At 43.0% G+C, this 70121-nt stretch overlaps 5 protein-coding genes and 1 long non-coding RNA gene across 8 annotated transcripts in view; 1 reads left to right on the top strand and 5 right to left on the bottom strand.

Moving 5' to 3' along the window:
* spata2l (spermatogenesis associated 2-like) overlaps window positions 1–5054 on the bottom strand; it is an 8114-nt gene extending 3060 nt beyond the window's left edge. Inside the window, exons 1-4 of one of the 3 annotated variants that reach the window (XM_084554427.1) lie at window positions 3981–5054; window positions 1470–1804; window positions 1082–1375; window positions 1–77 (exon numbers count right to left, since the gene is read on the bottom strand). The exon at window positions 1–77 is cut by the window's left edge and continues 3060 nt beyond it. In XM_084554427.1, the coding sequence (XP_084410553.1) occupies window positions 1–77; window positions 1082–1375; window positions 1470–1802 (704 nt within the window). In that variant the 5' untranslated portion in view covers window positions 1803–1804; window positions 3981–5054. Of the gene's footprint in view, window positions 78–1081; window positions 1376–1469; window positions 2095–3980 lie in introns of those variants that run through there. The other 2 variants (XM_084554426.1, XM_084554425.1) reach the window with 2 other exon arrangements.
* Window positions 5055–6196: 1142 nt separating this feature from the next.
* On the top strand, window positions 6197–10287 carry LOC311495809 (uncharacterized protein). Its single transcript, XM_084555420.1, has 6 exons — window positions 6197–6475; window positions 7354–7461; window positions 7606–7745; window positions 7857–7953; window positions 8076–8200; window positions 8407–10287. The coding sequence occupies exons 1-6, from the start codon at window positions 6391–6393 to the stop codon at window positions 8581–8583; spliced, it is 732 nt and encodes a 243-aa protein (XP_084411546.1). The 5' UTR covers window positions 6197–6390; the 3' UTR covers window positions 8584–10287.
* A 3957-nt stretch (window positions 10288–14244) lies between these two features.
* Window positions 14245–42321, bottom strand: vps9d1 (VPS9 domain containing 1). Its single transcript, XM_084555721.1, has 17 exons — window positions 41823–42321; window positions 40407–40479; window positions 38781–39008; window positions 38502–38667; window positions 38008–38119; window positions 34473–34535; window positions 34141–34193; window positions 31444–31531; window positions 30917–30999; window positions 27929–28077; window positions 27396–27773; window positions 27175–27304; window positions 26480–26685; window positions 25399–25483; window positions 20456–20560; window positions 16036–16152; window positions 14245–14545 (listed from the first exon to the last, which is right to left on the bottom strand). Exons 1-16 carry the CDS (start codon window positions 41913–41915, stop codon window positions 16041–16043), a joined length of 2124 nt encoding a protein of 707 aa, XP_084411847.1. The 5' UTR covers window positions 41916–42321; the 3' UTR covers window positions 14245–14545; window positions 16036–16040.
* Window positions 42322–53218: 10897 nt separating this feature from the next.
* LOC311495844 (C-C motif chemokine 5-like) lies at window positions 53219–54769 on the bottom strand. Its single transcript, XM_084555473.1, has 3 exons — window positions 54575–54769; window positions 53855–53978; window positions 53219–53724 (listed from the first exon to the last, which is right to left on the bottom strand). Exons 1-3 carry the CDS (start codon window positions 54642–54644, stop codon window positions 53643–53645), a joined length of 276 nt encoding a protein of 91 aa, XP_084411599.1. The 5' UTR covers window positions 54645–54769; the 3' UTR covers window positions 53219–53642.
* A 2261-nt stretch (window positions 54770–57030) lies between these two features.
* LOC311495292 (C-C motif chemokine 4-like) lies at window positions 57031–58395 on the bottom strand. The gene is made up of 3 exons (XM_084554687.1): window positions 58078–58395; window positions 57355–57481; window positions 57031–57256 (listed from the first exon to the last, which is right to left on the bottom strand). Exons 1-3 carry the CDS (start codon window positions 58148–58150, stop codon window positions 57136–57138), a joined length of 321 nt encoding a protein of 106 aa, XP_084410813.1. The 5' UTR covers window positions 58151–58395; the 3' UTR covers window positions 57031–57135.
* A 7355-nt stretch (window positions 58396–65750) lies between these two features.
* LOC311495843 lies at window positions 65751–67001 on the bottom strand. Its single transcript, XR_014699338.1, has 3 exons — window positions 66674–67001; window positions 66106–66232; window positions 65751–65975 (listed from the first exon to the last, which is right to left on the bottom strand). It is a non-coding gene; the product is annotated as an uncharacterized lncRNA (long non-coding RNA).
* Between the last annotated feature and the right edge of the window lie 3120 nt (window positions 67002–70121).

Here is a 70121-nt window from a genome sequence, read left to right as displayed (position 1 = left end):
TCCTGTTCTCCTCCTCCAGGCGGCTCCATCACTGGCTGGCAGACTTCCAGGGTTTTCTTGGTGTTGTCCAGGGCGACCTGTTGTAAACAGAGAATACTCATTGAACGGAGCAGTTAGTAACTCTATCTATCTATCTAATATAATTTTCATGGTCCTTTTGAGCCTATTTACAACAATTCTCCGTCAACTATGCACCACGTGGTGACTTGCCTGACAGAATCGGGACCCTGTGCCTAAATACATGGTCTTCCCCATCTAGTGGAGGTACCACAGATAACAAACACAAAACAGCCATCTTGTACTGAAAGCTAGGAGTTAGCTTTGCACTGATATGTAACATGCCTTAGTGACTTGTTTCCTTGGAGAAGTTATATGCGTCCGCAATATGGAGGATTTATCACTATTTGTATGGATTCTAAAAATGTGCACAAAAGAACCCAAAGTGTTCCACGTTGTGTTTTTACCTCTTAAAAGGGAATCTGGCTACAAAATACTACTGATGTATGAAACTGAGGCACAGGGCTCCTAGGCAGTTTAGGCTTCTGCTCCATCTCTGCAGTTTATGAATTGACTGTTTTGGATCAACAAAGATGGAACACATCGAGGAAAGGTTAACTGAGGAGGAACATTTGTACGACTCGGCAAAAGTTTGAGTCGCCATTGTTGAAAGTGAAGCAGGAAGTAGAAAGTACTTTAGGGTGTCTAGTCCCGCAGTACTTTAAATGAGCCTTCAGACTCAGTCAGACAGGCCACCATGTGGTGCATAGTTGATGGAGAATCATGGACCACAGAAGGTCATAAAGACGATATCAGTTACATTTGTTGTCAACTGGTTTTGGATTTAATCAAATATTGAGACAAAAGAGGAAATTCTGACATGATGACTGAGAAATTCAAAGTTTGGCTGCGTGTTTTGTCTAGAGAATTATTTTATGCACATTTCCACAAACAGTCTCTGGAAGTTCCACTAGAGTTAAAAAGTCTGTGGGTTTGAACGGTTTCTGGAAGAAGAGTGATCAAAAACAGACCCCACCCCATCGATAAGGCGCTCACTAGATAGCAGGAGTGGTTGATTTCATACCTGCAGGCCGTTTCCTCTCTGCCTCTCCTTCACCACGCTCAGCTCCCACTCAACGTCGCCACGCCGCTTCCCCAGAGCCTCCAGGACGACGTGGCACTCGCAGCGAGCCGCGTAGAAGGCGCAGGCCAGACGGAGGAGATCGTCCAGGGAGCTAGCGCCGACTCTGGCCGTCTGGAGGCAGAGATGCTCGGGCCGAGATGGGCTGACCTCATATCCCAAGAGGCCAAACAGGTTCTCAATCTGAGGCAGTGACAGCGCCGGAATAATGTGGTGTGTGAAAACACCAGAGTACATCTGCAACACGAGGGGAGGATAAGAGGAAAGTTAAACATTCTGGACAGAAATGTGACACCAGAGTTAATCGTTAGTTGTTTTTAATCTCACCCACCTTGATGACTTTGTACTCCGTCCTCCAGGGGCCCAGGTGCAGGTTCACGGCTGCCTGCTCCAGGACCTCGAACGCTTGAGCCAGACGCTGCAGCACTCCTCCGGCCGTGGGTCGCCTGCTACAGGCTGAGGTCTCCGCCGCCTTGAGCGACTCCTCCATCACCCTCAGAGGATCCAGACCCAGGCAGTGGACCTCCTGAGGGTCTCCCTCCGTCAGCTGCTCCTCCATCTTCTTCCACATCTCCTCATCTCTGCACACCAGGCTCGAGTGCCGCTCTGCGATTTGACGCTCCAAGTTGAGAGCGTAGGCGTTCACCAGATCTCTGCTTCTCATCTCTGCCATCCATCCATTAACAGAGAGAGAGACAAGAAGAACAAACAACAATGGATTAGATTTCTGGATTCTGGATTTTATACTGTTATGGTTTCTAATTTGTGGGGCTCGGTTTAAAAAAAGAATCGATTTTCTGATCCTAAATGTCCTCGAGTTGGTCTCCTGTAGTTTCCTAAAGTCTGTCCTTGTCTTCGTTGTCTTCTCCTAGAGTTGGTCTCCTGTAGCTTCCTAAAGTCTGTCCTTGTCTTCCTTGTCTTCTCCTAGAGTTGGTCTCCTGTAGCTTCCTAAAGTCTGTCCTTGTCTTCCTTGTCTTCTCCTAGAGTTGGTCTCCTGTAGCTTCCTAAAGTCTGTCCTTGTCTTCCTTGTCTTCTCCTAGAGTTGGTCTCCTGTAGCTTCCTAAAGTCTGTCCTTGTCTTCCTTGTCTTCTCCTAGAGTTGGTCTCCTGTGTCTTCCTAAAGTCTGTCCTTGTCTTCCTTGTCTTCTCCTAGAGTTGGTCTCCTGTAGCTTCCTAAAGTCTGTCCTTGTCTTCCTTGTCTTCTCCTAGAGTTGGTCTCCTGTGTCTTCCTAAAGTCTGTCCTTGTCTTCCTTGTCTTCTCCTAGAGTTGGTCTCCTGTAGCTTCCTAAAGTCTGTCCTTGTCTTCCTTGTCTTCTCCTAGAGTGGACTGGATTCAGTCCAATAAATCTTTCTGTCAAAGTTAATGTAGTGTGGAGAGGGTAGCTGGTACCTTGTGTTCTCTACTCCAGAAATGTTCTGGTCATCCAACGCTGCCATAAACTCCCTAACCCTCTCTGGAAGATGTTTCTCCTTGACGCTGTCTCCAGGAAACTTTTCTCTTCTTTTAAACGTTCAGTGTTTGTTGTTGTTGTTTGGGTGCAGCCTTTGACTGAGTGGACTCCATGGATTCTGTTGAGATGATCAACTACTACCACCTCACCACACATCCACACTACACTAAAGGTCTACCTTCACCTACACAGGAAAGATCCTCTTCTTCATCTTCTTCTTCTTCTGGGATTGGTGGCAGCTTTGATTCTAGCCAACCAGCATTAAAAAGACATTAGAAGAGGTTTTGATGCTACAGGGACGTGGTTTTAGTTTACATCAGACCCAAAATAGTTAACTACTAAAGATCAGATTTGGCTGAAAACTGACATCACTTCAATCGTTTTAGAGATAGCTGAATACTGATCAGGACGTCCCAACCACATCCTCTTGAACCTTCTATTTTACTTTCCTTACAACCATTTTTTCTGAAAGAATAATAATAATAATAATAATAATACCACATAAAAACATTGTTTTCATTTGTATGGACCCTATTTTTTATTCATAAGTGATTAAGAAACATAAATCTTAATATAATATAAATCTTGAGTCTCCTGCCACGTGTTGTAAGACATGAAGAATTAAAAGGAATGTTCTCTAGAGGTTTACAAAGCAGAATAAACTTCCCATTTGATCAAACGACTTGAATAACTGATCGATTATCTAAATCCCAGAAGTTAGAAGTTAGAAGTTAACCCGATCATGTGAAGAACCAGTTTAAGGTGTTGCAGCTATTTTAGTTCTCTAAAGGTGGAAGTGAAAGAGATTCTTCTTCTGCTCTTTATTTCTGCGTTTCCTGACCAGACTCCGTGATCGTTTCCACATTTTACTTGAAAAGGGGACGATAAACATAACTATTAATGTTATTCTATAGTTTACTTTTATTTATGTGTTTATCACTCAGATGTCCCCCTTCACCTTCAACATAAACAGATTCCTGTGAATTATTTTATTTATTTTTATTATTTTCTCTCACGTGGCTGTAACACACTCTCTACCACCTGTTCCCACTGATAATATTAATTCCTTTTAGCAGCATGTAATAATAATAATAACTAAGTAAATTCACCTCGAGTTCATGTTTCTAACCGAAAGTGAAAGTTTGATGTAAGTGCGTCTAAAAATATATTATTTAATAAACCAGCTGTGATATAAAGTGATCCAAGAGCTGTTAGCTTCTTTAAAACAGTCAAACATTAATAAATAATCAGAAAATAAGAGCAAATCAGGCTGACATTAGCATTAGCTTAGCCCACGTTAACACTAACGTTAGCTAGTTTCGCTCATTTCGAACCTACGAACCAAATCCCTTCCAAACATCGGCCAATTTAAAAATATATTCATTTTCTTACTTTGTTATAGTTGTCGTGAAATCCACTCAAAGGAGTTTTCGGTAAAGCGGAAGTTTTCCTTCAGTTCGGCTAACATACAATCCTCTAATGGACTGACAGAAACTGTCCAGCTCGATTTCCGTCGCCGAACATCGTGTCTTATCGGTGGGGAAATACCCCAGGAAGAAATCAGGAAATTACCTCAGAAAAGTTCTAAATTTAATATGAAGACGAGTTTTGTGGCGTTTTGGATACAAGCCGAATTAAAGTATATCTCTCGCTGATTTGGAAAATGTTATAATTCTGGGTTTAGAGAGTTTTAACGGTTTCCAGATACAGAATTTAAAGAATTTTGAATGACACGTCGAAGACGAAGCTAACGTCCTCGTGGCTAGTGGCTACAGGTGGTCCCGTCTGGTCAGAATTTCAGCTTTGTTTGACACGTTAGAGAGAAACGAACTCACCTGTACCGCCGCCACGTTCAGGTATCAGTCGGTGGACACCGGACACACAGGTGTCTCCTCTCCGCCGCTGCTCCAGTGTCCCGGGTGGAAGAAGTAAACACTGTTGTCACGTGGCACGGAATTTCCCTGGTAAAACCGAGTGCGCTTGGTGGAGGTATCAGGAGGGGCCGCGGGGGAGGAGTTTACAGTAGAAAGCTGATTTAAGACTAAAAAAGACAGGATGCAAATCAGTTTATCTTAACGGAAAACGTCAAAGTAAAATAAAAATGTGTTGAATTAAATAAATAAAAATCAAATGACCAGTTTGTCTGTTAGATGTATCCACTAGATGGCAGCATTTCACCTGCAGTCACCGCCTCACCTCCGCATGGACCGACTCACCTGACACACCCTCTGGTGCAGTGAGGACACTGGATCCAGATTAACGGTAAAAGGCAATAAAAACCTCCTCTGCAGCCAAGAAGACACGTAGAGACAGTTTGTCCTTTTTACGCACGAATATGCACCGTTGTCTTTACTCTATTTGCAGATAATGTGATTAACAAACAGAAAACTGCCGGTAACTTGGTTTTATCCCATCACAGAATAACTGACAGGCTGCAACAAACTAATATTTCCATTTAATGTTGTCCAACAAACAGGAAACGCAGAATTGTTCACTCACACGTGGACATTTGGATCAAACTGGAACTTTTACGCGCAGCTGTTTATCTGGTGACTTTTTACGCAGAAATAACTCACTAATGGAAAAACTTCAGTTTTCACACACAATATACTAGTCTGTTTTGTTTTTTAACAGCTAAATTATTATCCATTATCAAGACGCTGATGGTGCATTTGCGTGCGTAAAAGTGACTAAATTACCGTAAGATCCACTGGTCAGAAATAATAATAATAATAATACATTTTATTTATAAGCGCCTTTCAAGACTCGCAAGGTCACTGTACAAAACATAAAGACACAAAACAAGACAGAATAAACAAATGGAACAGTGCAATCATGGGGAGTAAGCTTTCTGGAACAGGTGGGTTTTGAGTCTGGATTTGAAGATAGGGAAGGAGTCAATGTTTCTGATGTCCGGTGGGAGTGAGTTCCAGAGTTGGGGAGCAGAGCAGCTGAAGGCTCTGCTCCCCATGGTACTGAGGCGAGCCGAGGGGACAGAGAGGTGGATAGAGGAGGAGGATCTGAGGGAGCGGGAGGGGGTGACAATATGGAGGAGATCCGAGAGATAAGGGGGGGGGCGAGGTTATGGATGGCCTTGAAGGTGTGGAGAAGGATCTTGAAGTTGATGCGGGATTTGACTGGGAGCCAGTGGAGATGCTGAAGCACAGGGGTAATGTGGTGAAATGAGGGGGTTTTGGTGATGATGCGAGCGGCTGAGTTCTGGACCATTTGGAGCTTATGGAGGGATTTGTGGGGGAGGCCGAAGAGGAGAGAGTTACAGTAGTCGAGGCGGGAGGTGACAAGGCTGTGGATAAGGATGGAAGTGGTATGGGGGCTGAGAGAGGGGTGGAGACGATTTATATTGCGTAGGTGGAAATATGCAGACCGGGTAACGTTATTGATGTGAGATTGAAATGACAATAGTTTGTGTTTTATAAAATGTAAACTTAAACCAACAGTTAGCTCAGCTGTTAGTTTCAGAAGGTTTCATTCAGATCAGGAGGAGATGCTGACTTCTATTCACCTTCTACAGAAAGAAAATATTCCTCTTTGATCCGTTTTGGCGCATGTGAAAGCATGCATAAATGCGTGTAGAGTAAATGTTTTCAGGTGTCTGAAGGGATCAAATGTTTGTGCTGGACCAGTGGGCGTGGCTTCAGTGGGAGAAGCCGGGGCAAGGGCGGACCTGTGACCCTGGAGTTTAAAGGTCCCCGTTTCGAGAGATGCTCAGCACAAGCCACCAGCTTCATCCTCCATCCTTCATCCTTCCATCCTCCTGCAGGTCTGCACAGCCGCGGTCGACATGTCAAACTCGGACAGGGTGGTGCTGGCTCTGGGAGGAGCGGGGACTGTGGGCTCCGGGGTCGTCAAGGCGCTGCTGGATAAAGGTAAGACGCCAAGAAAACCTTCTCTGCAGCCAAGAGGTCGTCTAGAGAGAGAAAAGTATTTAACCAAAGGATGATACTGAACTTTGGACATTTGTATCAATGTGGAACTTTTACGCACGGGTCTCCAGTCGATTAAAATTTACGCACAAGGAATTCCATCATTAAAAACTTGACCAGAGACAGTTTCTAAGTATTTTCAGGATGTTTCAACGTCACACGAGTCTTTTCTGTTTTTTATCTTCGGAATACTTTGTTATTAATTCGACTTTTATGGCGCGTAAAATAGATAAAGGATAATAGATAAAAAGGTTAAGGTTTTATTCCGATAGATCCTCTCAGTAGACCTGGTCAAGTCAGAATTTTATTTCTGTGTCAAATCAAACCCAACACAAATAATCAAACACATTTATCATCACAGAGACTGTTCATGTTCAGAGATGGTCCTTTAAATGATGACAACATCAAACATTATTCATGAGAAATCACAAGAAGAAATATAGAAAATAAATATATGAATAAGAAGAAGAATGTAGAATTCATTAAATGTTTAGTTTCTTCACTAAATCCGTTGATAAATAGAAAACAGGAAAAACTTTTTACATTTCAGATTTATTTTTTGCTTTTATCATGTTTGATGTTTCTCTGTTGGTTTGATCTGAGTCTTATCTGAGCTCAGACTCTTCAGCATCTCCCATCATCATCATCATCATCATCATCCACTGAGATATAGTTTATAGTCGGAGGTAGAGGAGTTTAGTTTTGGGCTCAGATCTGAACAATGTGGTGACAGTGAAGGACGAGGTGACAGCTTTAGATGTTTAAAGGTTTAGATGTTTATATTAAACTCAGACAGTTTAATGTGAAATGTTTCTGTGAAGGTTTCAGAGTGGCAGTGATCTCCAGAGAGAAGAGTCGGCTGGAGAAACTCAAATCGTTCGTCTCCCCCAGCACCAAGGAAAACCTCACCACTGTAGTGGGGAACGTGGGTGAGTCGGGTCATTCGCCCTCCCTCCATCCCTCCCTCCCTCCCTCCATCCCTCCCTCCCTCCCTGAAAAGCTTTAACCAATAACCGTTCATCAGATCAGAACTGAACCAGTCGTGTTCAACCCTGACCCGTCGTGTGTTTCAGGCTCAGAGGAGGAGGTGGAGCAGGTGAAGGAGGCGCTGCTGAAGGAGGTGGGGAAGGTGACCGACATTGTTTCCTCTCTGGGCTTCAGCTGGTGGCAGGGAGGACCCCCCCACACTCAGAGCGTCAAAGACCTGCACTGGGTCAGGACACACTCTAAAGAACACACACACACACTCTCTAGTTTCTGGTTGGCAGACCAGTGCTTTAACGGTGTCAGTCGTCACCGTAGTAACCAGATTATTCCCCCCCAGGTCTTGGAGATGTTGCTGTTCAGCACATTTGTGTCGTGGAAGGCCTTCTTCCCTCTGGTGAGGGACGACTCCGACTGCACCTACACCTTCATCACAGGTCAGTTCTTCAGAGGCTCCATCATCACTGCTGTAGTGGGGGCTCCTTGGGAGGGGGGGGGGGGGGGGGGGGGGGGGGGCGGGGTGCTACTGTCATTTAATACTCGTCTCGGTTTGTTGCAGGAGGAGCCGGAGGGAAGCTGCTGATGCCTGGTACAGGATTCCTGACGGTGGGAGCTGCCAGCACTCTGGCCTTCTGTCAGGTTCTACGAGAGGAGTACCCAGAGGTGTCCTGTAAACTCAACCAGGTGAGACCAACTAGAGACCAGATCAGTGTTCACACCTGGACCTGTTTAACCTGGACACTAGAGACCAGATCAGTGTTCACACCTGGACCTGTTTAACCTGGACACTAGAGACCAGATCAGTGTTCACACCTGGACCTGTTTAACCTGGACACTAGAGACCAGATCAGTCCCCTCTAACCTTCCCTCTCTTCTTCATCGTCTGGCAGGTGAAGATTGACACGGGTGTCGCCCCCCCAGAGCGCATGGCCCCCGGTTACCTGAACCACCTGGACCTGGGCGAGGCCGTGGCCACTCTGGTGGAACGACGAAACACGTCCCACACCGTCTTCAACGTCACCTGCCCGGCGGACTTAAAGACTGTCATTCTAGAGAGGAACCTTTAGACTCGGAGACGCTCCATCCTCCTCCGCCATCTTCCCTTGTTGCCACGGGAACGCACTGCTCCTGCTCCTGCACTCTCCACAAACACAGCTCCAGCGTCTTCATGTCTTCTCTGTCTCCCCCTCTGAAGTGTATCTGTGCTACATGTGTGTTGTTTGTTTGTCAGATGATGTTCCTCTCTTCTTCTTCTGTTCGTCCTCAGTAGAAGTCGTGACCCTCCACACTCCACCACAGTTTAACGTCAGGCTGTTGAGGACTAGTTACGCCTGCATGAAGCATCGTCCTCCCATCCTCTCTCTCTTTCTCTTCGATCTTCAGCAGAACTTCATAGATGCAACACATTCAACTTTATAAACCGGTCCTCCTCGTAGACTAACGCTAGATTTATGTTTTCTTAGATTTAGGCTCTAGTGTAGATTTAACGTAGAAGCATAAACGTAGCTTAACATAGCAAACCAAAGCATGTGAACTACCTGACGACTCCTGAGAGGCTGTAAAAACTGTTTAACGTCAGACAGATGTGGAAGCAGGTGACGACAATCCTTCTTTCTTTGCAGGAACATAATCAGCTCTCAACAGAGAGACTCCAGACCAACTTTCCGTTGCTAAAACTTTGTGTTTCACGGTATTTAATGGGCCTCAAGGAAACCATGAATGTAAAAATAAAGCAAACTCTGCAGGGGCATGAAAAACGTCTCGGCACAACGGTGGCAACCAAACGCTCACATCTCTGTGGTGTAATCAGTTCTCAACGGAGAGACGCCAGACCGACTCTCCACCGCATAAAACTACGTGGGCGCCGGACGTTGGTCTCTATTCTGGACTAAAGAAAAGCAGCAAAAACATCTAAATTAAAAAGGAATGAAATAAACGTGTTCATGTGTTCACTGGGCCTCCAGGAAGTGGTGAATGAAAGCATGAACGGTCTGGTTAGGCCTGAAATGAACTAACTGTTGGTTTTGATGAGTTTATAAAGTGGTTTAAAGTAATCTGAGTTGATTCTGATCAGACAGACGGAAGGACGGGGATTAGGCTCTAAAATAAATCTGATATAGAGCAGCTCACTGCAGAGCTTTGATTAAGGGTTAAATTAAACTGAACGTGCAGATTTGGGACCCTAAGGTCAACGGTCCGACCCCCAAACCGGTCCCTGTGCAGAGAACCAGCTCCTTGTCTGTGTACATATATATACGACCAATAAAAAGCTGTTTCACTGATTTATTAACCAATAAACAAGATCTCATTAAACCATCCTGTCTCTTTATTTGGTTAAATGTTAATGGTTAATGTAATCAAGTTAACGGCGACTGATCCCGGGGTGGGGCGAGGCTGACACGTATTCCTCCAGCCTAGCGTGACTCTTTGCCCCGTTCACAAGCGCCAGCTCTGACCCCCCTGCCCCCCCAGCCCCCGCCCCCCCAGATAAACTCCTTTATCTGCCGCTTGTTATTTGGGGCAGCGTGTCCCTTAAACAAACAGCCTCAGAGGGGACATTGTTGTCTTGAATGGCGTCCTGTTCATGAGAACATGAGGCGTTTTGTTTGTCCCGTTCGTTGACCCGTCGTGGTTTAATGTCTGGACGGTCTCGGGTCATTTTACACAGATTAAACAGGGAACCTGGTTTTAGTTTGAGATTAGATCAGACGTCTTAAACGTGTTATTTCTGAGTGACATCCTCTTTATTTGTATATTTTGTTAAATCTGCTTGTATTAAACGCTTTCAGAACCCGTTTCCATCTCGTTCATTTAGTCCTAACGATCTCTGACCCAGGACTCTACAGCTGTGGTCCTCCCCCTCCTTCCTTCAGGTCTAAGTGAGGCCTGGTCCTGGTGATAGACCACAGAGGTTAATGATCTGGTGACGAGGAGCGCTCCAACGGTTTTAACAGCTCCTCTGCTCTTGATTAAAAGCTGGAGCGTTTGTGGACGAGAGGAATCTTCAAACCAGATGGAACAAAAACAAAAACAAGGCGTGATCCTGGCAGCGTGATCCTGGCGGCGTGGCGTTCTGCCTTCTCGTGCGAGAGCAGCGAGACCTCACCAGAGTTTTGAGTCGCTGAAAAACCAACAGGGTGACTCATCAGACGACGCCACAGGAGTTGGAGCGGCGTGGTCCCTGGAGGTCCCTGGTGGTCCCTGGAGGTCCCTGGTGGTTTCTGGAGGTTTGTCATGTCTCTCTGGGAGTTAAAGTCCTGTAGAAAACAGAGACATGACAGAGTGACAGACAGAGTGTTTAACAGCAGCTGATCTGGAAGTGATTGAGACGGTTTGTGTCGTATGACCACACCAACAACCAGCGACATGCTGCGCTCGTAAACATCTGCGTCTGCCAATCAGCTGTCAGATAATTAGAGAGGAATGAGAGAGAGGATGAATCACCATAGCGACCATGTTTGGAGGAGGGAACCCTTAAAGGTTATCACATCTGATCCATGAGGTTAATCAGGACCTGCTCCTTGTCCCCTCGTCTTTCTCCTTCTCTTGTTCTTCCTCTTCTAACCTTTCTCCATCCCTCTCCTCTTCCTCCCCTTCACCTCTTCTTCCTCTTCCTGTTCTTCCTTCTTCCCCACTCAGCTTCCTCCTCCTTTTCTTCTCGTTTTCAACTTCTTACTCCTGTTCTTGTTCTTCCTCGTTCACCTTTTCTTCTTCCGCTCCTTCATTCTCCTCCTCCTCGTCTTCATGTACCTTCTCTTCTACCTCCTCCTCCTCCTCCTCATCCTCAGTGATCCATAGCCCTGTCTCTGCTTCTCCTCATTCCTTGGATCTCTGTAGTTGTTCTGATCCAGTCGTCTCAGTTGTCTTCTCGTCTTTAAACATCTGAGGATGGACTCTTCAACTTGTTCTCTGACAGGATCCATGAGAACCAGCTCTGTTCTCTGTTCATTAATCCTGACGACAACCCCAATGACCTGGTGGAAGAGGGCGGCGGGGGTCAACTCTGTAAATGAGACACAAACACAGAGTGAGACGGAGAGAGGACAGAGGACAGAGGACATGCTGGGTGGTGGTGTCGTTCTGATGGATTCATAGCGACATGTTGTTTTTTTATTGGACTTCAAAGATTTCTGCTGCTCCAAGTCATCACAGCATCCTGCATCGTCCCGACATCGTCCCTACACAGACGCTCCGGCAACCGACTACAAAAAGAACAACTCCTCACAACAGCTCCCGTCACCAGACGAATGTTCCTCTTGTTTCATCTCATCCTCCAAGACTCTGTTATAGTTTCACGTTGATGTAAAAGAATGTTTTTAACTCCAAGTTAAAAAAGTAATCTGTGTTAATGATGAGAAGAGAAACAACAGTCCAGGACGACCTGAAGACATTTACAGACAGTTTATATTGTGTCTCTGAGATGAGGACCGACCCAGGACGGGGGACCAAATGAGAACTGCTGAGAAGACGACAAAGAAGAAGAAGAAGAAAGACAACAAAAATGACATCGTCCTGACTTCGTTAAAGGACAGACAACAAAACGATGACGAAAACATGAAGACAAAAAAGATGAAATGAAAACAGGAAGAAAAGTTGAAGACGACAAGAAAGGGAAGACAAGACTAAAAGAAACATTAAAAAACAAAAAAAACAGAAGACAGAGACGAAGACAAGAAAAGATAAAAAGAACCAAGACAAGAAAGAAGATGATGAAGACAAGACAAAAACAGGAATCAAAGACAAGGACAAGAGAAGACGAAGACAACAAAAAGACAAAAAAAATAGGCAGAAAGTTAGAAGACAACAAAGAAAAAAACAAGAAAAGAGGAGGACAATAAGAGAGACAAAGACACTGGGACAAAGGAACTGAAGGACTGGACATCACATCTGGACTGAGCTCAGTGGGACCATCATTAGTTCTTCAGCAGGACGTCCAGTCTCTGCATCAGATGAAGGTGACCTCCTGAACCCAGATCAGACGTTTGGATTCAGCTCAGAGTCAACAGGAAGCAGCACATGGCGGGGACGCCTTCAAAATAAAAGCTCCAGGTGAAGCTGTCAGTAAAGCAGACGTGAGCGAAACATTTTACTTTGCTGACGTTTCCAGGTTCATCTTCAGCTTCCTGTTTCCAGCGTTGATCAGGTTTATTAAAAGCAAAGAGAAGGTTCTGTTTAAAAGGTCTCTGTTCTCTTTATTCTCTAATTCACAGGTTCCAGATTAAAAAGAACAATAAATCATTTCACATGAGCGTAGCGGCCGTTTCTACCGTCAGTAGTTACATAAACATTTATTAAGTCTGTTTTTGGTGTTAATATCGTGGGAACAAATTTAAAAAAAAACAAAAAGCTACAGAGAAATCTTTTTCACATGTTTTGAACCTAAAGAAAATTAAATATATTTTAAAGAGTAAAGTCTTTTTTCTGGTGGAGGCTTCAGTATTTTATTTTAACTCTCATCATCTCCTGAGCTACTGGTTTACATTTCTTTTTTTAAAAACGCACACTTCATCGCTACCGCGGTGCGAGTCTCACACGTCGGAGTTTAATTCAGGCACATAAACGCACCACGACTTTGAACTCTCTCAGATTTCAGCTGCATTTCTGTAACATGACAAACGGGTCTAGTTTGTGACCCTAGGATGTGACCCAATCTGCAGATTTAGGGCTATAAAAAAAAATAAATAAAAAACTCTGGTAGGTCTGACTCTAATGTCTGCATGCATTTAAAACAAAACATTTTCTGCAGGAAAACTTGACAAAGCGAGGTCCCTTTAATACACGGATGTTTGCTCTGAGGTCACAGCAGGAAGTTTGAATCTTTGCATAAAATCAAGTTTTAAAATCATACGCAGATAAGAGAATAAACTAATAAAGTCCACATGTGGCTGCGGTCAGTCCCTGTGGCTCGGCCTGTGTGCAGCAGTAAAGCTCCTGAGCTCCTCCACCTTCTCCTCCATCTGAACACAACTCCACCATCCAGTGTAACTCGTTCCCTGAACACATCCACACCCAAAGTGCATTTTAAATTCTGAGGATTGCAAAAAAAACAAAAAAACAAAAAGACAAAAAGACACACCCACATGAACTCAGTTGATTTATAAACGTGCATTCATTTAAAAATGATAGAGACATTGCTGCTGTAAACAGCTCCAGTCCATCAGTGCCTCTCATTAGAGATTATTTAACGGACACGTTCCCTCGTTTTCTCTCAGATTTGATTTTTTAAAACCGATCAGCTGCAGCCGAGTAGATCTCAGTCCACTCAAACGACCCGGCTGCAGATTCACAAGTCTGGTTTCTGGAGGAATGAAGGAAGGAAGAAGAATCTAAACGGAAAGCTTCCGCTCATCTGACGGAAACACATCGACCTGTCTGGGAGCACGAAGACAAGAAATGAAAGCTGCACATGAGCCTGCGTTCAGTAAAAGTGGAGCCATAAAAAGTAGCTTTGTTCTGTAAAGACGTACAGATAAGACCTGCAGCTTCTTCTTCATTTCTCAGCAGGTTAACGAAGCATCTATTCACCTGGACGTCTCTTACAAACCACATAAATCATCCTCTACCAGTCCTGTTCTAACGGGTCTCATCTAAATGTTTAACTAGTTTGTAAGACGCATTAAAAAAAAAAAAAACTAAGGTAATGCCAAACCTTTTCAGAGCGTCTCTGCAGGGAGACGTTCGCTATGTTGCATTCAGTTGATGATGTGCAAAGTGCTGCAAATTGTTAATTTAAAAAAAAAAAAAAGAGCAAGTGAAAGTCTGAAGGCATCAGGAAAAGTTTGGACCAGTCACGTCTGACGTCTGGAGCAGTTCAGGCGTTTAAAGCCGTCTTAGGAACGACTCCACAGTCCACAGTCCAGTGTTGGTCGAGTCTGAAGTCACAGGTAAACCCCGTCTTGTCTTGGTCCCAACCCAGGATCTGACTTTAGGTTGGAGACGACACCGGTTTGGAAGCTGCTGCAGGTTTCGGATGTTGCTTCTCTGTAGTGCAGCAGCAGGGAGCGTGGGATGAACCGTCGGTGCAGCAGCCTACGAACGACACAGAATGGAGGACATGGTTTAACTGGGAATGAGACGGACAAGAGGAGACGGACGAGATGATGGAGAGTCTGGGAACTCTCCATCTGGGACGTGTTTGAACCATGGACTGTTAAAATTGAAAACTGGACGCCATGACAGCTGACTGGCCGCAGTATAGGTCATATAAGCCCCGCCCCCTCCATGTTAGAGGAGGGGACTTGGGCCAAACTACAATACAGGTAGTATAGTTAATATAATGCTGATGTTATTTGACGCTATAGACAGCTGACAACTGCTCAGTGAAGCCGTCCAGCAGGAACACATAAATAACTGTTTGTGCTGTAAACTACTGACCTCAAGGATCTGATGGATCTTTAATGATTTTTTTTTTTAAGGTAAACTTTATTTTTTTTAATTAATGTAATAAACTAGCCAGATAAAACAACACTCCAACGTTTGCTCTGTGGGAAGAAAAAGTCTGCGATCTATTGTTAGCATTTACAAAGTCTGATAATGGTGCTCGTTTTACAAATAAATAAGTGCAGTGTATGATCCAACATTTCTTTGGTTGGACTTGGATCCAGACTCAGAAGACGGCGCCGCCTGTATCCCTGGAACTCCAGCTTCAGTTTGACCAATTGGAGGATGTGGAGACACTTCAAGTTTCCAGCGGGTCGTTAGAGCCCGGTGTTTTAAATGTACCCAGAGGTTTGAGATCAACAGAGACACATCTGTGACATTTCTCCTTAAGTGTGTGATGCAACTTGACTAAATGTCCTTCAGTCTGAGCTCAGCTTTAGACAATAAATAATCAGGACCCTTCACATTGTTACTGATGACAGAGAACCATGAGGACGACATCTGATCGATTACGTGTCTCAGCTTATTAAACTCTTTTTAGATGTAGCTGAGTCAAACCGTCTACACGTCGTATAAACATCAGTTTCATTATGAAACACTCAGCAACCGCTCTGTGCTCTGCAGAGTTTTAAACAGTCGTCTGTAGTGGGATCATTGTGTCACAGCGAGTTTTGGGGACGTCACGTTTTATAATGTGAAGGGACATCCCGAGCCGTCCCGCCGAGCAGCAGCGTAGAAACATCACCTTGGGGCGTCAGACTGGCCCATCAGGGACATCCCTCCATGTGATGAATCAGTCTCAGTCCAGTTCACTCCGTCCCGCTCATTGTCTCCTTCTAATCGCTGGCTATGTACAACAAGAGCTGCATGTAGTCCAGGGCTCAGCCTGTCCTGAAGATGAGGACCATAACATTATGACCACAGGACAGCTCTGACCCGTCGAGGCCTGGACTCCTCTGGAGGTGTGCTGTGGTATCTGACATAGACTGACCTCATGAACTGGCAAGTGAGTGTATTTCATACATGTCTGTAGTTTAATCTGCTGCACTGAAAATGTCACCAACTCATCCCATATTATCTTTGTCTTATAAAAACAAGGTCAGTAACTAAAGAAGGCGACTATGACACATGTACTTTACCTTCTTCAGATGAGCTTGTCTGCAGGAAGCTGAGCGCCTCCCGTTTGCAGCGACTCGACGTAGGCCATCGCACTCTGCATGGAGGTCAGACAGTACCCTTCCTCTCCGATCAGATAGCTGAAACAGACAGAGGTACAAGTCCTCAGTCCTGAGGTTAAACAAATCAGATCGGAACAGAACACAACGAGACGCGACCGGTCAGAAACATCCCAAACATCCCAGAGCAGCAAACAGAACAGAGCTCCACTTTGTTCGTTTTGTCTGAATCCCCACATCAGCATTCTCCCGTAGCGAGCACCAAACACGAAATATCAAACCTAGACTGCGCTCGTTTGTCTCCACTTTGTGAACATGGAAAACATTTAGAGAACAGAACGACAGACTGACCCGAGAATGAGTCAACTCTGACCGAGCTCGGACTAACGAGAGCGAGACACGAGAGCGAGACACGAGAGCGAGACACGAGAGCGAGACACGAGAGCGACCACAGCCAGGGACACAAAGAGTGAGGGGACATTTGACAACAAATAAAAACCTTTTCATGTCTGACTCTAAAGGGACAGGAACATCACACATGATCTTCGAAAGTTATGGTGCGTTCTATTTGTCCACCGAACTCGTTTTCCGAGTCGTTTTCCCGAGTTACGAACCGGAAGTTGCAAATAGAACGCCCCCGAGGTCGTATTTACAAGTCGTCAACTCGTCGAGGCTCAGAGGACCCCGAGCTCAGTTTCCAAGATGGCTACCACGAGCATCACACGTAGTAAACATTGTGGTTTTCTACTATTTTAAGCACGTTTGTCTTTGTTGTAACCAAACGTAGAAGTCGTGCACATAGCAGTGTATACGGTTACCCAATAGGCATGTCGCTACAGCTAAATACCGCTTAATAAGTTATTTTGTAGCTTGTGCAGTTTAAATTGGCTAGAGACGCTCCATGTTGCTATGACAACAATGCCGAGTCTTGAGCAGAAAGCGGAGCAGTAGCCTATCGTTAACGTTAATCAAAACGGAATATTCAGATATCGAACTGTGAAATATGTTTGTGTAACATGTAGTGAACATGTGAAATCCGCCGTGGTTGCACTGTAAACGAGATAAACACTATAAATGTCACGAACCGTCCAAACTGCCTAGTGCAACCAAGCACACTGAACCACACTGATGAACCACAAACTTTGATTGTAGCTGTACTCTTTCAGAGCTAGCGCAACAGCGACTTTCCTGGAGGCGTCCATCTTTTCTCCGACCTCTCGTAAACAGAACGCAAAAACCCGCTGTAACTTGTTTTCCGACACGGCTGTGACGTCACTCCCGAGTTGCAAGTCGCGCTTACAAGACAAATAGAACGCACAATTAGATCCATACATGTTTGAACACAGTACAGCTCCGCCCCTAAACGATCTGACTGGCCTAGCAGGTCTTTGCTGGAGCATCATCAGTTCCCAACAGAGAGACTCCAGATAAACTTTAGACCATAAAACTATAATCTATAAGTTTGTCTTTCAGGTTAGTGACGCTGTGGAAAAGAAACAGAATCTCAGGTGCTGTAGTAAAGAACACAAACGAGCAGAAACGGATAAAGAAACGCGTCTTTAGATCGACATGTTCAGCTTCAAATGCTTCTCTGGAAGTTGTCTGCATTTACTGTTGATGTGAACCGAGCCACCACCGGCTCTACAGATTAGGAGATTAATTGTGATTGTTTATTTTAATCTACTATCAGCCCTGGTAGAAAATGATTCCTCATATAGAATCAATAAAAATGGAGTGAAACCTTACAGGCTCTGTTCTGTTACTTCAAGGTTTCAAGCTTCTTAAATTCCAAAGCATGAGGTACATGTAAGGGAACTGAACTAAGTAGTGAGGTCTAGTCACAGCAGAACAGAAAAACAAGAGGATAAATAATAACTCTACCAAAGTAAATAAAACCTAAATAAAACAATGTGATGCCTGGTGAACTAGCTGACAGCTGATGACTGAACCCTCTCACTTGAGCGGTTCCAACCCACTGCGCTGCATAAACACAAAATGGGACTTTTTATTTGCATTTTTTTTTACAGAGAAGAAAAACCAAATAGCAAATATCCTGACATTCCTTGGCCTCTAACCAGCTAGTTTTTCCAGCCGGCTGATTCCATGGCTGTGAGCAGACCTCTGGGGTGTGGCCTGAGCTCACACGCTACAAAACCCAAGAATGATGCAAATGAACGACACCAGAACCTCCAGAACTGTCCCACGTGACTACTCATCTTAGAGCTGATCTAGATGTATTCAGCTCTAGTTCTGTGCATGAAAACATTAAGAAGGAGCAGCATGAACACTAGAGCCTCATCAACACTGGACCCTTCAGGCTGGTACAGATCCAGATAAAGATTAAAACTGTTAGCAGTGTTGTTTTGTCATAATTTAACTTTGTAAAGATGATATTAACATGTTATCACCTTTATGAGTTGTTACCATATCTGTTATATACAGCTATCAACACTAGCATTCATCTAGAGCGGTGTTTATAGACACCTGTCACATCTAAAGCCAATATTCATTTTTCCTATTCCTTCCTCCTCCACCTCCTGAGGAGAACATGCAGCCCTTTAACAGCTCTAACTCTGCTCTAACTCTGCTCTAACTCTGCTCTAACTCTGCTCTAACTCTGCTTGTGTGTTGTTTGGTGCAGGGCAGGTGGTGTAGAGTGGGTTTATCTGAGCTCTTCTGCTTTAAACAGCTGATTAAAAAGCTGTAAACACTCTGACGTCCCTCAGGCGAGTTATGAAGCTCAGTGCTGCGTCTCCTGCCGTTGCCATCTTCGTCCGACTCCACCCAACTCCTAGCTAATGTAAAAGTTGAGTTGAGCCGAGGCTAAGGACAGCTAGCCGTCACTCAAAGCAGCCAAGCCCTTAATTCTGCAGAACTTTAAGCCTTGATATAATTCAAACAGGTAAGTTGTTGACTTCATACTTCAGCCCAAAGGTTTCTGCTCGTATAAAACCAGTTTAACGTAGATCAGAAATCAGATGTATGATTTCTATCATGTGGATTAAAGTTGTCACGATACCAAAATGAGTAACCACGATAATATACCAGACAAAGTATCACGGTTCCAGGTATTATCCTGATACTGCGGCCTTTTTTATATTATTATTATTTTTATGAACTGCAATGTATTTGTACAAGTTATAAATACTTATTAATTACTTATAATGTTGACGGTGCTTCTGCCGTGGTGAGTGTGTTGTCTCGTGTTTGTGACTGTAAGCCGTGCGCGCGTCTGGGCGAGACAGAACTTTAGCTTGTTGTTTGTTTCGAAGCGAATTTCTATCGAAGCGGAGCTGCCTTCGTGGAGTTCGTTCTTGTCGGCAGAAACACACGAACAGCCAATCAGCTAACAGACGGGCGGACCCAGCGTGCGGAAACAGCCTATCATATCCCTGGACATCTGCAGTAACAGGCAAACAGCCAATCATTCAGCAGCTGTGTAGTTCGGTTGCAGTAGTCGCCATGTGGGTTTGTTTACAAGGGAGTAGCATGCAGTGAGGAGACGGGAGGAGAGTAGAGGAGGCCGCTATGTAGCGGAAACTGTAATCCACCGTAGTAACGTCGTGTAGAATTTCTAGTATAGTAGGAACTGTTACGATTTGGCACCGCGGGGTACCGTGGGTACCGTGGGTACCGTGCAACTCTAATGTAGACAGACATTAATGTCACCTCATTTTTATGTATTTGGTTCAAACTGAGATGCAAATGTACATTTATTTGTCCCAAATGCTCTGATACAGAGTCTTTGCCAGCACTGACTGTCAAAATAGAAAAACATGATTACAACGTGACTTTAATGGTTAATATACACTTACTAGACAAGTTGATTAGGTACACTAGTGAATGTACATATTATTTACATATCTTTATTCTCTCATTTGCAATATACATGCGTACTTTTTTACTTTCTTTAAACTGTCTGCTGCTTTAAGTATGTAGAACCATCGTCAGAAAGGAGGTGATTCACCTGATGGTCATTGTGGAGGGTGGAGGTCGTGATGCTGTTAAACTGGATTAGATTAAAACACTAAAGTATTTCTGTTATTTAGTCTAGCCCACTGACTTTACATGCCAAAATAATAGGGATACGTGTCAGTTCAACAGCACCCCAAATGAACAGCTCTCTCATTAATTAGAAACTAATTCTGAATACCATAAGATTTCACTAGTGTACCTAATGAACTGGCAAGTGCATTTGTCATAAGAGACATTTTGTAATTATTTTATACTTGAAAGCATCAAACACTAACCTGGGTTAAGAAATAAAAGTAAATTAAACATTTATACATTGAATCCCAACCCAAGCCATATACATATACCAGGCTGTGAATCTCTGTGCAACCGTTGCAGCTCTAGAGCCTCGTTGTCCATGACGACGACTCACCCTTCATGAATGAACTCCTCCAGAGCAGCACATTCAGACACCAGCTGAGGACACTGACAGCGCAGGGCCACGAAGGACAGGATGGGCAACAGGTCATCGGCACCGCTGCACAACAAAGGGAGGAAGGAGGGAGACAGTGAGATCAAGCAAAAAGGGAAAAGCAGAAGTAAATAAATAGACGAGAGGAGGGAGAAAAAAAAATAGAGAGTAGTTTGGCTTGTGCTCCCGTGGGGCACTGCAGCTAAATCAAACGTAGCTCTTAATGGGATGCGTGTTCGAGGGTGGAAATGATAAAGCTAGGGAGGACAAACTGCATCTTGGGAGATGATGATAGCCAGATAACATTTTCCCTGTGTGCAGACAGTGACCGTTTGTTTATCAGGCCTCACACGCAGGGCTAACCGCCGGCCTGCTAGCTTGCGTGAGAAGATCGGGTTGCTGGCCCTGGACTGACCCAGCCGCATGCAACGGGATACTCTTCTTCTGCAGGTCCTGGAAGGTGTGGACAAGCTCATGTAACCACGGCGAGCTGGACCTCACATGCTCACACGATCGCGAGGCTGAATTATAATCTCCCGAGTTCACTACTGTAAACACACACATCGATCTCTCACACGAGAACTGGAGTCTCTGCATTCCAGCGACACAATGCGCTCCATAAATACTGATCTCAGTGAGAAGATTAGGCTCCATTGTGGGTTTGAGCTGCGCCGCAGTTTAGTGGAGTATGAAATAAGTCAACAGAAACGGGCACGGGGGGAAATTCCTTAATTAACAGGATACAGAGAGAAGTGGTGAACAATGGGAGAGAGAAAAGAAAGGGCTGGAAAAGACAAAAGAACAACAACAGGCTCCGGCTGGGTCACGGACAAAGAGCTGATGTAGATGGAAATAAAAAGAGGGCAACAAGTACAATGTGTGTGTGAGAGAGAGAGAAATTGGACAAAATTATAAGCAGCCTAAAAAATTAAGCCCAGTCTGACAAAAGATAAATATGCAAAGTAAATAAGACATAAAGCCAGCTCCTCTGTCAGCAGAATATACTGATCAGTTCCAAACCCTATGTGAGTCAAGCCTCGACCCCATTATGAGTCACAGCGACACACAGATTTATACGGACTGAGAAAAGCAGCCACACATGGGCCTGGTCCCAAGCCTCAATCAGGACCAGAAAGAAAAATATATTTAAATAAAACAAAAAGTTAGAATCAAATTAAAAGGCAGAACTTTCGCTTCTGATCTCACGAAAGGACATAAAAGTTTTATTGGATTACAGACGTCAGTTTCCACTGGTCCATGGATCTGTGATCAGCTACAAGCGTCAAAAACAAGTTAGTGTTTGTGCACAGATGTTTGCTTCACTTTCACCAACAGATGATTTCAGGAGGGACGTCAGACCTGAGGGGTCGCTAACGTAGAGAACAACTAGGTAAACACATTAATAAAGCGTTAATGAAAAATCCTTTTAACGCCACACTTTGTAAAAGAGAGTATTTACAGATGACGTGAACTGAGTCACTACCAGACCATCAGGTTGTAACAGAGACGCCTCAACAACAACAATAAAAACAACATTTGCATAAAGCAGAAAGGTCTCATGTTGATACGAGGATTAAACACTTCAAACATTTCCCTTCAAGATAAATTTGAAACAGATTAAGTGTGAATAATTTGCGTTAAATATGGAAACTTTCAAACTGATCATGAATTCAGACGCCGTCTGTGGTCGGTCTGTGTTTGACAAATCTAATTGCGTCGGCCGTGATCTGGTTTTCAAGTTGCACATTTTAGCGTGCAACGGTGTCACTACCGATCGTCTGATTCGATTAGATTCAGTACCAGTTTAGAGATATTTAACTTTCAGTACTCTTTTACTCAAAACAGAAAACGATGTTGTCATTGGTTCCAGACATTTGTGGTTTCTCCAGCTCGTCTCCGTCGTCATACTTTTTAAACCCAGTCAGCTTTTAGTCTTGATGGTGCTCACAGAGTTGGACTCGAGCAAAAGGTTTCAAAAGATTTCTAATGAAAGGAAACTGCATCCTATTTTTAAAACGGTACAAACTGACGTCATATCTTCCAATTTAAGATCAAATCAAGATCGACTTCATTCACAAAAACTGATTTGTTTTTCTAAGCCCAGCCCGAACATAAACACTGAAATCCTCCAAAGCCACAACTCTCCTGAATAACAAGAAACTTTTAGAAGTGCTGCGACGTGCCGGTCAACTCCTCTCCCCCGCCGTCTCTGATCGCTGCAGCCAGACGCCAATAAAAGGAGACAGATATGGAGCAGGAGACGAGAAAAAGAGACACGAGTGTATGAAACCAGACGAGATATCAGACAGCTCTCAGGAGAAGGCTCATGACTTCCTTGTTCCTTGATACTGTGTGTTCGTGGTCTGCACTAAAAACTAAACTGAGGAGTTTTACAAACTCACATAAACCCTTTAACAGCCGGTGACATATCCCATTGGTTTCCTGTCGACTGTTTTAAACCCTATTAAAATGTGTCCAACCTTAACTTAAGCCTGAAAAAATAACAAACCCTATAATGCTCCTATTCTGGGACTTCCATCCGCACCCACTTTGGAAAACAAATATCAGCCATCTAGTTTGTTTACTGAAAGTCTCTGCTTATATAATATTAACGCTAAACTATTGACCGAGCATTAACTTTGGATAAAGGTTAAATTAGGTCGTAATCGTCATTAGATGTGCATTGCTGCTGTCTTTTGAGTCTCAGTTATAATTACAAGTAAAAACTCTGCATCCATTTGTTTTTTTAAACTTTCAGTCAAACTCGATTTGACAATTTGACCTTTATGTTCACCATTACTGATGCTACGACCCACTGAGCTTTTGTCATCGTCGTGGGTTCCTCCATCTCTTTTCTTTTCTTGCCCAAACCCTCTTTGTTGGGCTCTGGGTTCGCTCCAAGGATCAGACAGGACGACCCATTTTTTGGGCTGGCCAGGAAGAGGCACTCTATGGGGGGGTAATAAGAGCCAGGACAGGCCCCGCTGTGCCAGCAACTAAATGAGGGCTGATGAGACCTGACAGGTCAGCTACAGCTAAAGGCAAATGCCCCTTAAAATGATGTTGGACTGGACTTAGGGACAGGACAGTCTGTTCCTCCCCATCATGAGATGACGTAGGTGAGGAAAGGACCTTCATCCTGAATTATAACTGTGTGTAGTCTGGATCCATAACAGTGTTTTTCTTCCCAACTAACACTTAGGATTAATGAAACAAACGATTGAGAAAATCATCAACTATTTTCTGAGTGGTTGATTAATCTTTTGGTTAACTGCTAAAATATAACTTTCCCTTATAATTGTTATTCAAACATAATGACAACTTATTTAAACATGACGTCTATGAATGAAGAATCCATTTCAACATTAACAAATGATCCTATTGAACAAAAGTTCTTATTTACTGAATGTTATTAGAAAAGATGTTTTTATTATAATCTGTCATTAATTAGCAAACACTGAGTTTGATTTAACTGATGTTTACACAGATCAGGGTCATGGAAGTGACCACAGAGGCTCCACATTTAAAGACCTCAGCTGGCCAGCAGGTTAGAACCCACAACCTTCATGCTGTGATGCTAACCACTGCTAACGGTTGTTTACACCCACTTAGAGCGGAACGTTGATGGAAATCTACCTGGTTTAGTTTTAGAGGTCAACATGAGCAGAAACAAACTGCTAGAAAGCAGCACTGACATGTTAGCTGTTAGCGCTGCCATTAGCATCACCACTGATGTTGACTTTAGCATTGCTTTCCCATTAGCATCACCTATAGCATCTGCTCTATTGCCGCCTTTCACATTGCCTTTAGCATCACTTTGAGCATCGCCATTAGAATCACCACTAGCATCTGCTCTGAGTCTCTGTTGAGTTCTTTTCTCAGGCTCTGACCAACAACCAACCATCTGACTAAACTCTCTGGAACAGTCCAAATATTCAGTGGTTCAGCTACAGTGGGGAGAAGTTTATACTTTAGATTTTAGTAAGAGTGCAACCACTTTGTCCTCCTGCCGTTCTCCACTCCTACCTGAATGAACAATTCTCCAACCTGCCTATGATTCCACATGTACGCTTTAGTCAGATATGTGTATCTATGACAGATGTATGTTTATCTTGCTGTTCTCTTCTCTCTTTCTTCTGTCTCTACCCGTCCGGCCTCAGGCAGATGGTTCCTCCATATGAGCTTAAGGTTCTGTTCAAGGTTTCTTCCTGTTAAAGGGAGTTTTTCCTGCCACCGTCTCCTTCAGGCTGCTCTGGGGGTTTCAGGCCGGGTTTTTTTAAAGCGTCTTGAGACGATTTGTATTGTTGCTGACGTTATATAAATAAAATTGAATTGAACTGAATTGAATCTTTTGGGATTCTGGCCGGTTTGAGCCACTGGTCACATTACTGCCCTCTGCAGGATAAAAGTATTTACAACAGCGAGTGTCTCTCAAGCGTCTGAGACACTGTTTAATGATTTTCCTCAATTTTGACGTTTGGCTGAGGTTTTTTTTTTTCCTGAGTAAACATTGCGTCACGTTGACGTCGTCAATACAGAAACAAGAAACTCGTTGCAGCCCTGATTTCTATTTTCCAGTAAACAGAAACAACTGCTTCCAGAGATTTGTGATATTTTTACAATATTTTACCTCTAGCTTCTCATCTTCCATGCGTCTTTACTTTTGTCTCTTCTTAGTCGTCAGTCTTTTTAAATCCAATCAGCTTTCAGGTCAGTTGTGCTTTCAGAGTTGAAGCTTCTGTCATGTTTTAGATCTTTGACTAATTTTGCTCTCACCTAGGGCCGGAGTGAAACTTCGAACAAGAGGATATCGGATCTTTCAAATAAAGATAAATTTGAACAGGAAAATCTATTAATTTAAACTCAGCCCTAGTGACTATAGTAAAGACTGATAATTTACTCACATGGCAGCGGTTCTGGGAGCAGAGTCCCCATCGTGAAGACCCCTGTAATCCTCAGCGCAGGCACAGATCAGGCGTAACGTCCGAACTATAAGAAAACAGAGCAGAAGTATATAAATAAAACCCACGATGAACTTACAATATATAAAGAAATATATAAAGAAAGAACAGTGGTAATTTGGTAAACTAAATGTCATATTAGGGTTTAACTGCACTACCTTTGAATAAAAACTGCATTACAGCAGCCAGAGGTTTGTGTATGGATGGAGAAGACGTGATGGCTGACATTCTAAACTACAAACTAGTGCCATCACAAAGAAAAGAGCTCCACCTACAGGTTCACTAACGGCAGCTGCATCTGAACTCTAAGAGGAGCTTTCAGGAGGCCGGAGGTCAGTTTGAGGCCTCTGCTCTAAATATGTGACTCCAGCGTCGCAGACACCAAAACGTATCACGAGAGAGTTTTGTTATCTGGTAGAATCAGACAAATATATCCATGTTTAGTTCTATTTATTTGAACTGTGACTTCAGTACGCCCACTGGCCACTTCATTAGGTACACTAGTGAATGTATTCTAATCTAAATAATGTTCAGTTGATGCTGAAACTGGATGATCATGACAAACCTCAACCTCCACAGTGAAAACACAGTTGAGTCAACATCTCTCTCAGTTATTAGGAACTAATACTGAACACCAGAACCTTCATGAAGTAGGGCTGTCAATAGATAAAAATATTATATATTTTTATTATATTAACTATCTCTTTAAAGTCTTGTCAGAGCATCAAATCTGCACAGATTAGGGACGTCCCGATCGGTATCGGTGCCAATCCAGGCATTTTTAAAATGTTTGGATCGGAGCTGGCTTCAGTCAATCCTGACCTAATGTAGTTATTTGTTTTAGGTCTTTCTTAAACCAACACAAGGCACCAGCTACCCTCTCCACACTACATTAACTCTAGGAGAAGACAAGGAAAGACTTTGGGACATTTAAAATCAGATCGGGATTAAAAGATCGGGATCAGATGGGGGTGGAAAAAACATATTTTTGTGTGGTTAAACACTTTAAATCAGTCCATCTCACCAATACACTCCAGCTTCCTCTGTGGACAGCAGTCTTGAACGAGAAGCTTCAGCTCCTGAACCGCAGACTCGTAGGGGTAGGAACCTTGCAGCACGGCAGGGTCTTGGGGGTACAGTTTCGAGGCGACGCCGACATCTCCAGGTGAAGCATCCCGGTACAGCTTCATACTCTTCTCAAAGGCCTGCTCCCTTTCCCTATGGACCTTTCTGAGAAGGACAGACGTCAGATTGTAGTTGTAAATGATGAGTGAAGGTTCAAATGTAATGGTTGTCTGTGATTTAAACAGAAAAAAAAACTGGAAGGTCATTCCAACATAACATTTAACCGTGTAGCTTGGTTTCTACTCCTGTAACAGGTTCACACAGAGTCTACACCACAGGGGGGGGGGGTACGCCAATGAAAGAATTTAAACTTGTGGTTGGTGTGATGGCATTGTTCTGTAATTAGGCCACTTAAACACTAGTCAGCTGTGTTTAGTTTCTAATTGAATGTCAAACAATGGCAAACTGAACTGAATTTCCTGTACTTGTCTGAACCAGTCACAGCCATTGTGTTACCGCCAAGATAAACTCAACAAATCCTCATCAGTTAAAGCACCTGGAACTGGTGATACTCACACAGTTGGTGTTACTGACACTGCTCACAATACAATAGTTGTGGTTTGATTGAGTTTTCTTGGATTTAAGGTGCACTACCTGAAAAGAGCCACCAGGGCGCTCCACAGAGGCATGAAGAAGGCTTCCTCTATGCTGGCCAGACACAGGTCCTTAGAGCTGGCTGTGTTCAGACACTCAAAGGACAACAGACACAGAGACAGAAGCTGATCTGAAACACAGAATAAAAACACCCCATCATTCAGTATCCAACCACTTTCACGTTCAACTTGTTGCTGTTAAAATCCAACGACTGCGCTCACCAATAGAAATATGGATGTCTTTCACGATGGCCTTCAGGTGTTCTTTGAGCGCTCTCATCTCCAGCTCCTGGACGTGGCCTTCGTCCTGATCCGGCTGCATCGAGGAGTCACAGGCCAGATCTGAATCGGAGCCGGTGTCGCCTGCGCTGCCGTGGGGTGGGGCCCAGTCCAGCTGGGACAGGAACTGCTCCAGATCTTCAAACGAGTTCTCCCGGTCCACCATCGGCACCAGCTGTGTGTGAGGCTCCTCCACGTCGTCATGGTCGTAGTTTGTGTCGAGGCTGTGAGCGCACGGCGACGGGGAGAGCGAGGAGTCGGTGATGAAGCTCTGGCTGCCGACACTACTGCCTGCGGTCCTGATTGGCTTCCTCGGAGTCTCTGTGTCAGCAATAACATTTACACATGAATAAATATTAATGTTACCAGAACAGAAATGTGATTTAAGCTCTGGTAAACTGTGGCTTCATGGTCTCTACACAGAGGATTAAAGTAGCTGCTACAGAAAATGACCAACACATGGCTCATGTTCTCACCTGGATGATGCAGGTTGTGAATGCTGCGAGAAGGTCTCAGAGGCAGGGCAGGACTCCGGGGGAGACCTTTACTAACGATGGGGTAGAGCTTGTTGTAGATTCTGTACTGGTGCTTCCTCAGCAGCTTCACCACCGGGTGGTCAGACCGGCTAAAGACACAAAAAAACATATGAAGTCAAACCTCAATGTCCAGTAACAGGACAAGAGCATCCAGTAGCTATGTAGGTTCCAGTCAGATGACAAGACAATGTTCAACATTCTTCATTCATGTTTGTGAACTCTTAAGGTGAGATCTGTTAAGAGCAGGGAGGAGGACTTTTAGGAGGCTTAGGAGTTTGTGAAGCAGAGGAGAAAATGGCTGAAAGAAGAGACAGGAGAGATATTCTCCAAACACTGAATGGCAATCAAGCTTGTTACAATCGCAGTATCACCGGAAATGAAAGTCATCACAACACTGAGGTATTTAGCAACAGGAAAAAATGTAAACATGCAACAATGCAGCAGTGATGACTTGGAGCCAAATCTACGTCTTAAACACTTTTATTCTCATTGACCGGTTGAGCCAGAAGCAAACACTGTTCCTCTTCAGTTGGGTTTCCTGCATCATTTCTTCTCCACTGTTGTTCAGTTTGTGTTAGATGTGAACACCAACCATCACTGCTTCTTCTAGGCCGGTTAGCAATCACAGAAACTGATGAAAGCTGAGACATTTTACCCTCGTTAATACCAGATGATGAAACATGACCAGCTTGGGACATGAATGGCAGCAGATAAATAGAACTATCAGCATGTGAATACTTAGACAGACTTGATTTGTCATTTTGATTTCCCCTTTCCTCGTGTTTCTTCTTCCCTTTTTCCTCCCCACACTATTGTAATTTCCCCATTGCGGGATCAATAAAGGTTTCATTCATTCATTCATTCATTCATCAAAAAGAAGTTTCAGTACAATGGCTCATAGTACAGCAGGAATATTTAACAGAAACGGTACTGTGGTAGTGGGTCTGAGTTTAATCACATATTTTATAGGATAATTTTAAAGTATAGCATACTATTTATTTATTTTTATGTAAAGTATTATTTATAATTCCACAGTCTTCATAGAGATTAGATTCTGTTATTAAGTCTATTGATGTGACGTCTATTCTAGGCCAATTATCACCAAAACTGTATTTTTATCTAGCTTCTAGGATCAACCAATCACACCTCTAGAAATGATGACTCATACCTAGCAACGGGGTCAACCACACCTCCTACTAAGATCAGAGTTTCTGTCCATTCCTTGCCAAGAGTTCTCTGAGAATTTTCTGGAATCACCCCTAAGCTAAGACTCCTAGCTAGGAATGTTTAGGCTAAGTTAGGAGCTCTGAGAGGATTCTAGGAATCTGAAGGAATACGGGCCCAGGTGTTCAGCTTTAGTTTTTAGTTACTGAGAGACATGTTGATTCAACTGTGTTTTCATTTTGTACTACAACTAAACTTCCTGTTAGTTTGACACAGTAGTCAGCGGGCTGGACTAAATAACAGGAACTCTTTAGTCCAGTTCAACAGCACCACAACCTCCATCCTCCACAATGATCATCAGGTGAATCATCACCTTTCTGACTCTGATCTACTACATTTATTACCACTACTAAATAATCTGTTTTTATTACATATTTGTTCTATAATAACCTTGACTAGTCACTAATGAGGATAGAACTTTTCTTTCAGGATTAATTGAATCATGTTTCAGTCATCAAAGTGAAGACGAAGTCGTCCAGCTCAGACGGACGTCTCCAGATTCAAAAATGTGAATTTCATTATGTGACAAAAATGTCCAAATTTAAAATGTAGTTTATGCTTCATGTACCTAATGAAGTGGCCAGTGAGTGTATGAACAAACACATCCTCTATCTGCTGACTATTTAAGTGTGCAGGTTAAAAGTCTTGAGTCATACTACGTGGAGATATCTCTGAAACTAACAACCAGGAAGCACAAACACTGAACTGTCGTGTATCGACACAGAAGCTGATGTAACGCAGCAAAGCAATACTGGGCTGACCTTTTAAAATGCAAAAAAAAAAAGTTTGAAACTACAAACATTGCTGAATGTGTATGTGCTGAGGCTGTGTCAACACATTTGATATCCCTCATAGTATCAGGAGGATGTTTAAAGTGGTTCAACACAGGCAGAAACCTCATTCACTAACTTCTGCAAATTCTAATCAGACGTAAACTAAGAGTCCGTTCAGACTCAGGCAATCTTATGGGAAGTGTCCAGGTCTGAGCTCTATATGGAAATAAACACTGACATCCTTTAAGACACAGTAGAATATTGTAGCAGCTGCTGTCTCTAATGGATCTCTACCTACCGCTGGATCAGAACCATCAACAGCTGCTTGGTGACTTGGAGACATGATCCAGATGTTGGAACAAGATGGAAAGACTCTCACATGTTAAGATCTGATTTATTTTAGAGACAAAGACTCAGATTAGACCTGAACCCTGGAAGCTTCATCCTCAGAGGAACCAGGTCTCTGATGAGCCGTTTGAACTCAAGCTTAGATTAATTTCCTGTATTGTTCTGTTCATTTGTTGTCTTATTATTATTGTTGTGTTTGCAAGTTTGGGGTTTAATGTAGTAAAAACATGTTCTGCTACTCTGTAGAGCTGGGTGTTGATACTGATTAAATTCCACTTCCTTTTTGGTTTCAAAAGAAATGGTTCCAGAGGTTTGTGGTATCTCATCCACCTTCTCCCTCTAGTTTCATGTGTCTTTGGATTCGTCCAGCTCTTCTCTGTCATCACACTTTATTTGTAAACCCAATCAGCTTTAAGACCTGACGGTGCTTCTGTCCTGTTATGGATCTCCCTCACATGTGGACTAATCTAGTGGGCATAGTCCTTAGAAACCAGTCTCGCAAGACTTCAACAAGATTTCTAAAAAGAGAATCAAGATCCAAACAGGTAACCATACATAAAACGCTCATGTTACAGTCAGTTACCTGAGGAGGTAGGTGACGAGATCTGACACTAATGTGACATCAGGATTCTTCTTCATGTTCGCTTTCCACTGTTTGGGCCAATCCTGAGAAGAGACAAAAAAACAATGTACCGATGACAACCAAATTTGCAAATACATGAAATAATGTCACTTAGTTGATTCAAATTTTGTACAAGACTATTCCAGGTTTGTTTTAGCTAGTAGATTGTATTTTTTATGCCAGGTAGCTGGGGTACTATCACTGCCTGGTACTGCAGATTTCATTATTAAATAATCACTACAACACTTTGTGCATAAAACCTGGTTTATCGCTATTTTCTCAAAGGGTGTAAAACAGGCAGGAGAGTGGGCAAAGCTTTTTTTGTTTACAACATAAGTCCACATGTGTCCCTTCATAGTTTTGATGTCTTCAGTATTTAGCTGCATTATATATTATAATTATCTGCTGCCATACGTGCAGATTGTAGTTTGGCAAGCTGCATGGTCATTGTCATTTACTGTTTTAGTAGCGTTCATTCATAAACTCACATGGTCTTGCTCATACTCAAGCACATTGGTGTAAAGAAGTCGCTGCTCTTCATCCTCTGCAGTCATCGCCCCGGACGCTGCAAACCTCCTGTCAAGACAAAGAGAGAAAAGATGTTTGTGAACACGTCACACAGCATCGACCGTCCTAACCTAGAGAGTACGACACTAGTGAGCTTATCTTTTAGACTTATTGATGCGGAGGTATTTCTGTCTCTGTATCAGGTGAAACTCAAACATTACCAGAGTGAAGAAATGAAAGTGGCGACACCAGGCTACTATAGAATACAAACTAGAGCAATATCATGTAAAGTACAAGTCATACAACTTTTTAGCCCGGCAGCTCTTTGCCAGAGTATAATCAGTTCTCAAAGAAGCGGTTCCAGAACAACTTTCTGACACAATAATCTGTGGGTGGGGACGTTGGTCTAGCTTCCAGGTTTACATCTTTTAGGATAATAAAGGGGAAAACACCACATTTGTCTTAAAAATGAATTATATCTCAGCTGATCTTCATTTACTGAGACATTTTACAGAAGACATAATCGTCGTCGTCGTCGTCTTCCGCTTATCCGGGTCCGGGTCGCGGGGGCAACAGCTTCAGCAGGGAAGCCCAGACAGCCCTCTCCCCAGCCACTTCCGCCAGCTCCTCCGGAGGAATCCCCAGGCGTTCCCAGGCCAGACGAGAGATATAATCCCTCCATCGTGTCCTGGGTCGGCCTCGAGGTCTCCTACCGGTGGGACATGCCCGAAACACCTCTCCCGGGAGGCGTCTAGCCACCTCAACTGACTCCTCTCGACGTGGAGGAGCAGCGGTTCTACTCTGAGCTCCTCCCGTATGTCCGAGCTCCTAACCCTATCTCTAAGGCTGAGCCCGGCCACCCTACGAAGGAAACTCATTTCGGCCGCTCGTATTCGTGATCTTGTTCTTTCGGTCATTACCCAAAGTTCATGACCATAGGTGAGGATTGGAACGTAGATCGACCGGTAAATTGAGAGCTTCGCCTTTCGGCTTAGCTCTCTCTTCACCACGACCGACCGGTTAAGCATCCGCATCACTGCAGATGCCGCTCCGATCCGCCTGTCGATCTCTCGCTCCCTTTTACCCTCACTCGTGAACAAGACCCCGAGATACCTGAACTCCTCCACTTGAAGCAGGACCTCCTCCCCGACCCGGAGTGGGCAATCCACCCTTTTCCGACTGAGGACCATGGCCTCAGACTTGGAGGTGCTGATCTTCATCCCAGCCGCTTCACACTCGGCTGCGAACCGCCCCAGCAGGAGCTGAAGGTCGCTGTTCGATGAAGCTAAGAGGACCACGTCATCCGCAAAAAGCAGGGACGAGATCCTCCAATCACCGAACACAACACCCTCCCCCACCCGGCTGCGCCTAGAAATTCTGTCCATAAAAGTTATGAACAGAACCGGTGACAAAGGGCAGCCCTGGCGGAGTCCAACCCTCACTGGGAACAGGTCCGACTTACTACCGGCTACACGGACCAAACTCGCACTCCTTTGGTACAGGGACTGAATGGCCCTTAGTAAGGAGCCATCCACCCCATACTCCCGGAGCACCCCCCACAGGATGCTCCTGGGGACACGGTCGTAAGCCTTCTCCAGATCCACAAAACACATGTGGACTGGTTGGGCAAACTCCCATTTCCCCTCCAGCACCCTAGTGAGGGTAAAGAGCTGGTCCATGGTTCCACGTCCGGGACGAAAACCGCATTGTTCCTCCTCGATCTGAGGTTCAACCATCGACCGGACCCTCTTTTCCAGCACCCTGGCATAGACCTTGCCAGGGAGGCTGAGGAGTGTGATCCCCCTATAGTTGGAACACACCCTCTGGTCCCCCTTTTTAAAAATGGGGACCACCACCCCGGTCTGCCACTCCAGAGGTACTGCCCCCGATGTCCACGCAATGTTGCAGAGGCGTGTCAACCAAGACAGCCCTACAACATCCAGAGCCTTGAGATACCCAGGGCGGATCTCATCCGCTCCCGGAGCTCCACCGCCGCGGAGTTGTTTTACTACCTCGGCGACTTCTGCCCCAGAGATTGGACGATCCAACCCCAGGCCCTCCGGCTCTGTTTCCTCTATGGAATACGTGTTGGTGGGATTGAGGAGCTCCTCAAGGTATTCCTTCCACCGCCCGACAATATCCCCAGTTGATGTCAGCAGCTCACCACCCCCACTGAGAACAGTGTGAGCGTGTTGCATAATCATAATCTCTAATGGTTCAATAGTTTTGCTTCCATCCGTTATTTCTGAGCGTGTCCTTTTGGTGAAATAGTGACAATAAATCTAAACTCTTTTCCTGAGATCTTTACTCTCAGATAATAACACAAACAGATTATGCGACAGACTCTTCAGGTAAGTGAGGAGTGCAATACACTCTGGAGCTCTAGTTAAAGATTTCTGAGACACTAGAAGGAACCATCATGAAACGAAAACAATGCTAAATATAGAGAATTAAAACTGAGAACGCTGTGTCATGAATTTTAAACACTGAATTCACATGGTGCAAGCAAAATTCAGCAAAAATGACCAAAGTTGTTGTGGTAGCAGCGAAACAAGAGGAGATTCCTTCCTGTGAAGAGGCATGCAGCAAACGTCTACGTTGTCATGTACTGAAAAATAAAGCAGAAGCTAATAAAAGAATAAAGTTATTTATTACATTCATGGAGAAACTCAGTGTACCTGTTGGCCTCTTCCTGTAGCCTCAGTCTTCTCTCCTCCATCTTCCGCTGGAGCTGATGTTAAAATTAAGGGAAACTTCAAACGTCACATGGATCAGTGACTCATTCTGTTAAATCTATGTGTAATTTAATGACACTACTTAAAAAAGCATAGGAATGAGAATGTGTTCTGAGCTGGGCCAATTTAAGACAAAGGAGTAGCTGATTAATTATTTGATTAATCTCTAAATAATAAATGGAACTTCCCCTTATAAACTTTTCATTTGTCGCCTTCACAGGTCAAGTTACAAAGACGGAGACTTCCACCAGGACAGACTGACAGAAGAAGGATACGGCATCCTGCCTGGCTTTGGCTATGATGAGGTTCTCCATCATCTGCCGCTGGAGAGAAAGCGTCTGCGTTGGAGAAGAGCACACAAAATGCCTTTAAACATACACATGTAATTAAATATGACTAAAAACATCATGTACTGTTACTCAGATGTCTATTTGTTTCTGTAGCCCAAAGAAGTGTTCCTGAAAATACCCTTTTGGCTGATTTACTGAAGTAACAAATTAAGTAAAGAGAGTCAAACCCAATCACACGTCTCATCTTTAATCTCATCCAGACATGTCCTGCAGCAGGGACACACACACACATCAAACAGACCAAAGTCTAAATTAATCTGCCAACCGTTACGACACCACACTGCACAAACCACTCTGCATCACAAAGGACAGTTCCAGACTTCCAGATAACGTGAAGAGTAAGTTCCCCTCTGTGGAGACATAAAAATCTCTTGAACACTGGTGAATGCATCTTAATATAACAGTTCTGCTCTAAATCTAGTCTCCATGAAGGTCCTGGAGTTCAGAATTAGTTTCTAATAACCGAGAGAGATGTTGATTCGACTGTATTTTCATTTTGTAGTACTACTGAACTGACACATGTTCCCGATATTTTGAAATAGTAGTCAGGGGGCTAGGCTAAAAAACAGAAAAAACATTAGTGTTTTATTCTATCCACTTTAACAGCACCACAACCTCCATCCTCCACAATGATCATCCAGGTGAATCACCTCCTTTCTGACACTGGTTCTACATCAATTCAACATTATTTAGATTAGAATGACTTCACTAGTGTACCTAATGAAATGGCAAATATATAATAATTATAATTAAATATAGAAAATAATTTAGCAGCTTTAGCACATAAGCTTGTGTTCTTATGTGGAAATTTGGGCTGCTAACAATATATGATGAGAATAATTTGTAAATATTATATACACAAAAACAAATTTATTAAAATTCCCAAAAAGGTATTTCGATTATTTTGGAAACAAAAGAAAAATATTTACTGAACGACGTAAAATTGTACAATTAAGGCTAATTTATGTTAAATTTAATGTTTAGAATATTTAAAAAAAAAAATGTTTTATTTAAACTGTAGTAGTAGGTTTTGTTGTAATGTATTGAACAATAACGTTTTGACGTAAAGATTTAAAAAAAAAAAAAAAAAAAAAAAAACATACGCACCGTTAATTGGCTAATATAATTAGCTCATTTGACTTTACCTTTACAAACGCCTTTAGTTTTCTCCAATAAGCACGAAGCTCCACTTGATGTCGAAACATTTTCCGTATCTGAATGGCAAGTTAATATTATTTAAAAAAATAAAAATAAAAAACACAAATTAAAACGTTAGCGTTCAACTGTCGCGTTTGAGAAACTGTCAAGCTAGCTAGCTAGCTAAAAGTTAAAAGCCGCCGGATGTCGCTTACCATTTTATTCTCACTGGAGAAAGTTTTTCATCAAACAGGGGGAAAAGACAAAGATAAAGTTCTGATAAGTAGTTCTGACTCTAGTTATTTAACTCCAGTTAAATATCCCATGCGGTAAAGCGATCTCTTAGCGGTCTCCCCCCTTCACTCGCGTATACTTTGATCAATAGCAACAAGCTAACTGATAGCACACCGGAAGAGACGATGGAAGTCAAAATAAAAGTACCGGAAGTAACTGATTTAGAATTCCGGGAAAATGTAAACACAGAAACATGGTTTAATGATGACTTCAAATTAAATAAATAGATACGAATAAAATTAAATCTATTTTAAATTTTAATGCTTTTAATTTATTCATCCCCAGTAAAATAGAGGAAACTGAATGTAATATTCTTTAAATCACACTTGAATGTTTTTTTTTTGGGTTAGGTACTCTAGTGAATGCTTTCTCATCCAACAGTCCTCCTTCATGACGGTTATGATATTCAGCTTGCAAATATAATGCACAGTGTTTAATCTAGTCGTCTCTTAATGGGGCACCGGTCCACAAATATGTTTTCCTTGGTGCAGGACTCTGGTCATTACAACATCGGTCATTTGTAAATTAACCTCCAACCCAAACTGCAGACTCCAGTATTTAATGCTGTGGAGCTGCGTGTTCCTGATCAGTGGAGCTGGTAAGAAGTGTTTCACATTTTTTTTTAAATATTAGGTAAATAATTAGGCAGTAAATTAGAAAACATGCTTCCTCAAATTCAAGGTTTCTTTGGATCAACACAGGGAAGACCACGGAGATGATCAAGAACTCCTTGTGTGTGTACATTTCCAACGACCTCTCTTGGGCCTTCATCTTTGAGAAGACCCCCCAACGGCTGTACTTTTTGAGGAGCTTGAAGGAGGCCAGCTTCATCCATGTTGTCCTGACCTCCTCTTATCTTTGTGTAGTGGAGAGCTAAGACCTTCCATCGCTGCCTGGTAGAGGAACTGCTCTGCAGCTACAACAACTGGTAAAATCTGCCTCAGAAAAGGAAAGAACAGCAGCCGTCCTTCCTTGCAGGACATTTATGTTCAGCAGGTGCAGCAGCATCACGCAGGACCCCACCCAGCCAACACATGAACTGTTTACCTCTCTCCCCTGAGGCAGAAAGCTGCGTAGCTTCAAAGCCAGAACAACAAGAGTAAAGTGCAGCTTCTTCTCAGAGCTGCTGAGGATCATGAACTCTGTCCTTTGTTTTTAAACTACCTGTTCTCGTTATCCATTATTTGTTTATTGTTGCTTTTAGTCTTTTCCTGTCATTTATTTACCGTATACGCTGTTCCTTCATGTTTTTATGCCTGGTTGAATGTGAAACCTTGAACCTTGAACCTTTAAAGTTTTGCTGATGATGAATGAATTCATGTCCAGGTCTAGTCTCAAGAAAAACACGAATAAATCATTTGAAGACGCATCACAGTGATATGTATGCAGCCTCTGACTATCAAGTTAAAGAAGTCTCATCTGAGAACTTTACTAGTTACATGAAGTTATTGACTTTTCACTGACACATATTTAAACAGTGGACAGTAGAGTGGAGAATGGATTAGCATTTAGCTTTAAGCTACAACTGTCCATAAATGTAGTTCCTGGAATGAATCCTTCCTCTTTTCTCTGTAATGTCTGATCCAACCTTATAAATGATCAGATCTGCTAAGAGACCAGTGTTGATCCAGACTGTTACCTGGATTCACGTTTCTGCTACGCTTATATCTGGTCTAAAGAAAGAAGAGTCATGTAAAAATTAATTGTACTATTAATTAAAAAGTGACAAAAATGCATTGACTCTTCATTGACTAAAACTATGAAAGATAAAAATGACTAAACTGTGACTAAGACTAATAAGAATTTCTGTCTCAAGATGAAGACTAAATCACAAATGTCTGTCACCGTTAACACAGCTTTAAACCAACTTGTAATATGATGCATCATGTAAATAAACCATTAATGCACCCAGCTTGTCCACAGCTCAACAGTCAGAGAATGGGAAACACATTCACACAGAAACAACCCATCATCTCGTGGCTCCTTTAGTTAAGTTCTTGGTCTCCTCACACAAACAGTCCAAACCTACCAGAGACGTCTTCTGGTAGGCCTGACCCGGGGCGAGCCTCGCCAGACGAGCTTCATAATTAGCTTTCAGCTTCTGGTTCAGACGTGACGCTTCTTCGATGGGCGTCAGCTCCCTGCACACACGGAAAACACAAAGCAGCGGCGTGGTTATCTGACTCAGCGTGACACTCCTGTCTGGTGCAGAAGAGCCAAGTATTAAAAAGTCAACATAACCGACATCCCCAAGCACCAACCACATTCAGATATGGAGAGGTTCTCTATCAGATAGTTCAGATTTTACCTGAAACATTTTAATTCCACACAGCTGAACTCTCTGCCAGACTCTGAGGACTGTCAGGGTCTGTTTGGAGGATCAGTTTAAATCACTGCGCTGTAAAAAGAATCCAGAAGGGACTGGTTCCTGGAAATCTCCGTTATCTGTGTAGTGTTACTCCAGAGGACGTCTATCATCGTCTGAGGCAATCTTTGTCCTCTTTATTGAAAACCGGCCCTTACTTTTTGCTCGTGTCCTGCGACGCTACCGTCTGCAGCTTCTGAAAGACTTCTGGAGGCAGAAAAGGCGAGAGCTCCCCGCCGCCGTCGGACAACACCCGGCGGTGACCGGCCTTTTTCGGGCTGGTCTCTTTACGCTCTGCGTTGACGGGAGATTCAGCTTCAGAGACTGTGGCGACAGAAATGAAACAGAGGAGATTAGTTGTGATTTGTGACCCCTGGGTCTGAGTTAGCAGCTGATTTATAAAAGAGATGCTGCAGATTGGAGGGGGATGTATTCACCGGTGTTTGCAGCGCTGCCGACGGAGTGGCCAGTGGTCTGATGGAGCCCTGATAGGCTGGGAGGACTGGAAGAAGAAAAGCTGGAGGGGGCAGCGGCGGTGGTGGAGGAGGAGGTGGGGAGGTCAGGGGGGTCGGTGCTCTTCCCTATAAAGGACTTGGCTCGCTCCAGACACTGCTCTGCTAGCCTCAACATGCGCTCCACCTCCACGGCCACCATCTCCATCTCCTCTGAGGCCAGACAGGATGAGAAGAGGTCATGAGGAGGAACTCAACAATCGAGGACTGAATTCAAGCTGATTAGTTCACGTGTGGCTGGAACGATTAACTGCTGCTGCTGCTGGTCATCATGAAGCAAGTCTGAACCTGTCTCAGTCACTAATTCACTGGCCGCTACAGCCGCAAAGATTAAACTCTTCCTCAGAGCTCCAAGTCAATAACTCGATAATATTGATGTCTTTTAAAAGATGGAAGTTACAGTGACACTCTGCTCTAAAACACTGAGAGCAGCTTGAGAGGAGTCGACTTAATTAAACCACAAGAAAATCAACAAAATGATCGCAGGGAGATTTTAACCAAAGAACAAAGTGAACAAAATACTTCTCAGTTTTCTGCCGACCACTAGAGGTTAGTGAAGAAATAAATAAATAAAATGATTTCACTGATTATCTACTAAGCACCTTCCCCTTCATTTGCCACCGAAGCAGGTTCAACCAGACAAGGACTGGACTTTACAAGGACACCTGTCAGAGTCCCGTGTCGTGTCTTCATGATTTTTTGGGTATTTTTGTTGCCTGACACATTTTTGTCATATATACCGTGACCTGGGTGATTGAGAATCCTCACAGACAAGTTTTAGTCTGTACTGCCTGCAGCTCTGTATTCGATCCAGTTCTTGTATACATTTAGACCTCTGTCAGAGTCCAGTGTTTACCCTGTGTCGTGTTTTTGTCGTCCTTTTATTGCATGATACAATTTTGTAGCACAGAAGAAGCGAGCTAGCCTGGAAACCAGACAAACTTCCCTATGCATGAATTTTTTTTTTTCTGACTGTTCTGGAGTCTCTCTGTTGGGAACTGATTTTGCTCCAGCAATGATCTGCCAGGCCAATCAGATTGCTTGGGCGGGGCTTAACGTGGTGATGGACAGGAAAGTAGTCATACACGTAAAGCTGAATTAGTTTACAGCTAAATGTCTGATTAGTTGATTATCCAGATGATGAACTGATGCAGAGGTGTTTTTGTCTCAGTGTTTGTTGAAAAACATCCCATAATATTAAAAAATAGCATCAGTTTGGCCAATGAGAGGAAGTGGAGATGTGGTGTCCATATTTGTATACAGTCTATGTAAAACACCAACAGTCATAGTAATGTCATAATAACAACTCATTATTGGTTAAGTTATTATGGAATATAAGTTATTTAAAACCTAAAGTTAACATTTTCATGGCATAAAAACACTCAAACAAATAACCTGCGCCACATTCTTCTTTTATTCTCACTATTTTCATTTATATTGATTATTATATGTTTGTTGTGGTGTTCTGTCTTGTGCATTTAAAACTCTTTGAGCTGCAATCTTTCTATCAAATGCTGTGAAAATTAAGTTCTGGTTCTATTCAGCTCTTACTTTGCGACCCAGCATCCTCCAAAAGTGCATGTGATATGTAGCTGATGGTCCGGAGGTATTCACAGTACGCTTCCTGCAGAGAGAACACAACACATGTGATGTGTTAGTGTCGAGATAAACAGAAAACAATGCGAGGAATCCACGGATCGCAGGAATAAACTCTGACGCCAAAGTCACAGCCTGATAGAGAAGCAATAAGATAAAGACATAATAAGGTGGATAAATTATTAAACCTTTAATTAATAACTATTCGCGAGTGAAAAAGAAAATGTTGGTCAAAAAAGAATGCTACAGCAGGGTGGCTAGCAAACAGTGTTGATTATTTATGTTTATGTTCATGTAGATACTGTTTTACTAATGTTATAGAATTGCACTCACTGGCCACTTCATTAGGTACACTAGTGAAACCAGTCCTGCAGTAAATATAGTCTCCATGAAGGTTCTGGTGTTCAGCTTCAGTTTCTATTGACTGAGAGAGAAGTTGATTCAGCTTTTCGTTGAGGAGGCTGTGGTTTGTCTAGTGTGGTTTAGTACATGTTCCTTTCATTTTGACAAAATGTTTTCTTTTAGATTTAGTGCACAACTGTCATAAGAAGGCCTTCACTTAGTGTACCTAATGAACTGGACAGGGAGTGTAAATTTAACCTGTGCCAGAGTGTTTATTTAGAGACATTACAGCTTGTTCTAGAATACATATCATCTCCCCCAGTCATGACGACAGCCTCCAAAATGAAAACTCAGTTGAATCAACATCTCTCTCATTTATTAGAAACTAAAGCTGAACACCAGGACCTTCATCACAAACAAGAATCACTACAGGACTGTTATATTACAACACATTCACTAAGGTACCTAATCAACTGGCAAATTAGTGTATTTCTGACAATTAAAAAGCAATAATTTAGCTGCTAATTGAAGCAACTGGCCCCAAATCTAGTTCCACAGATGCTAAAGTCACTTTAAATTGTGTAATTCCGACATTCCTGCTTATTAACTGATGTATTAGAGTCAGCTGAGTCTGGCTAGTCATACCTCACACTGACAATTTATAACGTTGTGTTTAAGTGACCGCAACATGTCGGAATTTAGCCAATTAGCCAATGGTCACGGTCTAAAATTGTGTTTAGTGATATTAATTTTGATGTTTCGAAAAAATACTTAAGTTTATATGAGTAGCATTAGCGACAAAAATAATAATTAGTGAGAAAATTGTACAAGAAATCAATAGAACACACTTTAAAATGCGTGTGTTTTGTGGTCAACAAACACATCAGGTGTGTTTACGTGTTAGTGACAGCTTAGCTAGCTACCGCTGACAGCCTCCGCCCCCCTCCGTCTGTTTACATCTCTACGCACAGTTTCCGGTCCGGTTAAAAGTGCGCGTTCTCGTTAACGTCAAGCTGCGTCGCTCGCTACCTTGTGTTTGTTCCCTCCGTCCAGCTGGATCGCTTCTTTTGCCATTTTCATGGCGTTTTGAAGAGGCTTCACTCCACTGTCTCCTGTAGCCATGGTTAGAGCTCTTCTTCTTCTTCTTCTTCTTCTTCTTCTTCCTCGCCACCTCTTCTTCGTTACCTTAATGGACCGACTCAACAGCGCCACCCTCCCGTACTTGTGGCGAACTACGGTAATGCAGCTTCAGACATTTTGGAAGATTTGGGAAAGTTCAAGAAGAAATCTGTTTCTAAATGACCGGAAATCATGACAAAAACAATGGTTTTCCTGTTTTGAATTATTTTAACTTATTTGAACAGTTTAGGTACTTAGGAAGGAACTGACTAAAGGCTTAAAGGAAACATAAAACAATAACTATGATGGATTTGAAGAGATACAAACTGATAGCCTTGAATATGCTGAACGCAGCACTTTATACGATGTCTACAAAGCCAACATCCAGTCAGCCAGGATGATAGCTGCCTTGGAGGTCAGAGGTCAAAGGATGAAGGTCAGGAGGAGGAGGCCATCATCTTCCTCTTCCTCTGAGGTCAGACAGGAAGAGAAGACGTGATGAGAAGAGATGTGTTTTAACCAAAGGAATCTGAGATGTGATTCAGTTTAAAATCTTCTTCTTCTGTATTTGTTTATTCAGTAAAATGAGCCAATATTACATATCAGTGATAAGCTAAGTTTACCTCTAGAATAACAAGTTGATTTAAAGGTCACAAATTCATCACAAATGGAAAAATGGAGGCTGTGAATGGAAGAAGGAGCTGTTAGAAACCAGTTGTTATTCAGAGCAGAGCTTTTTTATTCCAACTCATTCCTGAACAGAACAGAGGAAACAAGCGTGTAAGTGGTTTAACATCCATGGCTACGTAGAAGAGGAAGAAAGATGTTCCATACAGTTAATAAAAGATGCTGAGAGTATTAGTTAACGATCAGCTTTAAATCTTGTTGTAGAACAATAAAGGCATTCTGATTGGAGATGTTGGATCAGTTGAGCTGCAGGTCTTCATAAGCTCTCTGTGCCTCGATGTTTCTACGGGTCGTGGTGACTTTGAACTCTTCACCTGTGCTCACAGAAATGAGGAGTCACTCTCAGAAACAGGAAACACAGGGAGGAAGAAACTAAAGGCTCAGAGGAAACATCCTAAAGATACTTGATCAGTTTGGGATCTAGTGAATCTGGAGGCCAGGTCAACACCTTGTGCTGTTCTTCATGTTTTTTTTTTTAGTTGTTCCTAAAGTGTTTTTGTGTGTGTGTCAGTGTCAGGCTGCATCCTGCTGGGGATGGCTGCTGCCATCAAGGAGTGTCATTGCTATGGGGTGGGGGTGCCTGGTCTGGTCTAGGTGGGTGCTACATGTCTAAGTAACATCCACACCAATGAATGCCAGGTCCAGAAGTTTCCCAGCAGAACATTGAACTGTCACAAGATGGTTTAAATGTTATTCACTTCTCCTGTCAGTGGTCATAATGTTGTGGCTGATCAGTGCATGTGTCAACTTTATTAAACCAAAACACAAATAAACTCTGATTCACTGTAAAACAAATAATTCATTTAAAGCTGATCTTCCTCTTTGTTTGCCACCAGAGGGCGCTAGATGGCTGTAAATTCCCTACAGAGACTCCAACGTCATTTCAACTAAATGAGATGACACTGATGTAGTGTTAATTTCGTCAGACGAGACGAGACTAAATATGTTCGTCAACGACCTTTTTTTCCATGACTAAGACGAGACGATGACGAGACTGCACCATTGTCCAAAAACGCTGACTAAGACTAAATTAACATCCATTATTGTTGACGAAAAAAGACGAGACTAAAATGTTTTGGATAAAATAAAAACTAAGATAAAATCTCTCTTCAGTTTCGTCTACAATTGTCTCTACTTTTTCATCGTGAGACAGAATACCGTAAATTCCGGACTAAGCCGCTACTATTGTCACTTGCTTTGGACCCTGCGGCTTATACAACGGCGGATGGATTTTTACAGCTAACGGTCACCAGGGGCGCACTATCATGTCATAGACGATGACACGAGGATTAAGAACTGACTTTTCTGGTATAGTAGGCTGGTTATTTTGATACAGTAAACGGACGTGTTACTGCACCTTTACTGCTGTGTTGGCTGTTTTAGAAAAAGATGCTGGTTATTTAGTTGAGCAGCCGGGTTACTGCACTTTTGCTGCCGTGTTACAGGCAAGCACTTTTACAAACGAATTAAATTTAGCCATTTAACGTTATTGCCTCGTCAAGCGTTGTAAGCTTTGTTTTTTGTTATACTGCACTACTACGGTACTATGACTGCAGGAAGTGCGCTAGGAGCGCACCGTTGTATTATTTGTGCACTGCACGAATGCTGTTTGTAATGTCAAAGATGTGAAAGTTTGATCGATTGATTTTTTGTTTGATTGATCGAAAGATTTATGTTTGTCAAATGTAAATAAATGGGACGCTTTGCATTTCCAAACAGTCATTTCTGTCCCGACAATCCCCTCCGTGGTAGAAGAAACCCTTACGGTAATTAAACATTAAAACACCAGCGGTTTATAGTCAGGTGCGGTTTATATATGGCACAATCTGTAGTTTCCCCAAAATTTAGCTGGTGCGGCTTATATTCAGGTCCGCCTTATAGTCCGGAACTATTCAACTGTTAGGCCTTCAAAATATTCCGAATGAGTTCGTGCTGTTGCTGCCAGCCTGTGGCTATGCTGCCAACATGTGGCTGCAACATGAAACTATGGAGCAAGAACACCCATAGATAGACAGTAGCAAATACCAGAGATTTCTGCCAGAGTGGGTGCAGACGTCGACATGCTAGGTAGAAGGAAGAGGCTCGATATTTGACTGAAATGGTTATCAGAAATAATCTCAGAAATAATTTGTTATATAAAAAAAGACTAAAATGTTTTGACTAAAACTTGACTAAGATATATTGAGTTTTCTTCTGACTAAAACTAGACTAAAAATGACGAGACTTTTAGTCGACTAAAACTTGACTAAGAAAAAAAGATATGTGAATGACTAAATATGACTAAAACTAACAAGGACATTTGGCACAAGACTAAGACTAAGACTAAATTAAAAATAGGTGACAAAATTAACACTACACTGATGAGCCAAAACATTAGGACCAAGTGTTTCCTCCCTCATGTCTTGTGCTTTTTGTTTTTGTTGTATAATAAAGTTTTCATAGAGCATGAAGAGACCTGGATGATCTTTAGTTTGTACTTCCCCATCGTTGCAGCTACGACTCGACTACAGCTTCTAAATTTGTTTCACTTTTAACTCCCTCTGCGTTTTGTTGAAGAAACACTGGAAACTAGGGGTGTGCATCTCTCCAATATAAGACGATTCGATACGTATCTAGATACACTATATTACCAAAAGTATTCGCTCACCTGCCTTTACTCATTCTATGAACTGAAGTGCCATCCCATTCCTAACTCATAGAATTCAATATGATGTCGGTCCACCTTTTGCAGCTATTACAGCTTCAACTCTTCTGGGAAGACTGTCCACAAGGTTGAGGAGAGTGTTTATAGGAATTTTTGACCATTCTTCCAAAAGCGCATTGGTGAGGTCACACACTGATGTTGGTCGAGAAGGCCTGGCTCTCAGTCTCCGCTCTAATTCATCCCAAAGGTGTTCTATCGGGTTCAGGTCAGGACTCTGTGCAGGCCAGTCAAGTTCATCCACACCAGACACTGTCATCCACGTCTTTATGGACCTTGCTTTGTGCACTGGTGCACAGTCATGTTGGAAGAGGAAGGGGCCCGCTCCAAACTGTTCCCACAAGGTTGGGAGCATGGAATTGTCCAAAATGTTTTGGTATCCTGAAGCATTCAATGTTCCTTTCACTGGAACTAAGGGGCCAAGCCCAGCTCCTGAAAAACAACCCCATACCATAATTCCTCCTCCACCAAATTTCACAGTTGGCACAATGCAATCTGAAATGTACCGTTCTCCTGGCAACCTCCAAACCCAGACTCGTCCATCAGATTGCCAGATGGAAAAGCGTGATTCATCACTCCAGAGAACGCGTCTCCACTGCTCTAGAGGCCAGTGGCGGCGTGCTTTACACCATTGCATCCGACGCCTTGCATTGCACTTGGTGATGTGTGGCTTGGCTGCAGCTGCTCGGCCATGGAAACCCATTCCATGAAGCTCTCTGCGTACTGTACTTGGGCTAATCTGAAGGTCACATGAAGTTTGTAGCTCTGTAGCAATTGACTGTGCAGAAAGTCGGCGACCTCTTTGCACTATGCGCTTCAGCATCCGCTGACCCCTCTCCGTCACTTTACGTGGCCTACCACTTCGTGGCTGAGTTGCTGTTTTTCCCAAACGCTTCCATTTTGTTATAATAGAGCTGACAGTTGACTGTGGAATATTTAGGAGCGAGGAAATTTCACGACTGGATTTGTTGCACAAGTGGCATCCTATGACAGTTCCACGCTGGAATTCACTGAGCTCCTGAGAGCGGCCCATTCTTTCACAAATGTCTTGTTTCACAGTCTGCATGCCTGAGTGCTTGAATTTATACACCTGGGGCCAGGCCAAGTGATTAGAACACCTGATTCTGATCATTTGAATGGGTGAGCGAATACTTTTGGTAATATAGTGTACATGGGGTACGAAACGATTCAGGAAGGATACATTTTAAAAACAACCGATTTGATCCGATCCGAGCCGATTCGGTACGATTCGGTACGATTCAGTGCAATATGATGTAATCCGATGAGTCTGTGCAAATTCTCATTTGTCCAGGTCAAAGGCATCTCTAGGCAACTGAATCAGGTCAACTGGACTTGGTTTTTGTCTGTGAAGACGTTTCGCTCCCTATCCAAGTGGCTTCATCAGTTCGAGAGACTAGCAGCAAGTCTGACTAGCCCGCAGACACAGACAAAAACCAAGTCCAGTTGACCTGATTCAATTGCCTAGAGAGTAATCCGATATAGTTCCTTGTTTAAAGTAGACATTTTACATTATGAATGTTCCTACATCAATCCTAAAAATGTGATATTGTTTACCTTCATAGTGATAAGTTTAATAGAGTCTCGCGAGATTTTTGCGGGAAAGAGAGAGAGAAAGAGAATAAGCAAGCGGGGCTTCCAGCTGTATTGCTGATATACATAAATTCCGGACTATAAGCCGCTACTTTTGTCACTTGCTTTGGACCCTGCGGTTTATTATGGATTTTTACAGCTAACGGTCACCAGGGGCGCACTATCGTGGAAGCGCAGGAGCGAGACAGACAGTTTGCGCCAGGTAACGAGAGCAAAACAAACCAAGTGAGTCCAAATGCAGTACGAGAGCTGCTTTTAAGTTAAAGGCGATCGATCTGGCTGACTTTTCTGGTATAGCAGGCTGGTTATTTTGATACAGTAAACGGCCGTGTTACTGCACATTTACTGCTGTGTTGGCTGTTTTCGAAAAAGATGCTGGTTATTTAGTTGAGCAGCCGGGTTACTGCACTTTTGCTGCCAAAACGAATTAAATTTAGCCATTTAACGTTATTGCCTCGTCAAGCGTTGTAAGCAATTGTTTTTTGTTATACTGCACTACTACGGTACTATGACTGCAGGAAGTGCGCTAGGAGCGCACCGTTGTATTATTTGTGCACTGCACGAATGCTGTTTGTAATGTCAAAGATGTGAAAGTTTGATCGATTGATTGATTGAAAGATTTATTGTGTTTGTCAAATGTAAATAAATGGGACGCTTTGCGTTTCCAAACAGTCATTTCTGTCCCGACGATCCCCTCCGTGGTAGAAGAAACCCTTACGGTAATTAAACATTAAAACACCAGCGGCTTGGGTGCGGCTTATAGTCGGGTGCGGCTCATGGAACAATCTGTAGTTTCCCCAAAATTTAGCTGGTGCGGCTTATATTCAGGTGCGCCTTATACGTAGTCTGGAAATTACGGTAATAACCCGATTCATAACTTTGTAATCGGGCCATCGACCGGTTCGTGGTACATTTAGATCGGTCCAGGGGCTTGTATATCGATGCACTCACATCTTTTAAATCAAAACCGATTTCCGATTCATATCGGTAATTTGTTACACCCCTACTGGAAACACATTGAGAGAAAAGGAAACAGATGCATGCCCTGTTAAATCCTCCTCTGAGGTTAATTCACTTTTAGAATAAAGCTGTTGTCAGCTGCTGATACGAGAGGAGCAACAACCTTCAACCGTCAGAGATGGATTAGATGTTCATTTATAAATTGTGCATCTTAGATAATCTGAGTTAAATATCACTTATTCTTTCATCACATCAACCACCAGGCGTCAAACACAGCTGCTCTGATAGAAACCTGAGGTCTCCCCTTTTAGAAGCTTTTCATTTATTTCTCTTTCTCTCTTAATTGACTGAAAATTCATCCAGAGATGTTTAGAGGAGGCATCGTTCATCCACTAGTTTAAACAGTTCAGGACAAATTCATTCTTTTTCATTTTTATTCTAAATCATTTCTGGACAGAACAGAGAAAACAAACATTCATAAAGTGGTTTAACATCCATAGATACACAGAAGGAGAATAAATGACTTCCACACAGTTGATAAAAGATGCTGGGAGTATTAGTTAACATCAGATGAAGCTGGACTGGAGATGTTGGATCAGTTGATGGCGTCCTCATAAACTCGTGTCCAGAGAGCGTTCTTCCTCACACAGAACTCTTTCCCTGCGACAGTTGTGATCCTGCAGAAAGAATCATCAGAACAAGAGTTAAGACTGGAAAATATCATTTGTTTGTGAAATAAAAGGTAAGTTTTGGTTTTGTGTACAGACAGAATATCTCTGATGGTGTCAAGGTGAAGCAGAGACGTACATAAATGCAGGTTCAGGACATCGACTGTCTGTCGCACCGATGGAGGTAATGCTGCGACGTGGAATCATCCCCGTAAAGAAATCAAAGCAGCACTTTTCAGGAGGTATTTGATGCACAGGAACACCTGGAAGAAAAGGAACAAACATTTAAGCATCTCTAAATATGTGGCACTTAAACATGAAACACCAGACGGCAGAAACACTCATGTCACATGTTTATTATATTTATGCAGTTTAGTTTGTAGAGATATGTTTAAAAACTGTAAACAAACCTATTTTTAATAAGAGCTCGTATTTAGAACATTGTCTGTCTATGGCAGAGATGGAGACAGTCTCACCCAGTGATCTCTGTGTTGTAGAGACATTAAAGCAGCACTTTACAGGAGGTATCTGAGGAATGTTCTCACCCAGAAGAAATAAAAAGACTTGTTTTCTAAATGATTGATTCTCTGAGCTCAGAACACAACCAGTCAGCTTCTCTTCACTAAACTGAGGACTAAAATAAACTGGACTGGATTTACTGTTACTGCACATTTAACACATTTAACTCTTCTCCAAAGACGAGAACACATCATCATCATCATCATCATCATCATCATCATCATCATCTCTAATTAGTCTTCAGGTTCAATGAGCAGAGTGTTTCTCTTTCTGGTAAAGTCAAATCAATTCAATCCTAGAGTCAGACTGACTGGAGGCTCTGCAGCAGTGAGTGGTGAACAGCAGCAGCATCAGTCCCACGGTGAAGCTCAGAGTCTTCTTCATGATGATGATGATGGTCCAGATGTTTCAGATGAGGTCTGTCCTGGTCTGTCCTGGTCTGTCCTGGTCTGATCTGGTCTGATCTGGTCTGTCCTGGTCTGATCTGGTCTGTCCTGGTCTGTCCTGGTCTCTGCCTCCTTCACCTCGTTTTATTCTCTTGCTTCATTCCAGGGAAACTCTGGGTCTGGATGTTTTTGGCTTTTTTTGAGGAAGTGCAAGTCTCAGCCACGCTGACCACAACAGCTGCTGTGATTGGTCTGAAATGGTTTCCTCAGGATATTCTCCCTCCTCCTCTTCCTCCTCCTCTTCCTCCTCCTCCTCCTGAATGGACGTTAGACCAACTCTGGTCTGATGAGTCCACGTTGGAGACCAAGACCAACTAAACCTCTGGGTCTGTGTTCTACGTCTGGGTCCAATGATCCAAGGAGACCAGAGAGTCCTGGTTTCTGTTATTTGTTATGATGTTTCTACGGGTCGTGGTGACTTTGAACTCTTCACCTGTGCTCACAAAAACGAGGAGTCGCTCTCAGAAACAGGAAACACAGGGAGGAAGAAACTAAAGAAACTAATTCCAGGGAAACTCTGGGTGTGGATGTTTTATGCTAAAGAAACTAAAGAAAACTAAAGAAACCTCAAATCCATCTCCCCTTCAGCCCTTTCTGCCTCTCTTGCTAGTAAAATATCTGCTTCCCCCCCTCCGTTAACTGACAATCCCTCTGACCTCACCAAATTCTACAACGTAACACTCTCCTCCTGTCTCAACCAGCTAGCCCCCATCAAAACTAAAACTGTCTCCTTCACCCACTCTGCCCCCTGGTACACTCCTGAACTACACAAAATGAAATCACAAAAACGACAGCTTGAAAGACTTCACAAGAAAACCGGTTTAACTGTCCATCTACAAGCCTATACAGATTACCTTCAGCAGTACAAGGATGCTCTCAGTACTGCCCGATCCACCTTCTACTCTCACCTCATTCACTCTGGCTCCACCAACCCCAAGGCTCTGTTTTCTACAGTAAATAAACTCCTCAAGCCCAGCGACAATACCTCCAACTCATTCACCACTGACAAATGCAACTCCTTTCTCTCATTCTTCCAAACAAAAATCGACACCATTTACAACAACTTTTCCTCCTCTCCTGCCCCCACGGCCTGCACTCCCACTCCCTCACCTGCTCCTCCCCTCCTCACCTCTCAGCCTCTGTCTCAGTTCTCCCCCGTGTCACCAGGGGAGCTGCCCAAAATTATGATAGGCATGAAAACCTCTACATGTGTTCTGGATCCCATCCCATCTCACCTCATTAAGGACTCTTTACCAGCCATCTCCACACTCATCACAGAAATCATCAACTCCTCCCTCAGGTCCTGCTCAGTCCCCCGTTCACTCAAACTGGCTGCTATCACCCCCATCCTCAAAAAACCTGGACTCAACCCTGACATCTTGTCGAACTTCCGGCCCATCTCCAATCTCCCCTTTCTGTCCAAAATACTGGAGCGTATTGTCGCCACACAACTCAAAGCCCACCTCTGCTCAAATGACCTGTTCGAACCATTTCAATCCGGTTTCCGTTCCCAACACAGCACCGAAACAGCCCTCCTGAAAGTCACCAATGACATCCTCCTCTCCGCAGACTCCGGCCAGCTCACCATCCTCATCCTCCTGGACCTCACTGCAGCTTTCGACACCATAAATCACACCATTCTCCTCTTCCGCCTTGAGCCCTCCCTCGGCATCACTGGCACTGCACTCTCCTGGCTCAAATCATACCTCTCACACCGACAACAATTCATCCACATCAACAACTGCACCTCCTCCACTGTTCCTCTGTCCCAAGGTGTCCCCCAGGGTTCGGTGCTTGGTCCTCTCCTCTTCATACTTTACCTGCTCCCCCTTGGCAACATCATTCGCCACCACGGTCTCCATTTCCACTGTTATGCTGATGACGTCCAGCTTTATATCTCCACCAACTCCATCACTCCCGCCACTCTTTCCACTCTCTCCAATTGCCTCGCTGACATCAAATCCTGGATGCAGATCAACTTCCTCAAACTAAATTGTGACAAATCAGACCTAATCATTATCGGCCCCAAATCCCTCAACAACACCACAGACAGTTTCCGCCTCACCATCGACAACTCCACCCTGTCTCCATCCCCCAACAGCCGCAACCTCGGAGTCATCTTTGACAGTAACCTCTCCTTTGATCATCACATCAATCAAATCACCAGAACTGCCTTCTTCCACCTCAAGAACATTGCCCGACTCCGTCCATCACTCTCCTTCTCTGCTGCTGAAACCCTCATTCACGCCTTCATCACTTCCAGAATTGACTACTGCAACAGCATCCTCTATGGCACACCATCCAAAACTTTAAATAAACTTCAGTACATCCAAAATTCTGCTGCACGTCTGCTCACCCACACCCGCTCCCGTGATCACATCACTCCTGTCCTCCAGAAACTCCACTGGCTCCCAGTTCCACAGCGTATTCAGTTCAAAATCCTCCTCCTCACACACAAAGCCCTCCATAACCAGGCCCCCTCCTATCTCACTGACCTGCTCCATCACCACAATCCATCCCGCAGCCTCCGTTCATCTGACGCAAACCTCCTTACTCCACCACTCAAGACCAAGCATCGAACCTGGGGCGACAGAGCCTTCTCTGCAGCTGCCCCCTCCCTCTGGAACTCTCCCCCCAAACACATCCGCGACTGTACCGACCTTCCTACCTTCAAATCTCTGACAAAAACACACCTTTTTAAAACTGCTTTTAATGTTTAGCTCAGTTTATTGTGTTTTTGATGTTATATTTCACATTGTTTTGCTAATTTGATGTCCTTTTTATGTAAAGTGTCTTTGAGTATCTTGAAAAGCGCTTTTAAATAAAAATGTATTATTATATATAAAGGCTCAGAGGAAACATCCCACAGATACTTGATCAGTTTGGGATCTAGTGAATTTGGAGGCCAGGTCAACACCTTGTGCTGTTCTTCATGTTTTTTTTTAGTTGTTCCTAAAGTGTTTTTGTGTGTGTGTCTGTGTCAGGCTGCATCCTGCTGGGGATGGCTGCTGCCATCAAGGAGTGTCATTGCTATGGGGTGGGGGTGCCTGGTCTGGTCTAGGTGGGTGCTACATGTCTAAGTAACATCCACACCAATGAATGCCAGGTCCAGAAGTTTCCCAGCAGAACATTGAACTGTCACAAGATGGTTTAAATGTTATTGACTTCTCCTGTCAGTGGTCATAATGTTGTGGCTGATCAGTGCATGTGTCAACTTTATTAAACCAAAACACAAATAAACTCTGATTCACTGTAAAACCAATAATTCATTTAAAGCTGATCTTCCTCTTTGTTTTCCACCAGAGGGCGCTAGATGGCTGTAAATTCTCTACAGAGACTCCAACGTCATTTCAACTAAATGAGATTACACTGATGAGCCAAAACATTAGGACCAAGTGTTTCCTCTCTCATGTCTTCTGCTTTTTGTTTTTGTTGTATAATAAAGTTTTCATAGAGCATGAAGAGACCTGGATGATCTTTAGTTTGGACTTCCCCATCGTTGCAGCTACGACTCGACTACAGCTTCTAAATTTGTTTCACTTTTAACTCCCTCTGCGTTTTGAAGAGTTTCCAGAAAAACTCGAAAGACGTTGAGAGAAAAGGAAGCAGATGCATGTCCTGTTAAATCCTCCTCTGAGGTTAATTCACTTTTAGAATAAAGCTGTTGTCAGCTGCTGATACGAGAGGAGCAACAACCTTCAACCGTCAGAGATGGATTAGATGTTCAGAAAAGTTCATTTATAAATTGTGCATCTTAGATAATCTGAGTTAAATATCACTTATTCTTTCTTCACATCAACCACCAGGCGTCAAACACAGGTGCTCTGATAGAAACCTGAGGTCTCCCCTTTTAGAAGCTTTTCATTTATTTCTCTTTCTCTCTTAATTGACTGAGAATTCATCCAGAGATGTTTAGAGGAGGCATCGTTCATCCACTAGTTTAAACAGTTCAGTACAAATTCATTCTTTTTCATTTTTATTCTAAATCATTTCTGGACAGAACAGAGAAAACAAACATTCATAAAGTGGTTTAACATCCATAGATACACAGAAGGAGAAGAAACGACTTCCACACAGTTGATAAAAGATGCTGGGAGTATTAGTTAACATCAGATGAAGCTGGACTGGAGATGTTGGATCAGTTGATGGCGTCCTCATAAACTCGTGTCCAGAGAGCGTTCTTCCTCACACAGAACTCTTTCCCTGCGACAGTTGTGATCCTGCAGAAAGAATCATCAGAACAAGAGTTAAGACTGGAAAATATCATTTGTTTGTGAAATAAAAGGTAAGTTTTGGTTTTGTGTACAGACAGAATTTCTCTGACGGTGTGAAGGTGAAGCAGAGACGTACATAAATGCAGGTTCAGGACATCGACTGTCTGTCGCACCGATGGAGGTAATGCTGCGACGTGGAATCATCCCCGTAAAGAACTCAAAGCAGCACTTTTCAGGAGGTATTTGATGCACAGGAACACCTGGAAGAAAAGGAACAAACATTTAAGCATCTCTAAATATGTGGCACTTAAACATTTAACACCAGACGGCAGAAACACTCTTTCTCATGTCACATGTTTATTATATTTATGCAGTTTAGTTTGTAGAGATATGTTTAAAAACTGTAAACAAACCTATTTTTAATAAGAGCTCGTATTTAGAACATTGTCTGTCTATGGCAGTGATGGAGACAGTCTCACCCAGTGATCTCTGTGTTGTAGAGACATTAAAGCAGCACTTTACAGGAGGTATCTGAGGAATGTTCTCACCCAGAAGAAATAAAAAGACTTGTTTTCTAAATGATTGATTCTCTGAGCTCAGAACACAACCAGTCAGCTTCTCTTCACACTAAACTGAGGACTAAAATAAACTGGACTGGATTTACTGTTACTGCACATTTAACACATTTAACTCTTCTCCAAAGACGAGAACACATCATCATCATCATCATCATCATCATCATCATCATCATCATCACCATCATCATCATCATCTCTAATTAGTCTTCAGGTTCAATGAGCAGAGTGTTTCTCTTTCTGGTAAAGTCAAATCAATTCAATCCTAGAGTCAGACTGACTGGCTCTGCAGCAGTGAGTGGTGAACAGCAGCAGCATCAGTCCCACGGTGAAGATCAGAGTCTTCTTCATGATGATGATGATGGTCCAGATGTTTCAGATGAGGTCTGTCCTGGTCTGTCCTGGTCTGTCCTGGTCTGATCTGGTCTGATCTGGTCTGTCCTGGTCTGTCCTGGTCTCTGCCTCCTTCACCTCGTTTTATTCTCTTGCTTCATTCCAGGGAAACTCTGGGTGTGGATGTTTTTGGCTTTTTTTGAGGAAGTGCAAGTCTCAGCCACGTCGACCACAACAGCTGCTGTGATTGGTCTGAAATGGTTTCCTCAGGATATTCTCCCTCCTCCTCCTCCTCCTCCTCCGGAGTTGAATATGCTGAACGCAGCACTTTATACATGTCTACCAAGCCAACAGTCAGACAGGATGATAACTGCTGTGGAGGTCAGAGGTCAGAGGATGAAGGTCAGGAGGAGGAGGAGGAGGCCATCATCTTCCTCTTCCTCTGAGGTCAGACAGGAAGAGAAGAAGTCGTGAGAAGAGATGTGTTTTAACCAAAGGAATCTGAGATGTGATTCAGTTTAAAATCTTCTTCTTCTGTGTTTCTTTACACTGCGTTCCAAATTATTATGCAAATGAGATTTTTCTCTGATTTTCCTAAATAGTCAAATGACAGTCAGCATCATTTTCAAATCATCAACCTTTAGAGTATAACTTGAATGTTACTGAACAAACCTCCCAATGATAACAGTATTTTTTTTTTTTTTTGAAAAATCAAAAACTTAAAATGCTCTGTTCCAAATTATTACACACAACAGAGTTTCAAAACATTTTACAGGCTGTAAAGAACTGAAAATGCTCATTTGTTGAATTTGCAGCATTAGGAGGTCATATTTACTGAAATCAAACATCTTAACAGGTCAAGTTACATTTGAACACAGCACCTTATTTGATAACAGCTTCATAATTCTTGCATCCATTGAACCTGTGAGTTTCTGTTTGAATTTCTTTGCAGGATGTCAGAACAGCCTCCCAGAGCTGCTGTTTGGATGTGAACTGCCTCCCACCCTCATAGATCTTTTGCTTGAGGATCCTCCAAAGGTTCTCAATAGGGTTGAGGTCAGAGGAGGATGGAGGCCACACCTTGAGGTTCTCTCCTTTTATGTCCATAGCAGCCAATGATGCAGAGGTATTCCTTGCAGCATGAGAGGGTTAGGGGCCAACCAGCTCTTCTCCCCATGATTCCGACCCAGTACATGACTCCTCCACCTCCTTGCTGACGTTGCAGCCTTGTTGGGACATGGTGGCCGTCCACCAACCATCCATGACTCCATCCAGGGTTGCACGGCACTCATAAGTGAACAAGACTGTTTGAAAATAAGTCTTCATGTATTTCTGGGCCCACTGCTGCTGTTTCTGCTTGTGATCATTGGTTAGAGGTGGCTGAATAGAAGACTTATGTATAACTGTAAGCCTCTGGAGGATCCTACACCTTGATGTTCACATGACTCCAGAGGCACCAGCAGCTTCAAATACCTGTTTGCTGCTTTGTAATGGCATTTTAGCAGCTGCTCTCTTAATCTGATGTATTAGTCTGACAGAAACCTTCCTCATTCTGCCTTTATCTGCATAAACCTGTGTGTGCTCTGAATCAGACACAAATCTCTGATCACACTTAAGTTTTCATGAAACATCTAAGGTTTTCATACCTTGTCCAAAGCATTCAACTATTTCATGCTTTTCAGCAGCAGAGATCCTTTTTCTTTCCCATATTGCTTGAAAATAGTGTTCTGCTTAATAATGTGGAATGTCCTTCTTCAGTAGTTTTCCTTTAACTGGGCTCACCTGGTAAACTAATTATCACAGGTGATCCAGAGAGTCCTGAGACACAATAACATCCATGAGTTTAACTGAAAAACTAAAAAATTAATCTTTATGACACTTAAATACAATTTGAATATTGATTTGGAACACAGTGTATTCAGTAAAATGTGCCAATATTACATATCAGTGAGGAGCTAAGAGCAGCTCTAGAATAACAAGTTGATTTAAAGGTCAAATTTCAAACCTGGAAATTCGTCACAAATGGAAAAATGGAGGCTGTGAATGGAAGAAGGAGCTGTGGGTCAAGGAGACTCTGATATGAACAAGTGATAAATGATCTTGAATAAATAAATACACCAGTCTAATATTTCTGTTTCATCTCTTCATGTCCTGTTATTTTCTTTCTTTACATCAACTACCTGATGTCAAACTCAGCTCGTCTCACAGAAACCTTGCGTCTCCTCTTTTATTACAACAGTAAACATTCATTTTCTTCTCTGATTTAACTCTTTATCTTTATTTGCACATCTGTATGCTCCCTGGTCATCTCCAGACCTTTTAGTAGATTTAATGTTAAGAAGAAGAAACAAAATACAAATTCTTTTTCAGAGCAGAGTTGCTTTTTTATTTAAAATAATTTCTGAACAGAACAAAGTAAAACAAACATTCATAAAGTGGTTTAACATCCATAGCTACACAGAAGGAGAATAAATTGCTTCAATACAGTTGATAAAAGATGCTGGGAGTATTAGTTAACATCAGATGAAGATGGACTGGAGGTGGTGGATGGGTTGAGCTCTTCATAAGCTCTCTGTGCCCAGGGAGCATCTCGACGCACACAGAACTCTTTCCCTCTTTTAGTTGTGATCCTGCAGAAACATCCATAACAACAGAGTTAGGACTGAAAAACATCAGACAGAAACTGTGTTCATTTCTCTGATGGTGTCAAAGTGAAGCAGAGACGTACACATATGCAGGTATAGGACATCGGATGTCTGTGGTGGAGATGGAGGCAATCCGATCCCGTGGAATATGACTTGGAAAGAGATCAAAGCAGCACTTTTCAGGAGGTTTTTGATCCACAGCAACACCACCTGGAAGAAAAGGAACAAACATTTAAGCATCTCTAAATATGTGGTACTTACACATGAAACACCAGACGGCAGAAACACTCTTTCTCATGTCACATGTTTATTATATTTATGCAGTTTAGTTTGTAGAGATATGTTTAAAAACTGTAAACAAACCTATTTTTAGTAAGAGCTCGTATTTATAGAACATTGTCTGTCTATGGCAGTGATGGAGACAGTCTCACCCAGTGATCTCTGTGTTGTAGAGACATTAAAGCAGCACTTTACAGGAGGTATCTGAGGAATGTTCTCACCCAGAAGAAATAAAAAGACTTGTTTTCTAAATGATTCGTTCTCTGAGCTCAGAACACAACCAGTCAGCTTCTCTTCACTAAACTGAGGACTAAAATAAACTGGACTGGATTTACTGTTACTGCACATTTAACACATTTAACTCTTCTCCAAAGACGAGAACACATCATCATCATCATCATCATCATCATCATCATCATCATCATCAACAACATCATCATCATCTCTAATTAGTCTTCAGGTTCAATGAGCAGAGTGTTTCTCTTTCTGGTAAAGTCAAATCAATTCAATCCTAGAGTCAGACTGACTGGAGGCTCTGCAGCAGTGAGTGGTGAACAGCAGCAGCATCAGTCCCACGGTGAAGCTCAGAGTCTTCTTCATGATGATGATGATGGTCCAGATGTTTCAGATGAGGTCTGTCCTGGTCTGATCTGGTCTGTCCTGGTCTTTCCTGGTCTGATCTGGTCTGTCCTGGTCTCTGCCTCCTTCACCTCGTTTTATTCTCTTGCTTCATTCCAGGGAAACTCTGGGTCTGGATGTTTTTGACTTTTTTGAGGAAGTGCAAGTCTCAGCCACGCCGACCACAACAGCTGCTGTGATTGGTCTGAAATGGTTTCCTCAGGATATTCTCCCTCCTCCTCCTCCTCCAAAACTGATAGAGCTGAATATGCTGAACGCAGCACTTTTAGAGAAGAAGTCGTGAGAAGAGATGTGTTTTAACCAAAGGAATCTGAGATGTGATTCAGTTTAAAATCTTCTTCTGTGTTTCTTTACACTGCGTTCCAAATTATTATGCAAATTATATTTTTCTCTGATTTTCCTAAATAGTCAAATGACAGTCAGCATCATTTTCAAGTCATCAACCTTTAGAGTATAACTTGAATGTTACTTAACAAACCTCCCAATGATAACAGTATTTTATTGAAAAATTAAAAACTTAAAATGCTCTGTTCCAAATTATTACACAACAGAGTTTCAAAACATTTTACAGGTTGTAAAGAACTGAAAATGCTCATTTGTTGAATTTGCAGCATTAGGAGGTCATATTTACTGAAATCAAACATCTTAACAGGTCAAGTTACATTTGAACACGGCACCTTATTTGATAACAGCTTCATAATTCTTGCATCCATTGAACCTGTGAGTTTCTGTTTGAATTTCTTTGCAGGATGTCAGAACAGCCTCCCAGAGCTGCTGTTTGGATGTGAACTGCCTCCCACCCTCATAGATCTTTTGCTTGAGGATCCTCCAAAGGTTCTCAATAGGGTTGAGGTCAGAGGAGGATGGAGGCCACACCTTGAGGTTCTCTCCTTTTATGTCCATAGCAGCCAATGATGCAGAGGTATTCCTTGCAGCATGAGATGGTGCATTGTCATGCATGAAGATGAGTTTGTTACCATGGAAGAAAGTGGTCAGTCAGAAACTCCACATGCTTCTCAGAGGTCATTTTCACACCTTGTGGGACCTAAAGGGGTCAACCAGCTCTCTCCCCATGATTCCGACCCAATACATGACTCCTCCACCTCCTTGCTGACGTTGCAGCCTTGTTGGGACATGGTGGCCGTCCACCAACCATCCACGACTCCATCCAGGGTTGCACGGCACTCATCAGTGAACAAGACTGTTTGAAAATAAGTCTTCATGTATTTCTGGGCCCACTGCTGCTGTTTCTGCTTGTGATCATTGGTTAGAGGTGGCTGAATAGAAGACTTATGTATAACTGTAAGCCTCTGGAGGATCCTACACCTTGATGTTCACATGACTCCAGAGGCACCAGCAGCTTCAAATACCTGTTTGCTGCTTTGTAATGGCATTTTAGCAGCTGCTCTCTTAATCTGATGTATTAGTCTGACAGAAACCTTCCTCATTCTGCCTTTATCTGCATAAACCTGTGTGTGCTCTGAATCAGACACAAATCTCTGATCACACTTAAGTTTTCATGAAACATCTAAGGTTTTCATACCTTGTCCAAGGCATTCAACTATTTCATGCTTTTCAGCAGCAGAGATCCTTTTTCTTTCCCATGTTGCTTGAAAATAGTGTTCTGCTTAATAATGTGGAACGTCCTTCTTCAGTAGTTTTTCCTTTAATTGGGCTCACCTGGTAAACTAATTATCACAGGTGATCCAGAGAGTCCTGAGACACAATAACATCCATGAGTTTAATTGAAAAACTAAAAAATTAATCTTTATGACACTTAAACAGAATTTGCATATTGATTTGGAACACGGTGTATTCAGGAAAATGAGCCAATATTACATATCAGTGAGGAGCTAAGAGCAGCTCTAGAATAACAAGTTGATTTAAAGGTCACAAATTCATCACAAATGGAAAAATGGAGGCTGTGAATGGAAGAAGGAGCTGTGGAGGAGTCCAGACCGTTAAAGAGAAAACCAGAAACCAGTTGTTATTCAGAGCAGAGATTTTTTTATTCCAAATCATTCCTGAACAGAACAGAGGAAACAAGCGCGTATAAAGTGGTTTAACATCCATGGCTACGTAGAAGAGGAAGAAAGACGTTCAATACAGTTAATTAACGATGCTGAGAGTATTAGTTAACATCAGATCAGATTTAAATCTTGTTGTAGAACAATAAAGGCATTCTGATTAGAGATGGTGGATCAGCAGAGCTGCGTTTTTTTATAAACTGTCGGTGGCTGAGATGGATTAGATGTTCAGAAAAGTTCATTTATAAATTGTGCATCTTAGATAATCTGAGTTAAATATCACTTATTCTTTCTTCACATCAACTACCAGGCGTCAAACACAGCTGCTCTGATAGAAACCTGAGGTCTCCCCTTTTAGAAGGTTTTCATTTATTTCTCTTTCTCTTGTTATGATCCAGGGTCATAATTTAGTATTTCTTTTGGTCGTGATGTGTGATTGTTCTGTGCTGTTGTTCCTCCCTGCCTGAGGGTGGTGGTGCTACCACTCCTAGATTCTTTCTCCAGGTGCTGTTCCTCCTTGCCTGAGTGTGGTGCTACCACCATTGGTGTCTCTCCAGGTGCTGGCTGATGATTGGATGATTGGAAGGATGGAGCTGCTATAAATGCCCGCCGCTTGAACCATTCGTTCTCTTCTCTTCACCCTACTCCCAACTGCACCAGGCTTGGTTGTACTGTGTTGTGTCATGTTGCTTGTGTATTTGTAATGTTTGATGAGACTTTACTTTAGCAGTCCAGGTAGTAGTAGGGGTGAGTAGCTCTTTCTGTTTATCTCCTTTTTTTTCTCCTGTTTATCTTATAGGGAGTCAGGTTAGAAACCTGTATTTTGTTTTCTATGTGTTTGGTTAGGAAAGTTAGCTTTGGGTCAAATCGTTTTGTTTGTTGTTTTGGGCCATACTCACCCTGAAGCTAAATGCTACCATCATTCGCAATAAATGAACTTTTGTTGGACTGCAGCTCTGTGGTAATATTCATCCTTGGGAGTGGGGAAAGAGGGGAGCATCTATACCTTTATTCTTGTTGCGTTCGGTTCCCCTAGGCCGGACATAACATTTAATGGGGGCTCGTCATACTTTTTCTGTGTCATTGTGTTGGGGGAATTCGTTTCTCTGTTGTTTCTGCTTGTCTGTTTGGCAGTTTTTTCTGTGGTGGTGGCAGAAGTAAAATGGAGTTCAAATTAGCAGAGTTTGTGGCTAATCCGACTGAAGAAGTATTAAAAAAGTGTAAAAAGGCTGATTTGTGCCTTATCGCCAGTTCATTTAATGTGCATGTGTCATCTAGCGCAAAGAAAGAAGAGATATATGATCTGCTCTATGTGAAGTTGAGTGAAAGGGGATGGGTTGGAGTTAAGCCAGCTCCCACGGTTGGAGTTGAGCTGGGTGATCTGGCTGGTGTTCCTGCCGCACTCCCAACCTCCCAGTCCCAAACTGGCATGAATGCCGAGGAGCTGAGGCTCACCCTCCGTATAAAGGAGATGGAGGTGAGACAGCGGGAGTTGGAGGTGGAAACCATGCACCTAAAACTAAAGGCTCTGGAGTTGGAGCGGGGAGCCGCTGTAACTGCCAGTCCTTTATCCATGGAGACCTCCACACCCAGTCCTCATGATGGCTTTGATGTGAGCAGGCACATTGCGTTAGTTCCTCCATTCAGGGAGTCTGAAGTGGATATATATTTTAGTGCATTTGAGCGCATCGCCGCTACTCTACATTGGCCAAAGAGTGTGTGGCCTCTTCTACTCCAGTGTAAGTTAGTTGGGAAAGCACAGGAAGTGTGCAATTCTCTGTCCATTGAAGACAGTTTAAATTATGACACCGTGAAAGCCACCGTCCTTAGAGCCTACGAATTAGTGCCTGAGGCTTACAGACAAAAGTTTAGGAATTGTGGAAAAACTGCCAATCAGACATATGTTGAGTTTGCAAGGGAGAAGAGCACTCTGTTTGACAAATGGTGCCAGGACAGTAAGGTAGCAACTTTTGATCACTTGAGAGAACTCATTTTGTTAGAGGAATTTAAAAACCGACTTCCTGAGAAAATTGTCATTTACCTGAATGAGCAATGAGTCACCTGTTTCACTGATGCCGCTGTACTTGCTGATGAGTTTTTGTTAACGCACAAAAGTGTTTTCTCTTCCCCAGTGTGCCGTGATCCAGTCTCCATTGGCCGGAGCCCTAGATCATCCAAAAACTCCCGTCGTAACCCCACTGCTGCTACTGGTGACATTGAGAAACGAGAGTGTTTCTATTGCCATGAACAGGGTCACCTCATTGCCGTCTGTCCCACACTTAAGAGAAAAGCACAATCTAAGAATGTCAAAACACCGTCCCCAATCGGTTTCATACATACTAAACCACAACGCCACCAAAGTGTAGATGTGGTAGATGAAATTGATGAGGATTTCAAACCATTTGTTACACAAGGTTTTGTTTCTCTTGAGGGTATGGATAAGCCAGTTCCAATCACTATCCTAAGGGATACCGGTGCGAAACAATCTCTCATGTGTGAACGTGTTCTCCCCTTTTCAGCTCAGTCTTACTGTGGTTCCGACATTATAGCATGGGGGGGTTAAGCTAAGTGCTGTACGTGCCCCATTGCATTTCATTCAGTTAACCTCGAGGATTGTGTCAGGCAAATTCAAAATTACTGTGAGACCCCAGTTGCCAATAGCTGGTATTGATTTGATCCTCGGAAACGATTTGGCCGGTGGAAAAGTTTTCCCGTCTCCTGAGGTCATTGAAACCCCAATTGCAGATTTGTGTGTTTCCGATTCTGTTGCGCCTGGTTTACCTCCTTTGTTTCCTGTGTGTGCTGTAACCCGTGCTCAGGCCCGGAAACTTGAAGACTTGGTGGATCTCAGTGACTCTTTCATGACTACCTCTGATTCTACAGATTCTCCCTCAGATGTTAAAGAGAATGTTGTGGTGGAGCTTCAGCCTGATAAATCTCTGACTCTTTCAGTAGACAGAGATCAGTTGGTTAAGGCACAGAAAGCTGATGCTACTCTGTCTCCATGTTTTTCCTCTTCTAACAGATCCAAAATGTAATACGTCTGGGTCCTACCTGATAGACGATGGGGTTCTGATGCGCCGTTGGTCCCCTCATTCTGGTCTAGCACATTACTCTGTGACTCAAGTTGTAGTGCCACAGCAGTTTCGTTTCCAGGTGCTAGGTTTGGCTCATGACCATAGCATGTCTGGTCATCTAGGTATTAGGAAAAACCTACAGCCGTATCCTCCGTTATTTCTTTTGGCCTGGACTTAAGTCAGATGTGGTGAAATTTTGCCGTTCATGCCACACATGCCAGGTCGCAGGTAAACCAAATCAAGTGATCCCTGTAGCTCCATTAAAGCCAATCCCTGCCATTGGAGAGCCATTTGAACACGTTATTGTAGACTGTGTGGGTCCTCTGCCAAAAACCAAGTCTGGAAATCAGTACATTCTCACTGTGATGTGTGCTGCGACTCGTTACCCTGAGGCTGTCCCGTTGCGTTCATTAAAAGCTTGTGCCATCGTAAAAGCGCTTGTCAAGTTTTTCTCTACATTTGGCCTTCCAAGGCGCATTCAAAGTGACCAAGGTTCAAATTTTATGTCCAAAATCTTCGCCCAGGTCATGTCGGAGCTAAATGTGAACCACCATACTTCCAGCGCTTATCATCCCGAGAGTCAGGGTGCATTGGAGAGATTTCACCAAACTCTAAAAAGTATGCTTCGCAAATATTGTACTGAGACAAATCGTGACTGGGATGAGGGATTGCCTTTGTTGTTGTTGTTTGCTGTGAGGGAAACGTTACAGGGGTCATTAGGTTTCAGTCCAGCCGATCTGGTATTTGGCCACACTGTTCGCGGTCCTCTACGCCTGTTGCGAGAGAAGTTTCTCTCAAACAAAACTGGTTTGAGTGAAATTATACTGGACTACGTTAGCTCCTTTAGGGAGAGACTGCATCACGCTTGCAATTTGGCCCGTGAGTCACTCTCCACTGCTCAGTCAAAAATGAAAACTAATTTTGACAAAAAGTCTGTTGTGCGGACCTTCACGCCTGGTGATCGTGTACTAGTTCTCTTACCTCTTGTTGGTTGTAGTCTACAGGCAAAGTTTTGTGGTCCATATGTGGTAGACCGTAAGATCAGCGAGACCGACTATGTAATCCACACTCCCGATCGCAGGAAGAAAACTCGTGTGTGTGTGTGTCACATTAACATGCTGAAGACATATGTTGACCGTGAGAAGAATGCTCCATCTCCCATAGTTGTACCTGTTGCCACAGTGTCTGTTGCACAGTCCCCATATGATCCCAGTGATGACGGCCTGAATGACAGACGCAGTTCCTTTTCATGTGCGCGCCTCAGAAATTCAGAAATTCTGTCCAATCTAGATGCCCATTTGGCGCACCTGTCTGACTCTGCCAGGTCCGACGACGCCGAAGAGGGTTGGATAATCCCCGATAAAACAGCACGCTTACAGAGTGCATCTGACAAAACGTGCCATAATGCAACAGGAAGCAAGATATCTTGTTGAAAATGGTTTTGCTGTGCCGAGCACTAGCCCATGGAGCGCTCCCTCGCTCCTTGTTCCGAAATCTGACCAGACTCCACGTTTCTGTAATAATTATGGCAAGGTAAATGCCATTACTAAACCAGACTCTTTTCCGCTTCCTCGCATGGATGACTGTGTCGATCGGGTGGGTTCAGCCAAATATGTCACGAAACTAGACCTCCTTAAGGGATATTGGCAGGTTCCCCTGACCCCACGCGCCTCTGAGATAAGTGCATTCGTCACTCCGGACCACTTTTTACAGTATACGGTCATGCCATTCGGTCTAAGAAACGCCCCAGCCACTTTCCAGAGGCTCATGAGCACAGTTCTTCGTGGGGTGAGTAACTGTGAAGTTTATTTGGATGATATTTTGGCTTATTCCTCCAACTGGGCTGAACATATGAAAACCCTCTCTGAGATTTTTGAATGTCTGTGTAAGGCTTCCCTAACCCTCAATCTGGCCAAATGTGAGTTTGGGAAGGCTGTTGTTACCTATTTAGGTAAGATGGTGGGACAAGGTCGTGTCTGTCCCGTGACTGCTAAGGTGCAGGCCATCATAGATTTCCCAGCTCCTCAAACTCGCCGTGAGCTCCGCCGTTTTCTGGGGATGGCTGGGTATTATCGTGGTTTTTGTAAGAACTTTTCCAATGTAGTGGCTTCACTGACGAGCTTAGCAAGCCCCAAAATCCCTTTCCAGTGGTCAGAGAAGTGTCAATGTGCTTTTGAGGCCATTAAAGCTCTTCTCTGTAGTGCGCCTGTACTCGCTGCCCCTGATTTTGTGCGTCCCTTTAAGCTGGAGGTGGATGCCAGTGCGCTTGGCGTAGGTGCGGTGCTTCTTCAGGAAGATGAGCGTGGCATTGACCATCCACCCCCCCACCGGACGTAACACTCTCTTAATTGACTGAGAATTCATCCAGAGATGTTTAGAGGAGGCATCGTTCATCCACTAGTTTAAACAGTTCAGTACAAATTCATTCTTCTTCATTTTTATTCTAAATCATTTCTGGACAGAACAGAGAAAACAAACATTCATAAAGTGGTTTAACATCCATAGATACACAGAAGGAGAATAAATGACTTCCACACAGTTGATAAAAGATGCTGGGAGTATTAGTTAACATCAGATGAAGCTGGACTGGAGCTGTTGGATCAGTTGATGGCGTCCTCATAAACTCGTGTCCAGAAAGCGGTTTTCCTCACACAGAACTCTTTCCCTGCTTTAGTTGTGATCCTGCAGAAAGAATCATCAGAACAAAAGTTAAGACTGGAAAATATCATTTGTTTGTGAAATAAAAGGTAAGTTTTGGTTTTGTGTACAGACAGAATTTCTCTGACGGTGTCAAGATGAAGCAGAGACGTACATAAATGCAGGTTCATGACATCGACTGTCTGTCACACTGATGGAGGTAATTTTGCGACGTGGAATCATCCCCGTAAAGAAATCAAAGCAGCACTTTTCAGGAGGTTTCTCTTGATCCACAGCAACATCTGGAAGAAAAGGAACAAACATTTAAGCATCTCTAAATATGTGGCACTTAAACATTTAACACCAGACGGCAGAAACACTCTTTCTCATGTCACATGTTCATTATATTTATGCAGTTTAGTTTGTAGAGATATGTTTAAAAACTGTAAACAAACCTATTTTTAATAAGAGCTCGTATTTACAGAACATTGTCTGTCTATGGCAGTGATGGAGACAGTCTCACCCAGTGATCTCTGTGTTGTAGAGACATTAAAGCAGCACTTTACAGGAGGTATCTGAGGAATGTTCTCACCCAGAAGAAATAAAAAGACTTGTTTTCTAAATGATTCATTCTCTGAGCTCAGAACACAACCAGTCATTTCTAATTAGTCTTCAGGTTCAATGAGCAGAGTGTTTCTCTTTCTGGTAAAGTCAAATCAATTCAATCCTAGAGTCAGACTGACTGGAGGCTCTGCAGCAGTGAGTGGTGAACAGCAGCAGCATCAGTCCCACGGTGAAGCTCACAGTCTTCTTCATGATGATAATGATGGTCCAGATGTTTCAGATGAGGTCTGTCCTGGTCTGTCCTGGTCTGTCCTGGTCTGATCTGGTCTGATCTGGTCTGTCCTGGTCTGTCCTGGTCTCTGCCTCCTTCACCTCGTTTTATTCTCTTGCTTCGTTCCAGGGAAACTCTGGGTGTGGATGTTTTTGGCTTTTTTTGAGGAAGTGCAAGTCTCAGCCACGCCGACCACAACAGCTGCTGTGATTGGTCTGAAATGGTTTCCTCAGGATATTCTCCCTCCCCCTCCCCCTCCTCCTCCTCCTCCTCCTCCTCCTGAATGGTCGTTAGACCAACTCTGGTCTGATGAGTCCACATTGGAGAGCAGGACATACTAAACCTCTGGGTCTGTGTTCAGCACTTTATACATGTCTACAAAGCCAACGGTCAGCCAGGATGATAGCTGCTGTGGGGGTCAGAGGATGAATGTCACAAGGAGGAGGCCATCATGTTCTTCTTCCTCTGAGGTCAGACAGGAAGAGAAGCAGTTTTTTTTTAAGGAGTATCTTGAGTTCAATTTGGGGGGGGGGGGGGGGGGGGGCTTTGAGGGGAGGGGCCTCTGTGGATCATCCCACAGATACTTGATCAGTTTGGGATCTAGTGAATTTGGAGGCCAGGTCAACACCTTGTGCTGTTCTTCATGTTTTTTTTAGTTGTTCCTAAAGTGTTTTTGTGTGTGTGTCTGTGTCAGGCTGCATCCTGCTGGGGATGGCTGCTGCCATCAAGGAGTGTCATTGCTATGGGGTGGGGGGGCCTGGTCTGGTCTAGGTGGGTGCTACATGTCTAAGTAACATCCACACCAATGAATGCCAGGTCCAGAAGTTTCCCAGCAGAACACTGAACTGTCACAAGATGGTTTAAATGTTATTGACTTCTCATGTCACTGGTCATAATGTTGTGGCTGATCAGTGTATTTGTCAACTTTATTAAACCAAAACATAAATAAACTCTGATTCACTGTAAAACAAATAATTCATTTAAAGCTGATCTTCCTCTTTGTTTGCCACCAGAGGGCGCTAGATGGCTGTAAATTCTCTACAGAGACTCCAACGTCATTTCAACTAAATGAGATGACACTGATGAGCCAAAACATTAGGACCAAGTGTTTCCTCTCTCATGTCTTCTGCTTTTTGTTTTTGTTGTATAATAAAGTTTTCATAGAGCATGAAGAGACCTGGATGATCTTTAGTTTGTACTTCCCCATCGTTGCAGCTACGACTCGACTACAGCTTCTAAATTTGTTTCACTTTTAACTCCCTCTGTGTTTTGAAGAGTTTCCAGAAACACTGGAAACACATTGAGAGAAAAGGAAACAGATGCATGTCCTGTTAAATCCTCCTCTGAGGTTAATTCACTTTCAGAATAAAGCTGTTGTCAGCTGCTGATACGAGAGGAGCAACAACCTTCAACCGTCAGAGATGGATTAGATGTTCAGAAAAGTTCATTTATAAATTGTGCATCTTAGATAATCTGAGTTAAATATCACTTATTCTTTCTTCACATCAACTACCAGGCGTCAAACACAGCTGCTCTGATAGAAACCTGAGGTCTCCCCTTTTAGAAGCTTTTCATTTATTTCTCTTTCTCTCTTAATTGACTGAGAATTCATCCAGAGATGTTTAGAGGAGGCATCGTTCATCCACTAGTTTAAACAGTTCAGTACAAATTCATTCTTTTTCATTTTTATTCTAAATCATTTCTGGACAGAACAGAGAAAACAAACATTCATAAAGTGGTTTAACATCCATAGATACACAGAAGGAGAATAAATGACTTCCACACAGTTGATAAAAGATGCTGGGAGTATTAGTTAACATCAGATGAAGCTGGACTGGAGATGTTGGATCAGTTGATGGCGTCCTCATAAACTCTTCGTGCCCAGGGAGCGTTCTTCCTCACACAGAACTCTTTCCCTTTGACAGTTGTGATCCTGCAGAAAGAATCATCAGAACAAGAGTTAAGACTGGAAAATATCATTTGTTTGTGAAATAAAAGGTAAGTTTTGAATTTCTCTGACGGTGTGAAGGTGAAGCAGAGACGTACATAAATGCAGGTTCAGGACATCGACTGTCTGTCGCACCGATGGAGGTAATTTTGTGACGTGGAATCATCCCCGTAAAGAAATCAAAGCAGCACTTTTCAGGAGGTATTGCATGCACAGCAAAATCTGGAGGAAAAGGAACAAACATTTAAGCATCTCTAAATATGTGGCACTTAAACATGAAACACCAGACGGCAGAAACACTCTTTCTCATGTCACATGTTTATTATATTTATGCAGTTTAGTTTGTAGAGATATGTTTAAAAACTGTAAACAAACCTATTTTTAATAAGAGCTCGTATTTACAGTGCTACTGAAAGAGGACAAAGAGAAAACAACCAGTCACATGGAACAGAAATACTGCAGTATTTCCGTGTATTCAGTAAAGTGAGCCAATATTACATATCAGTGAGGTGCACCTCTACGATTCCAAGTTAAATTCAAGGCAGTCTGTTCAGAAGTGTTTCCATCAATGAGATGAAAACAATGGCTAAAATTCCTGTAGGCGACTGATCAGCAGTTACCATAAACATTTAGTTGCGGGTAACTGCTGGAAAAACCACTAAGCATCACTGTATTTAACACTTTTCTACCTATTGCTATTCAAAGTATTTTATAATCACTATATGAACCTCGGCTAGATCTGATAAAAAGCAGACTGACAGACTTACTTGCAGTGCAGCGCTGAGCGGTGAACAGCAGCAGCATCAGTCCCAAAGCCAAGCTGAGAGTCTTCATGATGATGATCAAGATGATTCAGATGAAGTCTGATGTGGTCTGTCCTGGTCGCTGCCTCTTACACCTCATTATATACTGTCCTCCGTGTATATTTAGTAGCTCTAAGAAGACCGAGAGTGTAGGTGTTGATGCTTTTTTGTGTGACAGGAAGATCAGAGATCACACGTGAACCTAATCGTCTATTTCTGTTCTCCATTACCTTTTATTTCCCCAGAGGATAAAAAAATAAAATGCGTTCATGCAACTCAGATCAAGTATTAGGAACCTCTGCAGCTTTTAAAAAAAAAACTTCTACATGATTTTTAGACATGAGTTGAGATCTGCATGGAGGGAACTGGTTGACTGCATTTCTTCATAAAAATGACTAAAAATATCAACAAATGTTCACACAAGTCCTGAGAGTCGACAAAGAGAACCTGATTAAATACATGAAACAGAAATAAGGAAGGAAAATAAGCCAATATTACATATCAGAGAGGAGCTCCTCTAGGATCCAATCAGAGTCCATGTGTTCAGAAGTGTTTCCATCAATGTAATGAGACTCAGGTGTGGTTCAGTTCCTGGTTTAGTTTCA

The sequence above is a fragment of the Chelon labrosus genome, assembly GCF_963514085.1.
Source record: "Chelon labrosus genome assembly, chromosome: 11".
Lineage (NCBI taxonomy): Eukaryota > Metazoa > Chordata > Actinopteri > Mugiliformes > Mugilidae > Chelon > Chelon labrosus.
Note: the sequence above shows the minus strand (reverse complement) of the source record. Positions and strands in the feature narration are given on the sequence as shown.

Excerpts from the sequence above, each read along its gene's own strand:
- LOC311495809 (XM_084555420.1), top strand. The coding sequence starts at position 6,391 with ATGTCAAACTCGGACAGGGTGGTGCTGGCTCTGGGAGGAGCGGGGACT. Across the intron at positions 7,462-7,605 it reads CACTGTAGTGGGGAACGTGG|GCTCAGAGGAGGAGGTGGAG; the intron begins GTGAGTCGGGTC and ends CGTGTGTTTCAG. Across the intron at positions 7,954-8,075 it reads CACCTACACCTTCATCACAG|GAGGAGCCGGAGGGAAGCTG; the intron begins GTCAGTTCTTCA and ends GGTTTGTTGCAG.
- LOC311495844 (XM_084555473.1), bottom strand. The coding sequence starts at position 54,644 with ATGAAGAAGACTCTGATCTTCACCGTGGGACTGATGCTGCTGCTGTTC. Across the intron at positions 53,979-54,574 it reads CACTCACTGCTGCAGAGCCA|GTGTTCCTGTGCATCAAATA; the intron begins GTCAGTCTGACT and ends CTTTTCTTCCAG. Across the intron at positions 53,725-53,854 it reads TGTCCTGAACCTGCATTTAT|GATCACAACTGTCGCAGGGA; the intron begins GTACGTCTCTGC and ends TTCTTTCTGCAG.
- LOC311495292 (XM_084554687.1), bottom strand. The coding sequence starts at position 58,150 with ATGAAGAAGACTCTGAGCTTCACCGTGGGACTGATGCTGCTGCTGTTC. Across the intron at positions 57,482-58,077 it reads TCACTGCTGCAGAGCCTCCA|GTGGTGTTGCTGTGGATCAA; the intron begins GTCAGTCTGACT and ends CTTTTCTTCCAG. Across the intron at positions 57,257-57,354 it reads TGTCCTATACCTGCATATGT|GATCACAACTAAAAGAGGGA; the intron begins GTACGTCTCTGC and ends ATGTTTCTGCAG.
- vps9d1 (XM_084555721.1), bottom strand. The coding sequence starts at position 41,915 with ATGGCTACAGGAGACAGTGGAGTGAAGCCTCTTCAAAACGCCATGAAA. Across the intron at positions 40,480-41,822 it reads ACGGAGGGAACAAACACAAG|GAAGCGTACTGTGAATACCT; the intron begins GTAGCGAGCGAC and ends TTCTCTCTGCAG. Across the intron at positions 20,561-25,398 it reads GCTCCCAGAACCGCTGCCAT|CGGTGCCGATGACCTGTTGC; the intron begins GTGAGTAAATTA and ends TTTGTTGTGCAG.